This window comes from Eutrema salsugineum, unplaced genomic scaffold (genome assembly GCF_000478725.1).
Source record: "Eutrema salsugineum unplaced genomic scaffold, Eutsalg1_0 scaffold_10, whole genome shotgun sequence".
Classification (NCBI taxonomy): domain Eukaryota; kingdom Viridiplantae; phylum Streptophyta; class Magnoliopsida; order Brassicales; family Brassicaceae; genus Eutrema; species Eutrema salsugineum.
The window spans coordinates 4,145,146-4,215,798 of NW_006256908.1; the positions used below are offsets into that span (position 1 = coordinate 4,145,146).

General features: G+C 34.5%; 10 protein-coding genes, 1 non-coding gene and 2 pseudogenes across 11 annotated transcripts in view; 7 read left to right on the plus strand and 6 right to left on the minus strand.

The window, feature by feature from the left end:
- The first annotated feature begins 788 nt into the window (after window positions 1-788).
- Window positions 789-1,691, plus strand: LOC112081531 (glutathione S-transferase T3-like). The gene has a single exon (XM_024148288.1). The coding sequence runs from the start codon at window positions 789-791 to the stop codon at window positions 1,689-1,691; it is 903 nt and encodes a 300-aa protein (XP_024004056.1).
- Window positions 1,692-2,283: 592 nt separating this feature from the next.
- Window positions 2,284-6,282, plus strand: LOC112081532. Its single transcript, XM_024148290.1, has 3 exons — window positions 2,284-2,915; window positions 3,135-3,455; window positions 6,210-6,282. The coding sequence occupies exons 1-3, from the start codon at window positions 2,284-2,286 to the stop codon at window positions 6,280-6,282; spliced, it is 1,026 nt and encodes a 341-aa protein (XP_024004058.1).
- A 1,514-nt stretch (window positions 6,283-7,796) lies between these two features.
- On the plus strand, window positions 7,797-8,867 carry LOC18027484 (F-box/kelch-repeat protein At4g38940). The gene is made up of 3 exons (XM_024148291.1): window positions 7,797-7,993; window positions 8,055-8,217; window positions 8,283-8,867. The coding sequence occupies exons 1-3, from the start codon at window positions 7,797-7,799 to the stop codon at window positions 8,865-8,867; spliced, it is 945 nt and encodes a 314-aa protein (XP_024004059.1).
- A 10,413-nt stretch (window positions 8,868-19,280) lies between these two features.
- LOC18027485 (zinc finger protein ZAT12) lies at window positions 19,281-19,926 on the plus strand. The gene has a single exon (XM_006409841.2). The coding sequence runs from the start codon at window positions 19,332-19,334 to the stop codon at window positions 19,779-19,781; it is 450 nt and encodes a 149-aa protein (XP_006409904.1). The 5' UTR covers window positions 19,281-19,331; the 3' UTR covers window positions 19,782-19,926.
- A 4,235-nt stretch (window positions 19,927-24,161) lies between these two features.
- On the plus strand, window positions 24,162-24,931 carry LOC18027486 (histone H2B.3). Its single transcript, XM_006409842.2, has one exon. The coding sequence runs from the start codon at window positions 24,253-24,255 to the stop codon at window positions 24,709-24,711; it is 459 nt and encodes a 152-aa protein (XP_006409905.1). The 5' UTR covers window positions 24,162-24,252; the 3' UTR covers window positions 24,712-24,931.
- Window positions 24,932-25,426: 495 nt separating this feature from the next.
- Window positions 25,427-31,074, minus strand: LOC112081449 (annotated as a pseudogene).
- A 1,170-nt stretch (window positions 31,075-32,244) lies between these two features.
- On the plus strand, window positions 32,245-32,639 carry LOC18027487. The gene has a single exon (XM_006409843.2). The coding sequence runs from the start codon at window positions 32,245-32,247 to the stop codon at window positions 32,563-32,565; it is 321 nt and encodes a 106-aa protein (XP_006409906.1). The 3' UTR covers window positions 32,566-32,639.
- A 13-nt stretch (window positions 32,640-32,652) lies between these two features.
- On the plus strand, window positions 32,653-32,724 carry TRNAC-GCA. Its single transcript has one exon. It is a non-coding gene; the product is annotated as a tRNA-Cys (tRNA).
- A 670-nt stretch (window positions 32,725-33,394) lies between these two features.
- On the minus strand, window positions 33,395-34,013 carry LOC18027488 (histone H4). Its single transcript, XM_006409844.2, has one exon. The coding sequence runs from the start codon at window positions 33,948-33,950 to the stop codon at window positions 33,639-33,641; it is 312 nt and encodes a 103-aa protein (XP_006409907.1). The 5' UTR covers window positions 33,951-34,013; the 3' UTR covers window positions 33,395-33,638.
- A 439-nt stretch (window positions 34,014-34,452) lies between these two features.
- Window positions 34,453-37,320, minus strand: LOC18027489 (UDP-glucuronic acid decarboxylase 6). Its single transcript, XM_006409845.2, has 11 exons — window positions 37,105-37,320; window positions 36,895-36,964; window positions 36,715-36,788; window positions 36,286-36,460; window positions 36,090-36,181; window positions 35,750-35,903; window positions 35,571-35,648; window positions 35,382-35,475; window positions 35,211-35,277; window positions 34,954-35,058; window positions 34,453-34,859 (listed from the first exon to the last, which is right to left on the minus strand). Exons 3-11 carry the CDS (start codon window positions 36,784-36,786, stop codon window positions 34,677-34,679), a joined length of 1,020 nt encoding a protein of 339 aa, XP_006409908.1. The 5' UTR covers window positions 36,787-36,788; window positions 36,895-36,964; window positions 37,105-37,320; the 3' UTR covers window positions 34,453-34,676.
- Window positions 37,321-41,991: 4,671 nt separating this feature from the next.
- On the minus strand, window positions 41,992-45,226 carry LOC18027490. The gene is made up of 3 exons (XM_006409846.2): window positions 44,690-45,226; window positions 43,790-43,957; window positions 41,992-43,689 (listed from the first exon to the last, which is right to left on the minus strand). The coding sequence occupies exons 1-3, from the start codon at window positions 45,224-45,226 to the stop codon at window positions 41,992-41,994; spliced, it is 2,403 nt and encodes an 800-aa protein (XP_006409909.1).
- Window positions 45,227-62,546: 17,320 nt separating this feature from the next.
- LOC18027491 lies at window positions 62,547-68,634 on the minus strand (annotated as a pseudogene).
- A 1,860-nt stretch (window positions 68,635-70,494) lies between these two features.
- Window positions 70,495-70,653, minus strand: part of LOC18027492 (osmotin-like protein) — a 952-nt gene continuing 793 nt past the window's right edge. The window contains exon 1 of the mRNA XM_006409848.2: window positions 70,495-70,653. This exon is cut by the window's right edge and continues 793 nt beyond it. Within this exon, the coding sequence (XP_006409911.1) occupies window positions 70,639-70,653 (15 nt within the window). The 3' untranslated portion in view covers window positions 70,495-70,638.

The window sequence follows — 70,653 nt, forward strand, 5'->3', positions numbered from 1 at the left end:
AATCTTTGTTAAGACTCGTTATGGTTAATGCATCTATGTATGTTTTGTTATTGCCTTGGTGAACTCGGTTACTGCTTTCTTTCCTTCTTTCGGATTTCATTGGCAGGTTAGGCGGCAGGAGGGAGTGAAGCAGATAGGTAATTCTTCTTTTCAAATTCTTTGTCTCTGTTATTTATTTAAGAGTTTGCTAACAATTGTTTCTTTAATGTTTTTGCGAGGTTATCATGAAAACGATCCCTTGATGAATCCAAAAGCCCCAATGAATTGCAGATTAGCTTGCCACGATGGAAGGTTAGTAAATTTTACCTTGAAATGTAGTTAATGCTTGTCATTAAATATAGGTAGTTACTTGTCACTGCTGGTTGATTGGATTAGGGTAAATTGTGGTTAGGTTTTATAGATGTAGACTTTCTTGTCATCGATCACTTCTTCTATAGCTCGGCTTAGTTAATGCTAAGAGAGCTTTTCATTCATTACTAACCTAACTTGTATAGCTCGGCTTAGTTAATGCTTAGTTAATACTAACCCTAAACTATTCTCGGAAAACTTTTGCAATCTTTTCATTCATTGCTAACAGATCTTTTCATTCATTACTAACCAAACTTTTATCACTTCAAAACTCATTATAAAAACCGCTGAACAACTTTAGGTAACTTCTTATTCCCTCCTCTTCACCAACCCCTTATTTAATCTAAACTTTCTCTGCAATTCCTCATATTCCCTACTCTTCAACCGATCTTATTTCCTTCTCTCCTATTCTTTGTGCAATCCACGCTTTGTCTTTCGTGATGGATTCGCCGGACCCTTATGCTCACTCCCAAGGTTTTCTTAACCTTTTAACCAGCCAAGAGGAAAACAGTTTCTCTTTTCCACCAAGTTCTGAGCCTGCTTCCTCCCAACTCCCACGCTATAGTACACAGTACTCCAACGACCCAAATGTAACGGCTGAGACTAAAACAACCAAGAGGAAGTGGCATCCCACTGAAGACATTGTGTTGATCTCGGCTTGGTTGAACACCAGCAAAGATCCCATTGTCGGGAATGACCAGAAAGCAGGTGCTTTCTGGTCGCGCATTACGGATTGGTTCAACAACAGTCGACAGTTAGCTGCGTTTCCAGATAGGACGGTCAGCCATTGCAAGCAACGGTGGGGGCGTATCAACGACCAGACATGTAAATTTGTTGGCTGCTATGAAGCCGCCTTGAAAGAACAAAGCAGTGGGATGAACGACAACGACTTGATGAAGACTGCTCATGAAATCTTCCTTAACGATCACGGCTTCAAGTTTGGGCTGGAGCATGCGTGGAGGGAACTCAGGCACGACCAGAAGTGGTCTTCATTGTCAGCGGTGAAAGAGTCTGAGGGCAAAAAACGTAAAAAGGGTGATGACTGCTCACAAGCTTCTGCAACATCGCAACATCAGAGTTATGAAGAAGACTCTTCTGTTGTTCGTCCACCGGGTGTGAAGGCTGCGAAGAATGCGAGGAGTAAAAGGAGTGCACCAGATAAAGATGATGGCAAAGAGGTGTCCGATGTGGTCACCATGTGGGAAATTAAACAACATGATTTAGCTATGAAAGATAAGCTATCTAAGCAGAAATTGCTAGATAGTTTGGTTTTAAGAACCGATTCACTAACAGAGAAAGAAATGGTAGTTAAGGAGAAACTGCTCAATGAATTGTTTTTTTAGATTTCGATTTCGGCTTAAGTTGGTTTAGGTTTGTTTAATGTTTCTTTTTCTTATGTTCGTATGGTATGGTTGTAGTGGTTTATAACTCGGATTACTAAGTCCGAATTTGGTTGTATGTTCGAATGTTGTATTGGATTGTAGTTCTGATTTTTCTTGTATGCCGACTTGGACTTTATTTTTCTTTAAGCTTATTGATGCCTCTGTCTTGCTTATTGATGCCTCTGTCTTGCACAGGTTGTGGTTTGTCTCTTCTTTGTGACTAATCATGGATAATGGAATGGAGGGTCCATCTCCTTTTGGTAGTTGGCGCAAGTTGGCACAAGTTGGCAAAGTTGAACAAATAATGGAATACAACTTTCACCACAAATTCTGATTTATTGGTTTGTCATATGTTTGTACCCACATATATTTACGTGTAATTGTATCCACAAAATTTTATGCTTGTCGTTGTATCCACAAAATTTTCATCTCCTTTTCTATATAAAGAGTATTAAGAAACCATAGTCTTCACCATATCCTAAATCTCTTCAACGTCTTTCTTCCCCATCTCATTCATCTTTTTTTAACCTTCAAGCACATTATTTTTTTATCAATGGCATCTTCATCCAACAATCCTTTCAATGAGGAGAATGATGAAAGTTTAGATGATGCATTTGATGATCTTTTTGATCAAAAATTTGACACCGCGTTCTACTCTTTACTTGAGCGTCAAGTCGATCAAAAGAAGAAGAAGAAGAGGGCATACATTGAAAGACATCACGAACAAGGTCATCACCAATTATGGGAAGATTACTTCAGCGAAAATCCTACATATCCTTCCAATTTATTTCGCCGCCGTTTTAGGATGAACAAGACATTGTTCATGCATATTGTAGAACGGCTATCCAATGAAGTCCCATTTTTCCAACAAAGGAGAGATGCTGCTGGAAGACTAAGTCTTTCTGGGTTACAAAAATGTACGGCGGCAATTCGGATGTTGGCATACGGTACTGCGGCTGACGCAGTTGACGAGTATCTACGTCTCGGTGAAAGTACTGCAATTTCATGTTTAGAACATTTCACCCAAGGAATAATATCTTTGTTCGGGGATGAATACTTAAGAAGACCCACAAGGCAAGATCTTCAACGTCTACTTCGTGAAGGAGAGGAACGTGGATTTCCCGGGATGATTGGTAGCATTGATTGTATGCATTGGGAGTGGAAAAATTGCCCGACCGCTTGGAAATGACAATATACACGGGGTGCGGGAAAACCAACAATTGTCTTAGAAGCTGTAGCATCATACGATTTATGGTTTTGGCATGCCTTTTTTGGACCTCCAGGTACTCTAAATGATATTAATGTCCTAGACCGCTCACCCGTTTTTGATGACATATTACAAGGTCGAGCTCCAAAAGTGAGGTTCTATGTCAACGGAAATCAGTATAATCTGGCATATTACCTAACCGACGGTATTTATCCCAAATGGGCAACATTTATCCAATCTATTTCCGGTCCCCAAAGTGAAAAAGACACTTTATTTGCTACATGCCAAGAATCAACACGAAAAGATGTCGAAAGAGCGTTCGGAGTTTTGCAAGCCAGGGTCGCCATTGTTAAAAACCCAGCTCTTATATGGGATAAAGCAAAAATTGGGAAGATTATGAGAGCATGTATCATATTACACAATATGATAGTGGAAGATGAAAGACCGGTCAACTCTCAATATAATTTTTCTGAATTTCAACAAGGAGAAGGAAGCAGAACTTCAGAAGTCGATATGACGTATTCAACAAATATGCCCACAAATATCTCTAATTTGATCGGGAATAGAAATCAAGTTCGTGATAACCGAATTCATCAACGTTTGAAGGCTGATTTGGTTGAAAATATTTGGCAAAAATTTGGATCAACTCACCCTTCCAATTAAATGTATTCTACTTTTAGTATTTGTATTTTGTTATTTTCTTAATAATTTTAATAATTTGTTTTTTTAAATAACATATCATGTTATATATCTGTGTTTTATGTTTTTATTTTTTTTCAAATTTAATATGAATTATTTCGATTTATAACAAAATTAAAAATAAATTTTATTATTTTATTCATATAAACCCCACACATGAGTTCATGGTTGGAGGGATCAAATAGGTTGGGGTTCATCACCCAAAAAAAAAAAATACAAAAATTAAATTAAATACTTATGAACCCCAAAGAGGGGTTCATGGATGGAGATGCTCTAAGAGCTTATAATCCAAAGCAAAAGTGTTGGAGAGTTGTGAAAGGTTTGGAAGAGTCTTTGCCTGATACGGGAAATTTCGTGGTGGTCAAAGACTGTGAGTTACGGTGGAAAAATATCTTTGTTTCTCAGTAAAGGTAAAGAAAAAAACATATGAGATTTGGTGTGTAGAGAGTTCGCTGGAAAGACGTCAAGGAGGAGAGATTTGGGGTAAAGTTGAGTGGTTTGATCAAGTTTTTACTTCTCGGAATTTTAGTTCTCCGAAACCTCTAGCTGTTATGGTTTGATGCATGAACTCTCCTTCATATAACTTGTGTTTCGCTTTTTCGTAATTCTAATTAAATCTCTTTTTGCTGATTTCATTTATGTAAATGAAAATAGCTGATTTGAGGAAAAACCAATAGTGTAGTTTATTTATTTATAATAAAAGGAGTTAAGAACGCTATAAGACTTTACCCTATAATTCTTGGTTTAGTTCTCTGTTTCAGTTTGTTCTATATTTGTTCTACATACGTTAATGATTCAGAGAGTGTGTAAAAGGAGAATTGTTAGTGGTTCTTCTTGAGGACATTACCGATGATAACATATGAGGAAAGAAAAAACAAAATTGAAAAGAGTTGTTTGGTTTTATGGTCTATATTTTGTTTTTTTATCAATAAAATGTTAAATTATATTCAAAGAAAAAATAAACTTTTACATGAAAGTTTTATGTTTTTCTGAAATGGAATAAAGAAAAACTACAAAAGGATTTCAAACTCTTCTTGTGGCAAACCACACTCGCCATTCATCTTCAAATCGTTTTTCTCCTTGCTTTCTTTTGGTACTTAGACGGTTTCTCATCGCTTGTCCGTCTTATATTCTTCTCCGTGTCTTCTACGATTTCTCTCAGTCCAAATTAAGTGTATAGCCATTTGAAAAGCATACTTTAATATGAAACTTTGATTGATTCTTTACAAGAGTGGTTAGACCATGTCCATCAGCAGTTCTAGAGAGATTTTTGGCCCAAAAACCTAGGTAATATGAAATAAAAAAAATGGAAAAAACTCAATAACTTATAAACCGATCCTTATATAAAGATTTTAAGGATTAGTTTTAATGGGTTTTTAAGACAACTGTTGATTGATTATTGGTTTCTACTCAAAAAATGTTTTGGACCCATCTTAACTATTTTGTTCTCGACCATTTTTTGGTTTGTTGGGGAAGGATTCACTAATGGAGACACAAAACTCAAACATATCCTTCACTGTTCATATATCCCAAAAATTTACTTTTATATTCTTAGAAACTTCAAGGAGAATTTCTCCAATGTACATGCTCTTAAGAGATCTAGAATGTGGATGATAACGATGGAAAAAGAAATCTAGAAACGTGGTTAAGAACTCTTGATGGAAAAAAACAAAATTTATTTATTTAATTAATTGATTGTGTTGATAATTAGATTATGGATGATAACTATGTTTGTGTGACAAATATTGATATTCTAACGTATATATAATTAATTTATATTTTTTTCAGATTTGAAAATTTTGCCAACGAATATAAAAAATAATAATATTATTATTAACCTGATTGGTTTAATTGAGTTGTAAGTTACATTTTTTTTTCAACTAGATAAAAGTAACTTATAACTTAATTAAACCTGTCAGTTTGGTCAAGTTAGAAGGTACAGTTCCGGTAAAATTCATTTTGGACAGTTTGCTGCAGTTACAGCAAGCAAAGAAAAATAATGAACCATTACATAGTTGTAATACATGCATGTTAATAAGATAGGCTTCCCTGTTTGAGCCCGATAACAGTTATGTTAGGGCATTGTTACAATCGTTTTTATAGATATTTTTGTAAGAGATTATTAGCTGATGGTTTTCTTATTTTTTACAACAAGTATCTTAAAAATATAAACGATACATTCACAATATCGAATAAATTGAAACGTGGTTTATTTTTTATTTATGTTTTTCTTTTATTTTACTTATGTTTTGCTTACATTTTACTTAATTATATTTTATATTATTTTTATATTTAATTTTTGTTTTCCTTACACAGCCTAGAATTATTGCTGTGTAAGTCATTCTACCTTTTAAGCATACACATGTTTCAAATTTTTGTTAGTTAATTGTTTGCCTTTTCTTTTTATAACTGCATTAAACTGTCAAAAATGATGTTGACATGAACTATACCTTCTGACCTGGCCAAACTGACTGGTCTAGTTGAGTTGTACATTCCTTTTATCTTAGAAATTTGAATCTGGAAATATAAATAGATATTCCTGTTATTGATGTTGTAACTTTTGTTGAATGCAGATGGTTTGACGAGAATTCATTTACGGGTCCAATACCGGATTTCTCTCGGTCCCCAAACCTGGAGATAATGTAAAAACAGGTTTTTTTTTTATTTTTATTAAAAAAAGATGATGGACTAAATGTTTTCTATGGCAGACATCTTGAGGAAAGCTAACAAACCGGAAAGATCTCTTTCTCGTTGGCCTAGCTCTCGAATATGAAGGAACTGTAAGCTATATGAAAATGACTCCTTTTTTTCTTGATATATTAACTCATATGGCGGGATATGGTTGTGTAATATACATTTTAATGCACCTAACCTGCATAATTGATTGCAGGTACCTGCAGAATAACATGATACAATCTGGAAAAGTACCTTCAGGCCTGACCAAAAATGTGATCTCGAAGTAAGTATTTCGTCCCATAAATAAAAGTAAAAGCCCAAAAACGAACATAAAACTAAAGATAAGAAGAAGCTCGTTAAGTTGCAGTCAATGGCTCCGTCGATGCAGCCGCATCAATTAGCATGACCGATCCACCCAGCATTCAAACTTCACAGAAGCTAGATTGGTCAGATCCAAATCCAGAAATACCAAAATTTCAAGATCATTTTTTTCACGAGTCAAAAATTAGTATTTCATGGTCTAAGATTTTATTTAATTGGATCCATTGTATGATGATTTTTGTTTGTTTTCTGTTATATCATTTAGAATATATTTTTTTATTACAAACTATTGCTGTACCACGACGAGTAAATCTATTTTTGCATCAGTTGGAAATACATGGACGGTTCCTTCCACAATGAAAAATTTTACTAGCAGTATAAGGATTTATGATAGATGGTATTACATGCATCACATTCGAAATGGACATCTTTATATTTAACACAAGAGACTACAATTAACGGCTCTTCACTGGAGATCTGAGGTAAATTTGTATCATGATATGATATTTGTTATTGTTTATCAACCTATGTTGAACCCCATGATTCAAATAATCCAAAAATTGTAGTATAGACTCAGAAAAAAGGTTCATGAAATATATAAAAAAAATGTAGTTATATGTAAATTTCATAACATATTATCAACTTCTAGACTTTTAAAATTACATAGCGATAATATTCTTTTGGTATTCAAATTTGTTATGAAGATTACCTTCTTTAAGAAAGCTAGTGGAAGTTCGTCAAATTTTGAATGTAAAGATAAATTTGATCATAACAGAAAGTAAACAAAAAAGTTACTAAGCAAAGCTGAAATATAGATTGGTTTTTCAATCTTACACCGAGACAAACCTGATTTAACATCTTGTTGGGTTTTTGTTGGTTGTGAACTAAACTTATTGAGCTTGGCACAATAGGCCTTCTTGCTTTTGAAACGAGAATTGAACTCCGCGAGACTCTTTTTTTTTTTTTCCAAGAAAGAGTTGCATCTTATTTGTTTTTTATATATGAAAACATGTACAGAAGAATATATGAAAGATAATATTAGGAAAGGTTTTGTTTTTTTCTAAGAGCAGATCGGAATTAGGGTTTGCTCTCTCTCTCTCTTGATTGGTGATTGTTGATTTGAGCCTACAATCGTTTTGCGCTACCCTCGCCAAACACTACACATGTCTTCCAAAAGTAGGGTAGAGAAGGAGCAAGCGTCGCTGATTATGTTACTTCCCGAGGACGTCATTGTTGACATCTTAGCGCGTGTACCGAGATGCAACAATCCAACACTTTCTCTCGTTTCAAAGCACTTCCGGTCACTCGTTATGTCGCCTGAGCTAGACGCGAGGATCATTGTTGGGCTGCATCGAACACTGTCTCTATGTTGTCTCATATAACATAAGAACCCATAAGGACGATTGGTATATTCTCCGCAGGAAAGCCAACGGCAAACGCCGCTTGGTCCTTATCCCCTCGCTTACCGATTTGTGTTTCCCTAGAAGCTTTATCGCGATGGGTTCGAGGATATATGCGTTTGGTGGGAATAACTATCACAACAAGACATCAAGGGCCTTAAGCATCGACTGTCAATCTCACACGGTGCAACCTCTCCCGAGAATGCCTATACCCATTGTTGCTGGGTCATTTGTTGGTATCATTTGAAGATATACGTAACTGGGTATAAGGGTATGGAGGGGATGGTGGTGTTCAATACAGAAACACAAATGTGGGAGCCTGAGATGATAAACACAGGCAATGTGATACGTATCACGTGGCCTGGTGGTGTGTTTATGGCTGATAAGCTGTACATAAGAGGTTATGATCGTAAGACTCCTAAGAGCTTTGTTTACGACCCAAAGAAGTGTAAATGGGAAACAGACGAGATGTTGGATTCTAAGGAGTGGGAGAACGCGTGTGTAGTTGATGACGTATTGTACTACTACGATTCTGATTGTGTTGAGAGTATGTTAAGAGCGTATGATCCAAAGCAAAAGTGTTGGAGTGTGGTGAAAGGTTTGGAAGAGTTGTTGCCTGAGACGACAAGTTCATGGTGGTCAAAGACTGTGAGTTACGGTGAGAGACTGGCTTTGTTTTTTCATAAAGGTGGAAGAGTAATATATGAGATTTGGTGTGCGGAGATTTCGTTGAAAAGACATCAAGGAGGAGAGATTTGGGGTAAAGTTGAGTGGTGTGATCATGTTTTTACTGGGAATTTTAACGCGACCACATATTTAGCTGTAATGGTTTGATGCATGAACTCTCTTTCATGTATATAGCTTCTGTTCGTTTTTTTTTGTTATCCTAATTAAATCTGTTTTTGCTGATTTCATTTATGTTAATGAAATAGCTGATTTGAGGAAAAACCAATAGTTTATTAATAAATATAAATAGTTAAGAATGCTATAAGACTTTATCCTAGAATTCTTGATTTAGTTCTCTGTTTCAGTTTGTTCTATATTTGTTCTACGTACGTAAATGATTCAGAGGGTGTGTAAAAGGAGAATCGTTTGTGGTTCTTCTAAGGACATTACCGATGATAACACATGAGGAAAGCAAAAACAAAACTGAAAAGAGGTGTTTGGTTTTATGTTCTATACATTGTAATCGGTCAAGTGTTTTGTTTAAAACCGTACGTGGAAAAGAGGTGTTTGGTTTAAAACCGTACGTGGAAATTTTCTAATCGGTCAAGTGTTTTGTTATATTTCTCGAGAATGATCATATGTAAATGTAATATATGAGGTATATGTATCTTAGAGTCACTGATCCAAAACTCGAATCTCGTGTTCTCATCAAGAAAAGTGATTTAGATCTTTCCAAAGTATATAAGTTCTTCTTTTAACATAACACGGATCAAATCTAAAATACTAAAACCCACACAGAAGTTACGCACCAAGGAAAGTTTGGTCAGATTGTCTATAGTAGTAGAAGTTCTTTCTCAATTCTCAGACACCAAACTCAAAGATACATCTCAAACGGAACAGTAAAGTCTACTTTCTCCTGAAAGACTAAAGTCTGGTTTGCAGATTTTTAAACAATAACGTGATTAAAACCATAGGAAGAAGATCCACTGAAGAAATCATTTGTAGTCTCTCTCTGATCCGTTTCAGTAGTCAGTACCATTCATTCACATATTATTTCACAAAAAAAAATACAATTAACACAGCTAAATCGATGTTTAGTTTCTGGAATTATATATGTCGTTTATGTATGTCTCTAACGCTTAATTGGTCTCTAGCCAGAGCTTTCTCAAGTCATCATCATCCAAACTTTTCGAGTCCTGAAGCATTGAAACTTTCTTCTTCTACATTGCCTTTGACGCGGGCAAATCAAGTTAACTAGAAAACAAGATTTTCATGGTAGATAAAGTATGTGACTGGTTTGGTTATCGAATTTTTAACATTGTATATATTTCACAGCCTTTTTTTGTTCATTTTTATTTCTTTCTTTCTAAAACACTTATTTTGTAGTTTTAGAGACTATAGTTTACTCTTCCTCAGATCGAAAATATTTTAGGCTATGGGCGGAGGTAGTGAGGGCAGCACGGGGTCATGTGCCCCCTACTATTTTTTATTTTTTAAAAATAATTTAGGTAAATTTAATTAATTTTTTAATTTAGTAGTAAAAAAAAGAAAAAGTTGCTCCCAACAAAAAATTTTTTTCCCTGATTATAAAATTATGTCTCCAACTAAATGTTTTTCTACATCCGCCTATATCAAAATATTTTAGCTACATCAAAATATTTTAGCTACATCTCCTAAAATTTTTAGTTACATTTCTATAAAAAAAATTCAAATATTAGTTTTGAAAGACTAATTTATGGTATTTTAATTTGTTATGAAGATTACCTTCTTTAAGAAAGCTAGTGGTAGATTGTTAAATTTCTGAATTTAAAGATAAAGTTGATCATAACATAAAGTAAACAAAAAAGTTATTAAGCAAAGCTGAAATATAAATTGGTTTTTCAATCTTACACCGAGACAAACCTGATTAAACATTTTTGGGCTTTTGCTGGTTGTGAACCACATCTAATTGAGCTTGGCACAATAGGCCTTTTTTCTTTTGAAACGAGAATTGAACTCCTTTCTTTTTTTCCACGTTTCTGCAAGACTCTTTTTTTTTTCCTGAAGAAATCTTATATTTGAAAATATATATACAAAAGAATATACTCCATAAAAGAAAGGAAAGGTTTTATGTTTCGTAAGAGCAGATCGGAATAAGGGTTTGCTCTCTCTCTCTCTTGGTGATTGTTGATTTGAGCCTACAAAATTATGGTTTTGTGCTTCCCCGCCTTACTCTACACATGTCTTCCAAAATTAGGGCAGAGAAGGAGCAGTCGTCTCTGATTATGTTACTTCCTGAAGACGTCATCGTTGATATCTTAGCGCATGTACCCATATGCGACTATCCAATCCTCTCCCTCGTTTCAAAGTACTTCCGATCACTTGTTGCATCTTCTGAGCTATACGTGAGACGATTATTGTTGGGCTGTACCGAACACTGTTTCTATCTAGTCCTCTGTACCAAAACCGGTGATGATTGTTAGCCGGCCTAAACTCATATGACGCCTAAAATGTAAGGGCTGGCCCAAGATCAAATAATGCCCCCATCAGACCAAAGACTTATTTATAATGCAGTTTTTCTTCTGAATTATGCTAGTTTTTCGATGTGGGACAAACCAAAACATTATTTAAAAAAAAATGTCGATGAGTTTTAGTTAAATATGGATTAAAAATAAAAATCAAGTCATATTTGATGCTCCAAAATTTTTGTTATAATGGGCTGCCCTGAAGCCCTTGCTTCATGAACTTTAGCCCTGGGCCAGCCCAGTATATTCTCCTATGCGAAGCCAACGGCAGTCGCGACTTGGTTCTTATTCCGTCACTTACCAATATGTGTTACCCTAGCAGCTCTATCACGGTGGGTTGGAGGATGTGTGTGTCTGTTTGGATTAACAATCACGACAAGCACAGACATCACAACCCTTAATCATCGACTGGCAATCTCACACAGCGCGACCTCTCCCAAGCAAGCCTACATTCATGGCTGAGACATTAGCTGGCATCATCGACGGGAAGATATACGTACTTGGATATTGCGTTGATAATGAAAGAACGGATGTGATGGTGGTGTTCAATACAGAAACACAAATGTGGGAGCCTGAGATGATAGAGATAGACAACGAGCTACGTAAGATGTGGCCTTATTATTGTTTGGTTATGGCTGATAAGCTGTACATGAGAGGTTATGGTCGTAAGTCTGGTAAGAGCTTTGTTTACGACCTAAAGAAGAGTAGATGGGAAACAGACGAGATGTTGGATTCTAAGGAGTGGAAGAACGTGTGTGTAGTTGATGACGTATTGTACTGCTACGATTTTGATTGCGTTGATACTATATTAAGAGCTTATATGATCCAAAGCAAAAGCGTTGGAGTGTGGTGAAAGGTTTGGAAGAGTTGTTGCCTGAGACGACAGATTCATGGTGGTCAGAGACTGTGAGCTACGGTGGGAGACTGGTTTTGTTTCTTCGTAAAGGTTTTGGATTAATAAGTAAGTTTTGGTGTGCGGAGATTTCGCTGGAGAGACCTCAAGGAGGAGAGATTTGGGGTAAACTTGAGTGGTGTGATCATATTTTGAGTGAGGACTTTGACAGGTTCATAGCTCTAACTTGTGTTTCGTTTTTGCATTATCCTAAAATCTCTTTTTGCTGATTTCGTTTATCTACATGAAAATAACTGATTTGGAGGAAGAATTAATAATAGTTTATTTTAGTACAAAAGTAGTTAAGAATGCTATATATATAGACTTCACTCCAGAATTCTTGATTTATTTCTCTGTTTCAGTTTGTTCTATATTTGTTTTACGTGCGTTATTGATTCAGAGAGTGAACAAATTAAAGGAGAATCGTTTCTGGTTCTTCTGAGGACATTACCGATAATCATACAGGAAAGCAAAAACAAAACTGAAAAGAGGTGTTTGGTTTTATGGTTTACACTTAATTTGTTGTAAGAGCATCTCAATTCAAAATCGTAGAATTTGTGTAATCTGTCAAGTCTTTTGTTACATTTCTCGAGAAAGATCATAAGTAAACTTGGTTAGGTTGTCGAGAGTAAAGCGATTACAAAGATAGACAGTAGTAGAAGTTATGTCTTAATGCTCAGAGACTCAGACACCAAACCAAACATACATCTAAAACAGAACAGTAAAGTCTAATTTCTCCTGAAAGACAATAGAGGACACAAAAGTCTAGTTTTCAGTTTTGAAAACAATAATGTGACTAAAACCATAGGAAGAATTGAAGAAATTATTTGTAGTGTCCCTCTACGTTTCAGTACTATTGATTCACATATTATTTCACAAAAAATAATTAACACAGCTAAATCGTTGTATAGTATTGTTACTTGAATTATCCATGTGTATTATCTTAAACGCTTAAATGATCTCTACCCAAAGCTTTCTCAAGCCATCATCATCCAAACTTTTCGAGTCCTGAAGCTATTAAACTTTCTTCAACTACATTGCCTTTGACGCCATTAAATCAAAATAAACAAGAGACAAGATTTCCAAGGTAGATAAAGTAGGCGATTGGTTTGGTTAAATCTTTTTAAAAAATATTTTGGGTACTATTAATTAGTGTGCCTTACCCTCAACTTTTGTGACATATTTCACGAACGGAAGAAACACATAGAGGAAAATTGTCACCAGGATCGAGATAAATGTCTTGCTGGAACGATTGTTCTTACTCATGTAACTAATTAAAGCTCAGTATTGGCGGATATCTTCACCAAGCCCTTAGAGCGAGAAGCTTTCGAAGACTTACGAGGCAAGTTATGTATTGAAGATACGAATCTTATGAATTCATATCTCGTATGTATACCATGCACAAATATAATTTGGTATAACCTCATGTGATTGCTTTAGTTTAGGAAATTAGATTCTCAGACTTGTATTATAAAAGTTGTAAAGAAAAAAAAAAGATCAGAAACTTTTCTTTATTGATTTCTTCTTCTCTTTCAGGTTTCTAGAGCTTCTCCTCTTTGGAGATCAGTCAAGGATCAGTTAAACTACGTACATAACTACACTTCATTACTTTTATAGTTATTGACAGTTAATTGAAACGACAACTGAAATAACAGAAAGTTAAGGTGTCTTCTCAGTGTATCTTTGATTCGGTGTCTTGATTTTGATCTGAACGTCTTGTGCCTCGGCTGACGGTCGGTTCCGTGTAATTATCAAACCAACACATGAAATAAAGACAATAAAAGTGTCAATTAAGTGAACAAAAACTCGAAAGTGTCTATTTTTTATGCCAGGAATAAATCCCCGGGACCTGATGGCTACACTACTGAGTTCTTTCGGCTAGCTTGGCCAGTAATAGGAGATGACTTTCTCATTGCAGTTCAGTCTTTTTTCATTAAGGGTTTCCTACCTAAAGGGCTCAATTCGACAATTCTGGCTCTCATTCCGAAAAAAAACTGATGCATTGGGGATGAAGGACTACAGGCCGATATCCCTGTGTAACGTTATCTATAAGGTAATCTCAAAAATCATAGCCAACCGATTAAAAAGATTGATGCCGCGTCTCATTCTTCCGAATCAGTCGGCATTTGTAAAGGATAGATTGTTGATGGAGAATCTATTACTGGCAACAGAATTGGTTAAAGACTATCACAAGGGATCGGTCTCAGTTCGAAGTGCTTTAAAAATTGATATCTCAAAGGCATTTGATTCAGTTCAATGGCCATTTATCATCAATTCTCTTACTGCGATGGATTTCCCTTCACAATTTATTCATTGGATCAGACTCTGTATCAGTACAACTTCTTTTTCAGTGCAGATTAATGGAGAATTAGCTGGATTTTTTCGCAGTGAAAGAGGATTGAGGCAAGGATGCTCTCTCTCGCCTTATTTATTCGTCATCTGTATGAATGTCCTCTCGAAAAAGATTGATAAGGCTGCAAATTGGATATCATCCTCGGTGTCAAAACATTCGTCTAACCCACTTGTGTTTCGCAGAGGATATTATGGTTTTTACCGATGGTAGGAAAAGATCCATAGAAGGAATCCTAAGAGTTTTCGATGATTTTGCGTGCTCCTCAGGCCTCAAAATAAGTCTTGAGAAATCGACGATCTATATGGCAGGTGTCTCTCCTCAAGATCGAGCTTCCATCCTTGCTGAATTCCCATTCGCTGCAGGACAACTTCCAGTGCGTTATTTGGGATTACCTCTTTTAACAAAGCACATGACAAGCAGATGATTATTCTCCTCTCCTGGAACGGATGAAATCAGCAATCGGCTCTTGGACGGTTCGACATCTTTCGTACGCGGGACGGCTCCAATTGATTAAATCAGTTCTTCTGAGTATTGCAAATTTTTGGCTAGCGGCATTCAGGCTTCCAAGCGAGTGTATTCGGGAAATGGAAAGACTTTGTTCGGCATATCTCTGGTCAAGACCTGATTTGAGTAATAAGAAAGCCAAAATAGCTTGGAGCACTGTAACAAGTAAACGATGCGAAGGTGGTTTAGGGCTCCGACCTCTGAAAGAATCAAATGTAATCTCAGGTTTGAAGCTCATTTGGAGAATTGTTTCAGCTAAAGATTCTTTGTGGGTTAACTGGGTTCACATATATCTTATTGGAAAAGATTCTTTTTGGTCGCTGAAAGAGAGGACTCAGGCAGGATCCTGGATGTGGAAGAAATTATTGAAGCTCAGACTTTCCATCGGATTGAAATTCACAGTGGAAAAAGTACATCTTTCTGGTTTGATCACTGGTCTTCATATGGCAGACTGATTGAAGTTCTCGGTTTTCACAGTACTATCCCTCTTGGAATTAATGTACAAGCTACGAGAGGAAGAGTGAATCCTGGAGAGGAGGATATTGCTCTTTGGAGATGCAAAGGGGATAAGTTTAAGAGGAAGTTGAGATCAAAAGATACATGGTATCTAATTCGCGAGGACCAATTACGCTGTGGTTGGGAGGAGGCCGTATGGTTCAAGCACAGTACTCCAAAATATTCTTTTTTTGCCACTGGATTGTTATGCATTTCAGCATCTCCACTGGTGACAAAATGCTTCGGTGGAATTCAAACATTGACGCCTCATGTGTATTCTGTCAACACCCGCTGGAAACAGTGGAACATCTATTCTTCAGCTGTAACTATTCTGCACAGATATGGAAACAGCTGATGAATGGAATCCTAAAGCATAAGTACACAACGGTCTGGAATGAGGTGATGAGGTTGGCTAAGGACAATTCGCAGGAGCAGATTCCCCTATTCATCTTGAGGTATACTCTGCAAGCTACTATTTATGCAGTGTGGAGAGAGAGGAATGCAAGAAGACATGGTGAAGCTCCATCTCCATTCATGAGACTGGTGAAGCTCATCGATAGGCAAATTCGTAACCGTTTAAGCACAATACGACTGCTTGACAATCAAGCTTATGAGGGAGGCCTCAGATTTTGGTTTTCAACAAGAGAATAGAGCAAAAACTTTGTAAACGTTTAGAATTTTCTTTCAAAAACTGAAGCACTAGATGTAAAGCTGATTTGATTGAATAAATTTTACATTCAATTCAAAAAAAAAAAAAAAAAAAAGAGATGGAAACAAAAAAATAAGTAGAGAAGCAAAACTGAATTAAAAAAAAAAAAGGTTTTATTTCCATCGAAACAAACCTGAGACTCTATTAAACATCTGGTTGGGCTTTTATTGGTTGTGAACCAAAGCTTGGCACAATAGGTGTGTGGAAATTAGGTTAAGGCGATTACCTAAACACACGATTTGGATCTTGTTCAATTCTCGACGATATTAATTGTTTACGAGCTCAATCCATGCAAACATTCTTAAGCAAACACACGGATTACTTATATTAGTCATTAATATGTCTACTGAGTAAAAGTGAAATATAATTGGTTTTCAATATGATTGGTAAATTCTTCTTCTTTACACCGAAAAAGACTTTAGAATCTGATTGGACATTTCACTAACCCGGAAATGTAATTATTAAGACAACGTACGGCACTAAATTCTTTGACTGTAAACGAATTTGGAGTCAAAACAATTAGTTCATTTAAACACAATCTTAAATCTAATTATGTGGGACAAAGCTATCCACGTAAGTTGTAAAGCGTGAAAGAATCATGATTTGTTTAATTGGGTAAATTGTAGACTAGTCCGTCTAGCGACTAGCGTAGAGAGATTTTGAGTCTAGAATCTTGGAAATTTAATTACTAGAAAAATCATGTAATTGCAAATCTTTTAATGTTCAACTTCTTCTGTGAAGGGCGGCGTGGATCATGGACTTTTTTTTTTTATATATTCACTGTTTTATTCAATCTTCTATTTTTCTACCATTTTCCGAACATATATGAACATATATGAACACTTCAGTTCACGCGCGCCTATGAACTAGTCTTGTACGGATTTTATGTTGACACAAACGGTTACTATTTGTATTTTAGCATGAAAACTTTGATTTAAAGCGATTTTACACCCCTTTTTTTCCTTATGAAAATACATTTCAGCCTTTTAGATAATTAGATGTCAAAATTCATGTGATTCACACGCAAGAAAATGGTTCGGTTAGTGGAGAGAAATTGAACCAAGCTCATACAAATTAAAGTTTGTAATTAAGAGGCGTTCTAAACAATGAAATGGTATTAACGACTACTGCAAGGAATTAGATATCATAAAGTTATACTCTCTCAGTTTTATAAAAAATGTCATTCTAACATTTTTCACACAAATTAAAAGAACAAAATAAAAATTCTATTATACTCTTTATTAATACACTAAATATTTTTTTTTAAATTAATACACTATAACAATAAGTGTAAAACTGAATTTTTATTCAAAAATATGTATTAAATATATAAAACGACATTTTATGAAATAAAAATAAAACCTTAAAACGATATTATTTGTGAAACATAGAGAGTATAAAATAGAATGCTTAATTATTGGATTTTGATTTGTTTTCAAGTACATGAATTAAGCTCTCACGAAAACAAACCAAATTTATTGAGTAATTGTGAAAAACTCATAGCTTATAGTTTGGTGTCAAAGTAAACAATTTTCTTAAGATATAGTAAAACCGTTTTAAACTCCAATAGCACAAAGCAAATCTTTTGTTAGAAAAATTTGAGAAAATATATTGTGTTACTTATTCAGATCTTACTTAGAATTTTTCTTTTTAAGAATTCAGTTTATGAACTAAAGTATGAACTCAGAAAAACTGTTTGCGGTCATTAGAAATTAGAATTCCACACCTAAAACATCGAAGATAACACGTAATGACGTAACGTAGTTTTCATGCGTGATGTTGAATGAAGATAATGAATAATCTTTCGATCGACGAACAAAAGGTGGCAAATGGGAGACTGAGATACACGCGCGTGAAAGTGAGAGTGGGATAAAGAAGGAAGCCTTGTTAATAGTAAAACACTCTAGAGCGTCTGACTCACGACTATTTGCTGATCGTCGTTTGGTTTGGTATGCGATGACGTTCCCATGACTCATCGCAACTTGCCGTACCAAAAGTCTTGCCGTACTTTCCTCTTTAATTACCATAATATCCATTTCCTAACACCTATCTTATCTTTGATTTTTTTATTATCTTGTTAAAGTTAATATATTCTAAATTATATAAACAGTTACCTGGATAATTCAATAACAAACAATTCTATATATCTATAAAAATACACAACAAACGAATCTGTCTGCACTATATTCACCATAAACATTTTTATCCTTGATATACCAGACCACAGTGAATGAGTCTACTTACATCACGTTAAAAACATTTCGTTGCTTCCATTAATCTGCTTTTCATGAAAATTAAACATCATATCTTCCATTTCAAAAACATAAGCTTTCACCCATCATATTTTTTTGACATAATATTTTATTATTTGGAACTGCAATTTATGTGTTGATGGAAAAACAAAACTAACTGATAATTTATTAATTGATTGTGTTGATAATTAGATTACGGATGATAATGATGTTTGTATGACAAACGCAGTTGTATTACTATTAACATTTTGTTGGTATCTAAGTCAGAGTTAGCTTCTTAAATTATCCTAAAATTTTTAGTCATATTGCACCGCAGTATTTTTATATTGTAAATTATATTTTTAGCAATGGAAATTTGAAGTAATCAATTGGATCTTACTTTCTCGATCTAAGTTTGAGATTTGGGATTTCTGACGATCTTACTCATTTAGAATCTACAATCTTCTATATATTAACTATAATAGTTAAGAAAACTTGAGATTGATTTTTACTCATTTAGCATAAAAAAAAGTTTTGGAAATCTTAAGTAAGTGCACTAACTCATGGCCAAATAGATTCTGTTTACATATCTGTCTCTTTGCTAAGCGGTAGAACATTTTGATATATAATAAGCCAACAAATTAATGAGTATATTATATACTCAGTTGTTTCTTCTTTTTTTTTTTGTATTTTTGTATACAATAACACGAAACTATTATTGAACGTGGAGGGTCAACGATAGTGTGTTTGTTCAGCAAGAGGAAAGGGTAAAACTAGAATTTCAACAACCCCGTAAACCCAAAAAAGTCAATGCAAAAAGCTAAGCTAAGATTTCGCTTATATAAACACGATCAAAAATCCATTATTCAACAAAGTCTTCGTTGCAACTTTTCATTTCTCAACCAAAACACACAAACAAAAAGTTTCTTTAGAAATCAAATCAAATGGAAAAGGAAAGAGAGATGGAGATGATCAACAAGATGGCAAGTTGCTTGATCCTTCTATCAAAGGCTCACCAAAACGACACCAAAAGCCGTGTTTTCGCGTGCAAGACATGCAACAAAGAGTTCCCGTCGTTCCAAGCCTTGGGAGGCCACCGAGCAAGCCACCGCAGATCGGCGGCACTTGAAGGCCACGCGCCTCCATCTCCGAAGAGAGTCAAACCGGTGAAACACGAGTGTCCCATATGCGGTGCCGAGTTCGCCGTAGGGCAAGCGTTGGGTGGTCACATGAGGAAGCATCGAACAGGAGGAGGTCGGAGTTTGGCACCGAAGCCGGTGACGATGAAGAAATCCGGTGGTGGTAATGGAAAGAGGGTTTTGTGTTTGGATTTGAACTTGACGCCATTAGAGAATGAAGATTTGAAGTTGGAGCTTGGAAGGTTGATTTTCTAATTTACATCTTTGATTTTCTTCTTCTTTTGGGGGTATACTTGTGTAGAGTAAGGTTATTTTATTTATCTAATTTTTTTTTTAGGCAGTAAGTTTTGTATGAAGAACTTTATGGTACCGTCATGTATAGATACATATATACATCTTATATCGTCGAGTTATTATATATATACATATATATATATATATTAAGAATTATTAATATATATATATATTAAGAATTATTAATATATAGGTCTGTTTCAGTACGTAGTGTGGATTCTTTTGGCTTCTCATCAATTACGTAGACGTATATATCTTGAATTTTGAAAATTAGTTTTGAACTTGGATAACAATTTTACTGTGATTCTTTTACAGAGATTGCCTCTTATAAATGAAAAAACGTTAGGTTTAGATTCTAATTAGCTAATATGAATAAGCTTCGACCAAAAAAGAAAAGCTAATATGAATAAGTTTTACTGTTTTTTTAGTAGTAAAACACCACTAGAATTATGTTCCATACTTCCATGATTATTTGGTGCTATATATTAATTTTTTTTTGGTAAACTGAGGAAATCTTGGACCGAAACCTAGACTAATATCCCCTAGTTTCAGACATCTACAATGTCCAACCAAAATAGACAAACAGTTAAACACCAATTATTTTTTCATTTAACACATTATTAGTAGCCAACCAAAATTAAAATCACAGAAAAAATAACTCAGATCTAGTCCTTCAATTCCAAATTTTTTTTTTCAAGATTAGATCCCCATGAAATGGTTGGTTCTATAAATTAATAAGAAATCTTTGTCTATAAATAGGAGTGCATATAGGACATCTTGGATCTTGGTTTTGTTATTTGTTTATAGAACATCTCGGTTTTGTTATTTTTCCATAAATAGGACATACAAAAACTTGTTATTCAAGCTACAAATGTCACTTACCAAAAATTTGCTAAAACTTTTGGTGACAACTGACAAAAAGAAAAGTCATTTACTAGAAATTTCAAAAAAAAAAAAGTTTCGTTGTCGCTATGACTTTTTGGTTTAAAAAAAAGACTGATTAGTATTTCAAAAGTTATGTCATGGTCATGAATAATCAGAATATCTACGTAAAATATAAATCTCAACTGAAATGAGTTGATGGTGACAAACATTATTAATGAGGAGCGGAAGAAATGATAAGAATAAACATGTGCTACTGTATTTTACTATTGATCATATAGTCATGTGATTTAGATAAAAGATTGATTGTTGCTAGACGTAATTTCATAATCCCTATTTTGTTGATGTGATGAGATTTATCGCTCACTTTTTGTTGCATATTGGAAAAAAGATTTTGGTAGTGTATTTTTTTTTAGAAATTTTCATAGAGAAACCAAATTTCAACGTAAGTAGTATGATATCAAGATAGCAACCATTCTAGCTAGTTATATAGGCGACGGTCCATTTGAGTGGAAAATTAAATAGATTGTTTGGAGATACATTGAGCATATGGTCGTGAGATGGAAACGTTGACGTCAACATGTTCAATCTAAAAAGTATTTAGCTCAAAGGTTTGAATTTATTCGAAGTGTTGGAGATTTTAAAATTCAAGAACGTCTATATAAAAAGGGATTCATATTGGATCCAGCAATACATTCTTTGGTTGGTTTGTTCAATAAATTTTATTTTATTTGATATATGTTAGAATGCTTTAATTATATTTATATGTATTAATGTTATTATACATTTACCTACTATAGTCTAGATCACTATAGTATGAATGGTGTATATTTACATAATTTGTATATGCTATTTAAACAATGGCTGTTTTACCTTTGGCCTAGTAATCATACAGATTTTTTGAAACAGATATATATAGTCTAATTATATATATAGTTTAATTTTTATAACATTTTCGATTTTAATCCGCAACAAAGCAAAACAAAAGCAAAAGATTCTTAAAACGCAGATCTCATATATTAAATATAAACTGCATGCATATTGTTAGTGTTGTCCATAAAAAAAAAATAGAGCGATCTAATCCTCGAAGGAACAATCCACAAAGTACAAGTGTACAACAACTATTTATTCAAATTATTAATAAGAGAATGATATTTTCCAAAAATGAGTTTCTAGTAAAGCCAAAACTGGAAAAAAAAAAAAGTTTGTCAAGATAAGACCTAATTAGAAAGTTTTGGAAACAATCGATAATGAGATATAACTATAATTTCTTGATCAAATGGTACTCCAACATAAATTTTTAAAATGAAGACTTTCAGATCTATCATTTTCACCTTAGTCACTATGAAACAATAATGGAGTCTTATGTCAGCTAAATCAATGGTTGGAAGCAAATAACTAGAATTTAGAAAATTATCTAAACTTTCGCAGTTGTCTTCTTTGCTTCAATTGTTCTTTTTCGAGGAAACATGCATCGAGTTTGGATATTCAATGCATAGAAGTAGTGCTTTGATTTGCTGGAATAATTCATCGTTTCAAACAATTTAGTGTATTCCAATATATATATAAAAACGTGTGAAATATGAACAGGATATCCGAATTATCTTATCTGGTTAACCAAACTAAAGCTAGACCTACCCATATCAAATTTTAAATAAACTACACTAAAATCAAACCAAATATAAACTTTTTTTTCTTATAGTTTAGTTCTGTTTTTTTTTTCCGGCAAATCAAAAATTTATTATAACAAATTTACAAGATACAGAAATACTACAAATATAGAAACAATACAAGAATTGTCAGAATAGTTACCAATTATTCTATAGATATCATATTCAATCTATAAAAATGAGTCATAATTATGGGTAGCGACAGATAAATTGTGTAGCCTCAGTGTCGACCCTATTCTTAAATCTTAATCTGAAGTAATTTGTAACTAACTTACTACGAATTAGCGAGAGTGATAACCATAGCCAATAGCGATAGTATGGTTATGGTGGCTTATTCCGTTGCTCATTTGTGATGACTTTGCGAAGGATTTTTGGTAGTTATGGCTATAAATTTTAACGATGGTCTTTTCCTAGAAAGTTTGTAGCAAATATAACTACAAACTTACTTACAAATTATGTGTGGTTAAGTGTATGATTTAGTGACGGCCATGCCTTTGGCTAAAGCAATGACTAAAGTCTTCTATGATAACATATGAAATTTGTTATGTCCATGTTTCCTACATTTTTTTGTTAGCTTTCATTCTTATGATGAAACTCCAAAATACTAGTAGCATTACCCCAGCTAATAGAATTAATTGAACTATTGTTGAAGATAATTCTAAAACTCCATAAATTATCTCTGAACCAAAAGCAAACCATATACCGAACTATCTATTTTTAAATAAAATAAATAAACGGTAATATCAATTTCTTTTTATTCTTCAATTCGACAATTTCTTAATTCTTCTAGCAATTTTCAAGTGGTGTAACAGCTCCATTGAGGGATTAGAGCACCTCCAATGGTGTATCATGAGGGGTTCATAGGCTGGGTTCATCCATTATTTGGATTTAAAAAAAAATTAAAAAACCCATTTTCTTGATGAACCAGTTTTTAGGGAAGGATTTTTAGAACCCAATTTTGATGGGGTTCATCAACGACGTGGCAGTTTTCTATTGGTAAGAATTTTTTTTTTCTGCAACAATTTTTCTCTTCCCCCGAAACAGTGAACCTCTTGGAGAGAATCACCATTGGAGAAGAAAATTTGATGGGTTCTAAATTTTTCATTCTTCAAAATTAAATGAATAAAAAATTGGAGATGAACCCAAGAATTCACCATTTGAAGTTGCTCTTATAAGAGGATGTGGGCACAGAAACATATGACTGAGTTTTGAAAATAAATCAAAAGAAGCCCAATTATTAACATACATGTGCTTAGCTAACAACCTGAGCATTGGGATTTATAGACGACGTGTTTGAATGTTATTGGTCGCAAATTATTATTATTTTATTTCTATAAACCTCTAAATGGGTTCACTAATGAACCCTCATTAGATCATAGGTTCATCACTGTTTAAATATTTTAGAAATATTAATAAAAGAATATTAACATCCCCAAACACAGTATGACCGCTGGAGATGCTCAAACATTTTATTCTTCCATTTTACTTTTTTCCACTCCTCTACAATTCGGCTAATTGGGCCTGACACCATTCATAGCCCATGTTTACTGAGTTTGCCTCGAGGTCATTTAAATAAAGCCCGAAAAGTAAAAAGGCGCTGGTCCACGTCATCAATCCGATGTTTTCTCGGCGGAGAAGAAAAACACTTATCTACCGTCCCTCTCAGCCGTCGATCTAGATATTTAATTTCATCTATCGAACGGACACAAACATCCAACGTCATCGATCCTCGTTAATAACTCTTATCCAATGAAATGTGTTAGTTCCTCCTTCTTTATATCTCCAGACGCTTCAAGACCTTTCTTCATAGCAAACCTAAATTTTCATTTCAGCCTTTTCGTTTTCCCGAGTAAATCAGCGAGAGAGAGAGAAATTTCACGATGGCACCAAAGGCAGGAAAGAAACCAGCAGAGAAGAAACCCGCCGCCGCCGCAGAGAAACCAACGGAGGAGGAGAAGGTAGCCGAGAAAGCTCCGGCGGAGAAGAAGCCCAAGGCCGGGAAAAAGCTACCGAAAGAAGCCGGCGGCGCAACGGACAAGAAGAAGAAGCGGACGAAGAAAAGCACAGAGACTTACAAGATCTACATCTTCAAGGTGCTGAAGCAAGTCCACCCAGATATCGGGATCTCGAGCAAAGCCATGGGGATCATGAACAGCTTCATCAACGATATCTTCGAGAAGCTTGCTCAGGAAGCGTCTAAACTCGCGAGGTACAATAAGAAACCGACGATCACTTCCCGCGAGATCCAGACTGCTGTTAGGCTTGTTCTTCCTGGTGAGCTTGCTAAGCACGCCGTCTCTGAAGGAACTAAGGCTGTGACTAAGTTTACTAGCTCTTGAATCGAGATTTCGTTTTTAGGGTTTATGAAATTTCTGGTTTTTTTTAGTACTTAGATCTGTGCTTTTGTTTTTCTGTTATGGGTGGGTTTAGTTTGGAATCTGATGGATTGATGGTTTTTCTAGCTTTTATGATTTGGTTTGTAATTGTCGAAGAATATATGGTATTAAAATCGTCTCTTTTGAAGTAGATTCTGAAAACTTTATTTCAATATTTTGTTTATCTGGTTTGGCCAAAGTTTGATTTCATGTATGCTTCTTGAAATTACGGATTTCGCTGATAATTTATGGTTGATTGTTGTTCGATTCATCTATATGAAAATGCCTGCGTCTTCCGGTGAGATCGGAGAAGCGGAAAGCGAAAGATTGTTAAGAGAAAACGAGATGAAGTTGCTCGTTGATTACCATAGATTATCTCATTGATTGAAATTAAACTTGTACAATTGGGGGTTTATTTACATTCATTGACCAGGCCTAAACCGGAGCCTCAGCCTGAAATAACCGATGTTATTTACACTGGTTTATATGATTCCAGTTCACAAACTCTGTATAGACACTATACATATCAATATCCTCCCTTAAGTATAAGCTTACACATCTCATATTCAAATTGTACCTCAGTTCCCAGATCAAATGAACAATAGATGAGAAGAATCTTGAAATCAAGAATCATAATCTCTTAGAATCACCGAATCATACGTACATTAAAAAGCTGAAATCATAAAATAGAGAACCATTACAAAGAAGATGACAAGAAAATATACAAAATTAATTATATAAAATGAACACACTTAAATAACAAAATCAACTAAAGAATAAGAAAACAGTCAAAGAGAGAGAGAGAGAGAAAAAGAGATTGTGAATATTCGTAAAACCTCAATGCCACTATCTACATATGTTGATAATTGTGTTCGTGTGAACGTTTGTTTGGAATTTATGATTTTGAGGGTTTTGTGTATGTTTGGATTTATGATTTTTGGTGTGCGCGTGATTTTGGCGTTTATGCAGCTTTGTACTCTAAAAGATGCGTTTGTATAAGGTTTGTTTGGGGATATGATTGTGGCGTTTCGTATTTCGTGTGTGCGATATGGCGTGAGCAACGTTTTGTTTGAGATTCTGTTTTTTGTGTTGTACGTTTGTGTAATTTCTGTGTGGGATTATGATTTTGGTGTTTTGTAGTTTATTTTGTCTTTTGTGTGATATATGCTTTAGTTACTAATGGTGATAGCTTCGCCTCCTTTCCTAAGGGTGTGAACAACATTGTTCGGTGATGTTGTGAGGCTAGACGTCTCTGAGCCCTACCAAAAGCCAAAATCAAAAGATGTAACAAAGTCAAGAAACTGGAGTCCTTCCACGGTTTCCTTAAAGAAAAATCGAGATAAACATACCTGGAATTTCGATTCTTCAGCGAGTATCTCCGCTATGTTGGTCGAAGAATCCTTGTCTGTCTTAAAAAACCATCTTTGTCTTGGTTAAAATAGCCACATACATCATCTTCAAGAATCACAAACAAACAGAGTGAACATTATTAAGAGTAGCTATCTTGTGTGAGTATCAAAAAGAAAAAGTTTCTTTGGTTTAAACATTCACAAGAATGAGGTCGAAAGCTAACCTGCTTGCTTTAGAAGACTGTCTTAAACCAGCTGTCAAACAAAGAAAGAGATGGTTGAGAGAATCTGATGATTAATTGCCATTGTATTCGCCAGAAGTTCTCTGCACTGTACTTATGGTTTGTGAATTCTTTGAAGCTACTGTGGCAACGCATAAAAGAGCCTTTCTCAGAGTTTTTTTTTTTTTTTTAAGATATAAACATGACATAAACAGAGAAAGATGAAAAATAGTTTCTTACAGTCTTTTCCATCAGGCTTTACACTTGCAGCTGCTGCAAGTTAGAAATGATCAGGAAGAACAAACCGCACTGTCAGATTATAAAGTCCTCTGTGTCAGAAGGATTAGTTACCATTTTCTTCATCATTCTTTATCTCTGCAAGGCCTCTTGTCGCGGCTGAAATATGGAATATGAACAAGAATACTTAAGGAAACTCTTTCTATTACATTTAAATTTGGATTCATCTAATTAACAAGACTTATTGCACCAAGAATGGTTCAAGTTTTCTTCAAACTCAGAGAGAGGAATACTGTATGTTGAAGTACCTTCAAACTCGCGTTCAATAGCATCACGCATACTTTTTCTCCTTGAAGCTGTAACAAGACATGGAAAAACAATCTGATTCAGAATACGTTAGAAACAAAAGTGGAACACAAAAAGGTCTAAGGGAAAGAATTTTTACAGTGATCATCATCATCCTTGCCTTCGGTTGAATCACTAGCCTTGAACTCTTCAAGACCTTTTATAGCAGCTGCAAGTAACAACATAAAACAAAATAAAACTTATCTACTTTATCTGTTTTAATTGAATTACATTAATTCAGCTTAGAAGTTCAATAAAAGTAACCTTCAAACTCGCGTTCGATAGCTTCAAGCATGCAATTTCTCTTTGCTTCTGTTAGAAAACATAAAACCATTCTTCAGAATACTATGGAAGATGCTAAGTTATAAGAAAAAAAAAACAGAGAAGACAAGTTCTTACGTTCTGCACTGTCATTTTCTTCAGTGGAATCTTGAATCTTTAGTTGCTTAAGATACTTGTAGCAGCTGCAAATTGATAAAATAGAAGAAATGTTGAAGATTTGATATTGGAATCATAGGAACTAATTAACAGATATATTACTACGTTGAAAGTACCTTCAAATTCTCGTTCAATCTCATCCAACATACTTTGTCCATTTGCAGCTGAAAAGACATGTATGAGAACAACACTGCAAGTAAGGTAAAGGGACGAAGAAAACATTGAATGGCAAGGCTTTGTAACATTGCCCTCCATCATCTTTGTTCTCGGCGAGATCATCAAGTTGTTTAAGACTATCGGTAACGGCTGCAAGAGAGGAAAAACAAAACTCTTACAACTTCTTGAACCAAGAAAGAGTTAAAGATTCTTTCTACATATGATGATTGGTATGTTAAATGACCTTCAAACTCGCGCTCGATTGCATCTAGCATACTTTGTCTCCTCGAAGCTGTAAATAAGACACAACATAGATCTATCTCAGAAAACTGAATAAGGGACAAAAAAAACTATCAAAGTAGAGATAACAATTTCTTACCTTGTTCTTTATCATCATCTTCGACAGTGAAAGCATTAGATCTTTAGCTGTTTAAGACAACTCGTAGCAGCTGCAAGTAGAAGATGAAACATAATCTTTAATTTAAAAGAAGTCTCAGAACAAAGAATGTGAACCAATTAGGACAGATATTGAGTATGTCAAGGTACCTTTAAACTCGCGTTCGATCTCATCTACCATATTCTTTCTCTTTGCAGCTATAAGTCTATAACAAAACAAAGAGATCTATGAGTCCTGTAATTGAGATTAAGGCCATTAAGGAATCATGAAAAAAGAGGGAAAGCAAGTATTACAGTTTGATTCATCATCTGTGCTTGAGGTGGAATGCCTTAGTTCTTCAAGACCTTTTGTAGCTTCTGTAAACAGAGGAAAACTCAGAGTCTACGATGGGTTTGTAAGAATTACCTAATTAAAGACGAGATACATGGTTATATTTATATTTTAAGATACCTTCAAACTCTCTTCCGATCTCTTCCAACATTTTCTGTCGCCGTGCAGCTATAACAAACACACAAAATCAGACTCAATATACTATAAATAAAAACAAGGTATCACACAAAGTAACATTGCGAGAGTTTCTTACCTTGTTCTTTATCATCTTCGACAGTGAAAGCATTAATCTTTAGCTGTTTAAGACCACTCGTAGCAGCTGCAAGTAGAAGATGAAGCATAATCTTTAATATAAGAAGTCTCACAACAAAGAACGTGAACCAATTAGGACAGATATTGAGTATGCCAAGGTACCTTTAGACTCGCGTTCGATCTCATCTAGAATATTCTTTTTCTTTGCAGCTATAAGTGTATAACAAAACAATGAGATCTATGAGTCCTGTAATTGATATTAAGGCCATAAAGGAATCATGAAAACAGAGGGAAAGCAAGTATAACAGTTTGATTCATCATCTGTGCTTGAGGTGGAATGCCTTAGTTCTTCAAGACCTTTTGTAGCTTCTGCAAACAGAGGCAAACTCAGACTCTACGTTGGTTTTGTAAGAATACCTAATTAATGACGAGATACATGGTTCTATATATATACCTTCAAACTCTATTTCGATCTCTTCCAACATCTTCTGTCTCCGTGCAGCTATAACAAACACACAAAATCAGACTCAATGATACTGTAAATAAACAAGGCATCAAACAAAGTAACATTGAGAGTGTATTTTTACCGTGCTCTTCATCATTGACTCGGGTTGAATGTCAGCCTTTAGTTGTTCAAGACCTTTTGTAGCACCTTCAAGTAGCAAATGAAACAGAGGTCACAAACTAATTATTATTAGATAACGTTTTTCGGGTATCAAGTACTTAATTAAACAGGTATCGAGTATATCAATATACCTTCAAAATCACGTTCAGTCTCGTCCAGCATGCTTTGTCTCATTGCAGCTGTAACAAACAAAACAAGAAAGGAAAAAAAAACAGAAAACTTGGACTCAGAATGTCGAAGGATAACAAAATGTGATTGCAACAAGAACTAGAGGAAGAATGTGTTTCTTACATTGTTCATCATCGTTTCCTTGGGTGGAATCATTAATCTTGAATTGTTCAAATCCAGCTGCAGCAGCTGCAAGTAATTATGACATAAAAAAAGAAGACAAGAACCAAATGTCAGTAAGAATTTATCAACAAAAGTGGTATAATTCAAGAACCAATGTGGAAACAGCGAAAGGTACCTTCAAACTCGCGTTCAATGTCTTCCAACATTTTCTGTCTCCTAGCAGCTGAAACAAATCTCTTAGCAAAAGGGATCAGATCAAACACATAAAACTTATGTAACAATGACTATGGATAGAGAATACAGAGTCGATAGTTTTCACACTCACCTGAAATGAACAAAAATGGAGAGTAAAAATCAACTCCATATCCACCACGTTTCACAGCTTTAATCCGGAAACTACTCTAGCAGAGTCTTGAGCTGCATCACTACAACAATACAAGTTGGACAGGTAAGAAATATCAAGATTGATAAACATTACTCAGAGAAACCAAAGCCTATGATCAATAAAGCACACGTAGTACACAAGTTTCACCAAATTAACAAACGCAAGAGCTATCAGAGAGTGTTGATTCACCGCAACTAGGCTTTCTTTGTACCATGTCTGTTACTCGTGAGGCGTTACCTGAAATGGAGACATCTGGACATTCTAAGTAAACTAATACCAACATTGGTCTATCCTCCATATGCAAGGTTGAGTAGATGCAACTTATCCAGCTTCTTTAAGGGACTGCAAAATAATATAGACAAAGAGTAGTCAAAAACCTGGAGAAATAACCATAAAGGCATGAAACGGGAAGAGTGTGGTTTTTGTGTTTCACTGTTTCGTGTATATTTTGATGTGCTATTAAAGAGTTTTGTGTAGCGTTTGGGTTGAGATTATTATTTTGTTGTAAAAAATTTGTGTGTCTAGTTTTGTTTGGTATTTAGTTTTGTGTGAAATGTTGGTGTAATATGTAGTTTGAGATAATGATTTTCGTATACTACATTTTTTCTATGTTATATGTTTGTGTTATTAATGATGTTCGTGGAATGTTTTGCAATTTTTTTGTTAAACATTTGTGATGCTGAGAAAATTGTAAATTAATAGAGAAGACTTAGCTTATTTGAAGTTCCAAAATCCAAAATCTCTTCCAGTGAAATCCAAATTTGAACCTGAAAAACACAAGAAACGACACCAATTTTATATCATTTACGCAATCTGAGTTCATTTATAGATAAAATTCATACATACTAATGACCAAATAAACAATTGAGTAACCAAATGAAAACAAACACAAATTACGGAATAATCAAGATCAAATCACATAACCACGTTCTAGTGAGAAGATAAAACACCAAGAGCATCAAAATTAAGCCAATTTCTGATTCCGTGATTCAATTGTGGAATTCCTTCGCAACACAAACCCCCAAACAAAACTATCCCTAAACGGCGCCGTTCATCTCTCGTCACGACTAAGTGAAAACCCTAACTTTCACCCAAAATCTCCGATCACAACGTCACGAAGGAGTCGGTTATCGGTACCATTTCTATCTCTCGAAGCAAATCAAAAACCCTAAGCGCCTGTAACTGTTACCTTCTCTTCGTAGAGTCTCTGTTTTCGCGAACAAGATCGGAGCAGAAATGAAGATACGCCATGAAAACGTCTTCCTCACGAAAAAGATAATTACACCATTAACGACGAAGCGATTCTTAATCGCATCACATTTGTCACTTAAGATATCAGAGTAGAAGAGAAAGACGATGATCGTGCGATGCGAAGAAAGGAGGAGAGAGAGAGAGAGAGAGAGAGAGAGAGAGAGAGAGAGATGTTGGGTTTATCGGATTCAAATTTCAAATATATATTCAACTAATCGCGTTTTGAATTCCTTAACTATAGCCGTTATCTATTTAATTAACTAAATACTCCAACTAATTGGCCCATGATGAAACCCTAAGTATTTCATGTAAAAAAGCCCAAAACACTATCTTCTCTGTAACAATACAAACACACGTAATTAGCTGCTTTTCTGTATGTTTATTTGTTTATACATTTGATAAATCTTTATAATGAAATAAGATATTAGAGGTTAAAAATAATAATTAGCTCTCAGTTCAAACAGATATTAATTTTTTTTTTAAAAAAAATTGATTTTGAACCGAAATCGAACCAAAAGACTCCTGTCCGAAAAACTGAAATGATTTTGCTTTTCTTACATGCAGCAAACCAAATCAAACTGAACAAAATCCAAAAAAAAAACAAACGGAAACTTAAAGAAAAAAGAATAGAATTGAATGGAACCGAAATTGATCTGAAATTGATTATTGGGTATAATTAATCTCACCGGTTGATAATAAACACATCACTAACTTGCGGTTACTAATTAGTGCATCACTAACTTCACTTGTGTTTATTACTAGCCACATACATTTTTGATTTAGTCAAAGCCACAAACTTTACATATAAATAAACAATTAATAACTGAACCTACTTGTTACTCTCACCATCATTGTAAAAATCTCATGACTCGCACACAATTCTCAACCCTTCATTGTCCTTTCCTCTATCATTACATCTTCAAAAATTGAAACTAGCTTAGTTTTGTGGTGGACATTTCTCTGTCGTTCATTAGTTAGGTGTTAATCAATAAAACTCCCTCACTACACCAATCCTAAATCAAAAACAGATTTTATTATTTTAAGTTTTAAACAAATCAGAGGGCAAAACCGTAATTTTACCATAAGTTCGCTAAAACGTGCAAGCGTCCTCTCTCCCACTCTTCTTCCTCACACGCAGAAACCGCATCCTTTTTTTTCTTTCCACTAAACACTATTTTGGTTCATTTCTCGTTCAGATTTTTGATGTGCAAGCGTCGTCGATGGAGCCAATTCTTCGGAAAATCTCCGCGCCTTGGCCGATGCTCGTTCAAGCCGCCACGTGGACGATTCTCCTGATGTTGACGGTGGCTTTTGCGTCTTTTGCTCCGGAGATGGCGTTTGTGTCTACATTGTCATCTCCGTCAAAACCGTGCGGAGGAGGAGGAGATGGTTTCGTGAGGATTCCGGTGGATTCGCCGGGGGAGATGGTGTGCGTGCCGTCTCGAATGGTGAAGCGATCATCTTTCGATCTTCTTGTTCCGACGATTTTCGCGGCTGTTATGGTCGTTGCGTCTGCTTCTCTAATCCGATCGTGTGTTTGAATCGAAAACGACGTAGATATATGAAACGCTGTTAAACATTTCGTAAATCGTATTTACATATATATTAATCCGTTGAGTAAACAACAAGGGTCCTTAGCTCAGTGGTAGAGCAATTGACTGCAGATCAATAGGTCACCGGTTCGAATCCGGTAGGGCCCTTTCTTTTTCCTTTTTCGTATTTTAGTTAACTTGTTATACTGATCGTTGATTTTCTAATCTGACGGTTAATGCATCAATCCACATTTGTCATGGATTGATGACATGGCATACGAGTAAATTGGCCGCCCTGGTTTGCCGCCGAACAAAAACGTATTGAGATTTTCATATTCAATTCAAATACATTTTGACGATGTTTTGTAGAGCCACAAACTTTACAAAAAAGTATAGAGATTTTCATATTCAATTCAAATACATTAAAATTCATGTTTTAGCCAATCAAACTTGTAAGGTCATCACAAATTTGTCTTTAAACTCACGCCAATACCAAAGATAATTCATCATCTGGTATCAAATTAAGCAAATCAAATGAGAAAGCACATCTTCACAAAATTTTAGTGCACGATACAACCAATAACTTCACAAATTAATGAGTCTGGTATCAAAACTGAAACACAGATTTGCTCAAGCTCAAGCAAATTGATGGATTAAAGCTCAAATTGATTCAACATTTCGGATTCAAGCTCAAAATGATTCAACATTTCGGATTTAAGCTCAAAATAATTCAACATTTCGGATTCAAGCTCAAAGTGATTTAATATCTCGGATTCAATCCTTGGTCCTCAAATGCATTTTTGATATTGCTGGATTTTGAGACTTTCAATTTTATTCGTGATAACGAAAAATCTCAAAGAGAAATAGAACTATAATTAACCAAAAGAGAGATTCGTTACAGTAGCGCAATAACCCAAACCCTAATTACAAACCAACACATACGGAAAAAGTAAACCTAAATCCCTAAAAACTGAAAACAACCCTCCCCATTTTTCCAAATTTCTTGACCGCAAGACTTAATAAGCAACAACAACACAACCCAGGAAAATAAAAATCAAAAGCAAAAGTCTAAAAACTCGATCTTAACCACCGAATCCATAGAGAGTGCGTCCTTGCCTCTTCAAAGCGTAAACAACATCCATCGCAGTCACCGTCTTCCTCCTCGCGTGCTCAGTGTAAGTCACGGCGTCTCTGATGACATTCTCGAGAAAGATCTTCAACACTCCTCTGGTTTCTTCGTAGATCAAACCGCTGATTCGCTTCACGCCTCCTCTTCGAGCAAGACGACGAATCGCAGGCTTCGTGATTCCTTGGATGTTGTCTCTTAGAACCTTCCTGTGTCTCTTCGCTCCTCCTTTTCCCAATCCCTTTCCTCCCTTTCCTCTTCCTGACATTTTCCCCTGACAAGTTTTAAGATTTTCTCGCGAATCGAAAGTGAGAAGAATTAGATGACTGGAATGTGTATGACTCAGATGATGGATTGAGATTTATAAAGAAGACGACTATCTCAGAAAATAAATCATGGCCGTTCGTTTCATTTTTTTATCGTACGGTAATGATAGCGATCCGGGTGAATGTATAACACGAAATATAGATCGTTGATTACCGATAAATCGACGGCGGTAAATGGCTTTTTAAGTTGATCAAAGGATTGTGCTTTTTTGGTACCTTCTTCTCTTTTTCATTTGTTGTAGTGTTTTGGTTTGGAGCATTTAGAGTTAACCGGGCCGGTTAAGGATGTGTTTATTATCTCGAACCGAAAACAGAGTCCGTTATAAAGGTCGTTGAGCTCAAAGCTCTTGTGTATCTTCTTCTTCTTTCTTCATTCTCTCTCTCTCTGCTCTTTTTTTCTCTTCTGTAACTTAAAGACTCCATTGATGATACAGTCAAAGGAAAAGATCAATAAATGTCAAATAAGCTCAAAGCATTTTCGTTTACTCATTACAAAATCCAAAGTAGTAAAACATCACTCTCTAAAATGTTCCTCGTTAGGACGCTTATTACCAACAAACTCAAAATGCAAGAAAAGAAAGAATGATAAAAACACACACAATCACATAAAATTCAAAAAAAAAAAAAAAAATTTGTTCCCTCTTCTTTGATTCTTGAAATAAGTTGTCTCACTTCTTGAGAACTCCAAGCCTGAGACGAAAATCTTCTTCCATAAGAGGAAGCCCTTCACGTAGCTTAACTTTTGGTTCCCAACCAAGAACTTGTTTAGCTTTGCTTATGTCTGGTTTCCTCTGTCTCGGATCATCCGGTGTGTTCTCCACCATCTTTATCTCCACGTCCGGTTTTATAAGCTGCATCATCAATTTCTCATTATATATTTGTTTACAAACTATAATAATCACATTTATATGAAATAAAATAACAAACAAAGAAAATGCTAAAAACCTCTTTAACCGTCTCGGCGAGTTCAACCATAGTAAATTCGCCTGGATTGCCTATATTAATTGGTCCGGTTTGGTCTCCTTCCATTAGACGCATTAGACCATCCACCTACAAAACCAAAGTTGGACTATGTATATCATTCATTTTGCTAAATGCATTATTTCATTTCTCTATTTTTGTTTATGTTCATGCGATTATGAGATTACATAATGTTACTAATCAAAGAAAAATGAGTTGTTATATAGAATACAGATACATACCATGTCTGAAACATAACAGAAACTGCGGGTTTGTGTTCCCGGTTTCTGAACAGTCAAAGCTTCTCCCCTACAAAACCGGAAAGGAGTTTATCATACAAAGACTCTTATGATTAGTCAAAGATTCGATTCGACTAAAAAATGACAAATTCAAGAACTTGATTGATATTTCACCTGAGAGCCTGAGCAATGAAGTTGCTTACGACACGACCATCATCAATATTCATACGAGGACCATATGTGTTGAATATCCTCGCTATGCGTATTTCTATAACGACCATGTAATAATAATAACTAATTTAGGTAACAAATCAAATGTAAGCCAATGTATTCAAAGAGATATAAAATGACGGATTGAATTACCAATCCCATGTTGCCTATGGTAATCAAACATTAGAGTCTCTGCAACACGTTTTCCTTCATCGTAACAGCTTCTAACACCTTATAAATGCGCAGCATCAAATTCTCAATTCCGTTAGTTCATCAATCACTAGCTGAGAGATTATCACAGTTATCAATTGTTATAAAATGAAATGTCTTACCGGTAGGGTTTACATTTCCCCAATAGCTCTCTGTTTGAGGGTGAACAAGAGGATCACCATACACTTCAGATGTGGAAGTAAGCAAAATTCTTGCTCCGACTCGCTTAGCTAGTCCTAGCATGTTAAGTGTGCCAATCACATTGGTTTTTATCGTCTGCCATTAGATAAAAAAACAATGATCTCATAAACAATATGACCAATGTATAAGGAAATTTAACAACCGTTAAATATGAGTTTATTTTTCCGACTTAAACTAATTGGCAATAAATGAATTATATTGACTGACAAATTATTTGACAAATTATTCAACTACGGATATTGGACTACTACTAGCACAAACCTTAACGGGATTGTATTTATAGAATATTGGAGATGCCGGACATGCTAAATGGTAGATTTGATCAACCTCGACCATAAGAGGTTCGGTCACATCTGAAAATCAGAACATTTAAACAAAAGCAAACTTAATTGATGCACTGTTTTTTTTTTTGGATAATTTTTCTATTAATTAAGTAGTTGATTAAGAAGAAGACTACCATGACGAATGAGCTCAAATCTTGGATGACCAATCCATTTCTTGAGATTATCTTTTGATCCTGTGAAGTAATTATCAGCGACAATTACTTCATTCTTTTCGTTTCGCATCAATCTATCAACGAGATGTGAACCAATAAATCCAGCCCCTCCTGTCACCAAAATCCTCATATTCGACTGCATATTCAAAATCATTCAAAACAATTCAATTTTATTTTATTTTCACTTATCAAAACCTTCTAGCTGAGATTGAGATCTATACAATGAGGGTTTCAACATTTTCCTTTCACTTATGACTATTGACTTAATGCATAACTACACTTAAATTAAAGGAGAATACTTTACTGGCATTAATTAAAAACTCAATTGAAAAAAAAAAATGGTTTTAGAGATTTAAAAGAAATATTTTGAGTGAAGAAAACAGAATTGACCTGAAGAAACTTGGAGTTACGCAGAGGAGAAGGAATCGGTGGTGGCTTGGTCGTCGTTCCGTTGGTCGCCATTTCTTCACTCAGATTCAATAAAATCAGAATCACAATTTGTACAACAAAAGATATATATTGACATGCATGTACATAAACAATCCACACGGATTAGAGAATTAATCAAACCTGATGATTATCAGTGAGAAGCTTGATGAAATGAAAACTGTACACAATCACTCTTCTGATCTTGATGAAACTAGAAGATCAATATAAAATCGATATTTATAAGCAGATTTAATTAAAAATATAAACGCAAAAAATGAACCCCACAAAATTTGTTAACTACGCAAAAAAAAAGAGAAGACAAACCATGGAAAATAAAAGAAAATTCCTTACCAGAAAAATGAAAGCTTCAAAAGAACGAAAAGTGAGAGGAATAATCAAATGACTGAATGGCACCAAACCAAATTTTAATTTGGTTCACCAAACGTCGCTTACGAATAAAGTTTTAATAAATCAAGAAAGAGAAAGATAGATCAAAGAAAACAAAGTTCCAATTTGATGTTTTTCTTCATCCTTGTATATGTAAATTGGATACCCAAAAAATAAAAGGAAACAAAGACTCAAATAGTTTGACTTTTCACTATTCTCAACTGAAGTCTAAGTTGAGCAAGTGAGACGCAATAAAGTAATAAATGATGGTTTAAAGGATTTTGTATGGTTTCCATTTTTTGTTGTGCTTTTGACTAATTGTATAGATCTTAAATTTCGAGATTTGAGACTCGATTAAACAAAACTTGTGGGATTATTTATAAAACACATTCAGTATAGACAGTATTATAAAATGACGAGAGTTACGTAAGATGTGTCATTCCGTGGGAATCGGACCATATTTATTGCGATAATGAAAATTACCGATCGCACCCTTTTAGTGTTTCCATAAATTTATTTGCAATTTATCGATAATTTTTTTTGGGCAAACTAAATTTTAGAAATAACTTCTTCTTCGTCAATAAAATATTGTTCAACATAAAGACAACATAACTGATATGGCCAATAATTTAGCTGGCTAAATTTGCCAAACGAAAACATAAAAGAAACAAATAAATGTAAACATTATACTTAAGTAACTAATGTCATGGTCCTCATGGAAGAACCTTTTTTAACTCGTTGGAGATGCCATTAGTGGTAAAAAGTAAAACGAAACTTTGTTGTATATTAAAGAATACATTTAGTAATCTAATGTCCGAGATTGATGCAAATAAAACCAGTGACCGCCTCAACATCCTCCGAACTTTCCATAAGCAAAAAAAAAAAAATATCCTCCTAACTTTACCGACGTTTTCCACCACTACAATTTTTCCTTACGAGTTTCAACATCTTCTTTATTGTCCTATACGTGTTACTTGCCTTTTTCCAGCCATTGTTATGACGAATAGAATATTAATATGGTCTTTAAAATGTATATTTGGGTTAGATTTGTTATGCATGTAGTTTGTTTTTGGCTTTTTTTTTTTGTCTGCGCTGAAAGATTATCTATGAAGAGGATCTTGTTTTTAGAAGAAGTATAGAGAATGTTCTCGTTATAAGTGAATCATAAAAAGACAAAACAAAACCTATTTGGAAACACAAGAAAAAGGAGTCAAAGATTTTGTATGAACAATAACTTTTCTAAGGAGTCAAAAAGTTTTGTATGAAACTACAATCTCTCTAAAGACTCTCGATTTCTATAAAGATTGAAATTTAAATTTATCCGGTTATGAATAAAAATATGAAAAACTTTCAAAATAGAATTGGTTTGGGATATGCACTTTGCTAATTGGGTGTTAGGAAAAAAATTTAAGTTTTTAACTGGGTTTGTTAACTAAAATATAGCTAAATTCTTAATTAACAAAAATCTTATAAATAAATGTAAAAATTAGCTATAGTTTAGTGGTGAGAATTCCATGTTGTGGCCGTGAAGACCTGGGTTCGAATTCCAGCAGCCACATAATCAAATTTTTTAGTGTTTTGTAATATATTTTCTCACTGAAAAAAGATCGTTTTGGTTTTTTTTCACTGAAAAAAAACCCCCAAAAAAATTCAAATAGGCCCAATATGTATACACTAGTCCAGAAAACCTTTTTTCGGTTTTTTTTGTATCTGTTTTAGTACAATTTTTGTCTTCATATATAGTTGGTATTGTTTTTTTTTTTTTTTTTTGGATGAATGTTAAATTGTATTCAAACCAGAAAAAAACAAACGTTTCTACATGTGACATGCGATCTTTAACGCTGGGTTCCTTATGGCATTACAAACGAATCAGAATTTCCTACAGCTACCAAATTGAGACCTTGTTAAATAGTTGGTCGTGAGGCCAACCAGATCTGTATTCCCTCTTCATACCGACCATCTCCGAGTAGTCGAATGGCGTTAAAACGGTTCCTGAGTCCCTTGTCAATGTCTTTGATGAGCCTTGCCGATGATGAAGGATTTCCTCCATGTCTTCTCTCGTTATGTTCTCTCCACAACAGATAGATTGCGGATTGAAACAAGTACCGGATGATAAACGTTTTTAACATGTTTTCATAGGGTGAAGAAATCAGGTTTATTAACTCTGCCCAGCTAGAAGTGAAATTGTTTCGTAATAGTCCGTGTGCTACATTTCTCCACACTTGAGTCGAGAAAGAGCATGTGAAGAACAGATGACTGCAGGTTTCCAGATGCTGATTGCAGAGAACACACGCTGTAGGGATATTTCCATTCCAGTGTGACATTCTATCTCCCGTACTTAGTCTGTTATGCAGAGCGATCCAAGTGATGAAACCATATTTGGGGTTGTGATGGGTAAACCATACTCCCTTTGCCCAAGGCACTTTCGGAGAAGCGGATCTAATCAAGGCCCGAGTTGCTCTAGTGTTGAAAGTGTTTTTATAAACATCTTCCTTTGCACACCATAGGTAGACATCCTCCATGTTTGGTTGAAAGCGAGCTTTTGCGGCCTCGATTGCGTCTTCTATTTGGTTCAGAATCAGAGTTCGATGCCGACGTCTACGATGAGTGTTAAAAACGTCGCGTAGCGTGGAGTCTTCACCAATACCCAAGTCTATGTAGCCTCGAGCTCCTATTAAAGACCGTAGATTTCCCAGGGGAGACCATCGATCATGCCAAAACAAAGCCCTCTCCCCATTTCCAAGTTCCATTTTCAAATAAGAGTCTGCTTTATTCCTTACTTGCAGGATTTGTTTCCACACCCATGAGCTCGAGTTATAGTTACAGCCCGTTATCGGAGTCAACCAAATCGAGCCCTGCCGCATTCGGTTTGAATAAATCCACTTTACCCAGAGCGAATTCCGAGCATTTAGAACTCGCCAAAAAAGCTTAAGAATCGCAACCTCATTTGCTTCTTTTAGACTTTTTAAACCCAATCCTCCTTCTTCTCTAGGTCGACATACGTCCTTCCAAGCTATCTTTGCCTTTTTTTTGTTCAAAATCGGCCCTGACCAGAGAAAAACAGAACAGATGCTTTCAATTTTTTCTATGCACTCTCTTGGTAACTTATACACCGACATCCAGAAATTCGTAAGACTTGCTATCACCGAAGACAACAACTGCAGTCGACCAGCAAAAGAGATGCTTCTAGCTGTCCAGGAAGTAACTTTACGATTTATCTTGTCTATAAGAGGAGCGTAATCAAGGGTCCTCATCTTCTTCGTCAAAAGTGGAAGGCCCAAATATCGAACCGGGAGGGTTCCGAATTCATACGCGAAACGCTGAGCGAAGCTATCCTTTATCGTTTGTGTCACACCAGCCAAATAAATTGTGGATTTTTCCTCACTTATGCGAAGTCCCGATATGCGAGCAAACTCTTCGAATACCTTATTAATACCCTCCATCGATCTCACAGTACCATCCGAGAAAATCATGAGATCGTCTGCGAAACAAAGGTGTGTAAGCTGTAAATTAGAACATTTTGGATGATATCCAAATCTCCTCTGAGTCGATACCTTATCAAGCATTCTTGACAAAACTTCCATACAGATAACAAAGAGATAGGGGGATAATGAACACCCTTGCCGTAGCCCCCGCGAACTCCCGAAATATCCAGCTAACTCTCCATTCACTTGGACAGAAAAAGAGGCTGTAGTTACACAAAGTCGAATCCAATGAATGAATGCCGATGGCATATTCAATGCCTCCAGAATGTTAAGCAAGAAACCCCATTGCACTGTATCGAAAGCTTTCGATATATCGATCTTGATCGCACATCGAGAAGAAATCGTGTTTAGATGATACCCTGAGACCAGCTCGGATGCTAAGAGAACATTCTCAATAAGGAGACGATCCTTAACAAATGCCGATTGATTCGGAGAAATGAAGCTCGGAAGCAATTTGCACAATCTATTAGCCAAGATTTTCGATATCAACTTATATATGACATTGCAACAAGCAATCGGACGGTAATCCTTCATCAATTTCGCTCCTTCTTTCTTTGGGATTAGCGCTAGAGTAGTCGAATTGACTCCCTTTGGTAGAAATCCTTTAACGAAAAAGGATTGGATTCCACTGACCAGATCCTTACCGATTATCGACCAACTCTCTTTGAAAAATTCTACCGTGTAGCCATCCGGTCCAGGTGACTTGTTCAAAGCCATCGCAGAAAGGACGCTTTTTATTTCCGCTTCAGTTACTTCTGATATCAGAGCTTGTCGATCCTCCTCAGAACAACGAAAATCTATGAGGTTACCAATATCTTCTGCAGTTGTGTCTTGTAAATCATTTGGAGTGTCATTTAAGAAAGTCTCAAAATGTTTTACAGCCTCCGTCTTTATTTCCTCCCTGTTGTGAACCAAATTCCCTTCACTGGTTTCCAGCTCTTTTATCCCATTCCTCATCTCTTTGAGTTTTACAGCTCGATGGAATACCTTTGTGTTTCGGTCGCCAACAGATAACCAGTTAATCTTTGCCTTCTGCCGTAAGTATCTTTCCTCGATATGCACCGACTGTTCCCATCGTTCATAAGCATCGTTCTCCTCTTGCTGTAGGATCGTACTTGGAGCCTGTAAGTTATTTATCTGCTTCTCACATAAAATCTCATAATTCTCCTTGACTCTTTTCGAAATGTCACCTAACATTTCCCGAGAAATCCTTCGAACTGTAGGCTTGAGGTTTAGGGTATTGTTAACCACACGGCCTTATTACAGTTTATTTTTTTTTAAAGAGAAAAAAGGGTAAACAAGAAAAAAAACCAACCTTTCATTCTTTCACACGCCATTTGTTTTATCAATGGGAAAATACATTTTACTAGTACAAAGAACGTATTTTGCAAGAGATCTCATGCAAGTTAACGTGGCTTGAAGGATTCTCCGATTGCACAACTTCTTTAACCATCTCCTCGACCTCTCTTGTCTCTTTCCCCATTTTCTCCACACAAAACCCTAATGCACTCAAACTCAACACAACCTCACTCTTGTCCACTTTCACTTCTTCTTGATCACCTTCTTCTTCCACAAGAAACATCCCATCCGCGACTCCTCTGCAGTGTTGTAGATACGTCTCCAAAATCTTCTCTGGCTCGGTAGCGGGGCCTGAGAAACTAGGATTTGGTGTCTTCCCCAACTCAATATCCCATGAGCTGTTGCCGTTCTTAGTTAGCGCCTTTTCGAGGGCATCTAGTGATTTGAGAAGAGTGATTTCTTCGAAAGATTTGGCTAAAAGACCTATGCTCTCTGTTAGACTCTTCAGATCTTTGTCTACAGCGCTCAGAATCTCTTTGCATTGTGGTGATTTTGCTTTTCCTTGCTTTCCAAGAAACCCTATGGCGTGACCGCTGAATTGTAATAGATCAGCCATTTTAGACAGTGATTTGAATAGCTTTTCGTAGCAAGAAGCGTTAAAGGGAGAAAACCAGAAATTCGGCTCTGCTTGAGCTTCTTCCGTGAACTTCTTGAGCATATTCAAATGGCTTCTCAGCTTCTTTTGGCTCTCCATTATATCAGCTTTGCTCGCTTTCGCTCCAAACAAGCTTGCACACTCGTACAAAGCATGGAAGCTTCTAGAGAGCTCAAGTTTGGCTACATTAGCAGCTCTGGTCGGCTGGAAGATAAGCTCCACCATGATCGAACAAGACAAGCCGATAAAAGTCTCTATGATTCTGTCGATCGCAAAGTCGCTTGGCTGTCCGAAATTCTTCCTTCCAAGAATCAAAACGGCTCCAATCGCTGCGGATATCCCTCCGGCTTGTCCGTACATCTGGCTCTTGTTCAAGAAGCTAGAGAAGATAAACCATGGAAGCAAAGAAAGAAACCTGACCGTCAAAAACCTCTGAAATACAAAACAACCCATCACTCCGTACACTGTCCCTATCACTGTCCCTTGTGCCTTGACATTCGCCACTTTAAACGTCGCCTCTCTCGCAGCCGCAAAGCTGATCGCTACCGGTAAACCAGCCCAATACCCGTTTGGCTTACTATACAATGAGCCTAGAAATATCGCTAAACCTAATGAAAGCGATAGCTTTACCGCCGGCATAAGCTTCTTGCTGTCCCAATCACTAATCCAAGACCTACTCTTGGATTTGGCTGAGCCCTTGTTCTCCTCCGGTTTTACTTTGTTTTCCTCCGGTTTAGCTATTGAGATGGTTTCAAGGAGCCTAAGGCAGAACAAGAAGAAATAAAATGGCAAATCTTGAGGTGTTTCCGGGATTTCTTGAAGTGTTTGGAGGCACTCGTCGGGTTTTTCTAGATCAATTTCTGGAGTTACCGTTGGTTGCGGGATGTTGTTTACTCGTTTGACTGAGAGAATCACACGTTCTTGTATGTTCTTGAGACCATCTTTTACTTCCCCCGCAAGTAAGCTAGCAGGGATAGGAGATTTGCTTGCTAAAACCATCTCCATACCTCGAAGAGCAATCTCCATGCTTTGTAGTTTCTCTCCTTTGTTATCGTTCACGTTTTGCCATCTCCATACCTTAAATGGAAGCCTCTCCCATTTCATGCTTGGCTATATATACAAGAAAATTACAATATTAGATCTTTTGCTCCTAGCTATACATTTATATATACATTTTTTCTTTTGTAAAATAAGAGAATTAAACAATTACTTGGTAGCGTTTGATGGTTTGATAAAGCTTGGATGAAATACGAGCCAACTCTCGGGCTTGTGAAACTGAAGCCATTGCTGACGTGGTATCATCGGAACAAAAAGCCTTCATGTATAGCTTCACTCTGGTCGTTACATTTTGACCAATCTCTTTGCAGCTTTGTTTCACCTGCACATATGTATTTATACTTTAAGTAAATTATGTTGCTTCTCTTTTATGCTTATAATAATATCAGAGAATCCTATACCATTGCCAATGGGTTGATTTAGTACTATACACAAAGAAGTAAACTACTCATGGTGAAAAAAAAAGTTTATGATAATTTCACTGATTATTTCAATTAGCTAGTACAAAAGGGAATCGTATTTGTCTGTGATGCGACACAGCTTGTGCGCAATATTGGGGGAAAAAAATATATATAGGACAAAATTTCAGGCGGTGGTTTATGACATAAGAAAAATAATAATGTGGTACGGAATAAAGTTAGGAACATACTTTAAAAACCAACGTCAACTTGTTTTGTGACTGTATCACCAAGTCCACTTATTAATCTATTATTATGCTCATTGATTACTTTCTTCGTTTGTTTCATCAAATTTAATTCGAACACGTACACAGGTCTACAAATTTATACAGTAATTTTTTCTTTTTGTTAAACTAATCCGCTATTCTTCTAATATGGGAAAATTTTGTAACATCTTTGTCACAGTCATGAATAATCGAAATATAGCTACTTTAAAGCAAACTCTCAATTCAGTAACGAAAATATTCTTCCCATGCAAAAATCAAAGTATAAACATCAATACGTACGTAGAAGGATACATGTGTGCACATATTCCTCTATTATTAAAGTTCGGCTATTTTATGTGTGTATATATAGAGAGAGAGATTGGTATGTACCTCGCAAGTAGCTAAGCGAGGAAGTGGGACAAGAAGTGCTAGAACGCAAGATATAACACCAAGCGCAGTGCTAGCTGCGACTTGAAGCGGGTGCATGACTGGCTCAGTCTCAGCTCCTTTTATATAAGCAATAACATATATAAGAACGATCTGGCCTAGCGCGACCCGCTTAGCCACCAAATGGGTTAAACCATTAGGGAGGACCACGACGAACGCTGCTAAACCAGCGGCTAGAGCAGTAGTTTCGGCCGTGAGACGAGCTGGTCCTATAAGCTTTAGTGTAATGATCGCGGGTCCAACGCTCTGACACGTGGCGTAAAGGGAGAGCCAGCAGCCACGTAGCGTGTCGCCGAGCGTAGCGTCGGTGATGATCAGAATGACCGTGACGTAAGAAAACGCCGGGAATGCCACGTGTCGGAGGATCCATTCGGGTCCGTAGAGTGTTGCTGCGCCAACGATAGTGCAAGCTAGAGCTGTACGGAAGGCAGAGGCTAGGCACGTGCGCCACATGGCTCGGCCTCTCTCAGTCATTTGCATTATTTATAAAGAGAGAGAGAGAGAGAGCCAAGACAAAATTCTATAAGGAAAGAAAAGCTTAGGCTTGGGAGCTAGTTCGTTGTTTTTTGTGTAAGAATCTAATGATTTGAAGAAAGTGTAACAAAAAGAAGTTTGAAGAATATGGAATAATTGAGAGAGAAGTGTGTGACGATGAAGGGGCTTATAAAGATGTATTGATTTGATGAACAGGTCAGTGCTCACTTAGGGGACGTGGAAGTACACCAAGTGGGTTCCACGTGAGAAAATTAATGGATTATTATGTAATGAAAAATTCAAACTTTATCTTTTTAATCTAGACATTTCAATTGATACGGCATAGTGGCTATATATATTAATTAATAGTCATATCTTGTGGCTGTTTATGTGTTCTTTGTCTCTACCGGTCTATACGGCTCGAAGCCTCGAACATAATAACTTGGAGTTTTGTAGTATTTGACACAAAGTGGTCTTAAATCACGTTTCAAGAAAAAAAGTAAAATTAATTGGTTTCGTGTCTAATAAAGTAGTAAGCATATATATATATATATTATCTCATGTAACAAGCAATAGCCGAAATTCTATAAATCGATTGTTTTTTTTTGTTTGAAAATATATAATATCAATTGTTATATAATGTAATAGACGAAATTATTTTATAGATTTTATTACATCTATTCAATATTTTCTCATAGGCACGCGTACCGTGTGAGTAATAATTTTACCATTAGTACATTCGTAACTCAGAGTGTAATTTGTTTTTTTAATAACTTTTGTAATGATTCAAAATTCATTACAAAGAGACATAGGAATCCATTCTACACAAAAGTACAGACTACACTACATTAACATAGAGATCGGTATTGTGAACACCAGCTTGGATTTGAACTTATACCAACATGCGTTTTTAAGCATAGGGAGTCGGTTTTATAAAAATGCATTTTCACAAATGCGAAGAGAAAGACAAATCAAAAGGTTGAAAAATGGAATGGACTGTAGGTTTTTTTTTTTTTTTGTGTAACATGGGTTTGAACTGAAGTTGGAAGGGCAGATAAAGGCAGTCGAGGACGCCAAATCATCTACTAGTTTATACTGAGTTAGTTCTTCTCTCACACGGTCACACCCTCGCACTTTAGCTTAACTGAAACTTTTAAACTAGCTAAAACTGTAAGCTAAATTACTCTCTCTCTCTCTCATCTTAATTTTCTAAACCCAAATAAGTTATACCCTAATATTCGTTTTATGCATTTAAATAGAAAATTCTTTATATATTTATATAAATAAAAACACATATGTAATAGAAATATGAAAGACTAGATGATTAACATCAACATAGAGACAGAGTAGTGTGCATGAGCACCAAAGAGTAAGTAACTAAGTATGTAAAGTTACCGTAACCATTTGACTAGACTACACAATGTACACCCGCTGCAATGTGTGTACATATGCAAATGCTTCTCTTTCTTTTTTTTTTCTTTTTCTTATCAATACATAACTTATCTCTTCTTTTTTTTTTGCTAAGATACATACATACCTTGTCGATTATATGTAATTTCAGCAATATTATTCTTTCGGACAAGTAAAATTAAAATTCACGTAAGAAAGATATCCGCCGTTTACGCATTTCTTTCATATAAATTTTTGTATGAAACCAAATTTCAAGAAAACAAGAGAAAGGTAGACATAAGCCTGAGAAAGATGTAGAAAGAAATTTCAGATTCAAACGTACAGCTGTTGTTTCACACTAAGTTGCAAACACACTTTTCGTAAAGTAATATTTGCACATTCTATGCAAATTAGATCTTTTACTTTTACATATATAAACAATTTCTTTGCTGTTAGTACATCCCGTACAGCTGTTATCTCTTGACCAGAGACCAAACCAACTCTATAGCAAGTTGAGTAGCAACAGTTACATATAACTACGAGTGCCACTAGTTTAAGCTACGAACGGTGTGATCAATTTATTTATAACTTTTTGTTGTTATAACAAGGGGTCGGCGAGTCGAAGCCCGATAAATTTTTAGTTTAGTGTAGACGTCGAATAGCATATTCACCGAAGTTTTAACTGGCATAAAGCATAATATTTCTTTAATTAGCCAAACAATAATGAAAATGTTTTAAGTAATAATCAAACTAAAAAAACGAGTTTGCATAACGCCATGACACCCCATGTTTTTTTTTTCTACCACCAAACCATTACCGTTTCTTTTGCAGTTCGAAATTTTTGATTGACCATTTTTAACAGATAAATTAGAATAATTAAACTCTATTTATCGGATAATATGAAATCAACATTTGAGTTAATAAGCGGCGAAAATTAACCGTGAAGAGAGTCGACCACTCTCTAAACGCGTGCATATTATAGCAAATGAGCATTAGCCGCCTCCATATCGCCTACCAAATCTTTTTTTTTGCATTAAAGTTAAGATCTCACCATTATCCTCTACATTTACTCCTCTATTTTAATAGTAATACTTTCTTAACCCCTATATTATAATATACTAAGTTAACTAATTTTAACCTTTTATCATGCGGCTAAAACTACAGCACGAAGAAAAGCCAACCTAACATTTTTTTAATATCATGAATATCCAGTGATTTCTTTTCACCAACGTTTTCAACAGTTAATTTTCTACGTATTAATCATCCCCATAGGCCAGAGGCCAGGGGCGTATATTTAATTAGTTAATTACTCTTACGGTCTTACCTATTTGAAAGAAATTATATCCTAATTTGCTGTTTTCGAATAAAAACAGAGAAATCGTATAATATAATTATAGTATATAATATGTAATAAAAACTATATAGATATGTAGCTGATGTCACTGATTATAATATTCAGAAATTCCAAAACCCTTTACTCTATTCACAAAGTGGAATTCCTCTAGTTTTCCACTTACATTATGCTTGGTCTTAATTGTACTGAATTTACTAAAGATATTTATCATTTTTTTTTGTGTTCCTTGAGAAGGAGGAAGGGTCAAGTGGGAAGTTGCGAATCCTTATTTGAAATTTGGTTAGTGCATATGTTAGTTAAAGCTAACCATTACACACTCTTTTCTTTCAATTGAGTAATCTATAATAAATCAGACTAAACATACATCTGGGCTACTATAGTCCTATATATGTCTCTTCATATATATCTCTTTTAACAAAATTCTTGCAAATGAATTTTTAAAGACTACTGACTATCGGAGTTGAGATTATTTTATATTAAGTTCTTATACCATTCCATATGCATGCACACTTTATAGTGCCGGTGCTTGGATTCTCGTTTTATGTACTATTAATTTGATTTCTCATGCAAACATTTTTGTTTTTCTTCATGCAAACATGTAAGGAACATATATGTTTACGAGTATTGTTTCTGAACAAAATTCGATTTTAGAACATTTAGGATTTGGGACGAACACACGCACACACAAAAACAAAAACAAAAGATAAAAGGAAATTTTATAAATCCATAATTCATGTCCTAAATTTGATGGCGTAATCAAAGTTCATGATGGCCATAATTAATGCTCACAATGCTCACAATGCTTATGACAATGCTCGTTACGTGACAACCCCACTGAGTATGTATGTCACCATTAAGTTGCTTTTTTTTTTTTCTGCTCAAACGATCACTAATTAAGTTGCTAACGATCCACATTAAATGCTTAAATTTGTAATAGTGGCACTAAAAGTTAAAGGTAATTATAGGTTTCAGGAGAAACAAATAACTCACATCAACGTAGCCCTTTTTATTTCTTATTCTATTAATCAGTTCTCCTAAAAATAGAGAAAAGATGCCTCAATAAGTTTACTACAACATGTGTTTTAGTCAGCACTTCACAAATAAATGGCAATATATTATATATATATTATATATATGGCATATATATAAATAACAGATAATTTTATATATATAGCCAAATTTTTCCGGTTGAACAACACATCAGCATTAGAGAGAGCACCACCTATCCTCATCAAATATTAACAAAATAAATAATTAATTATATTTAAAATAAATACATTAAAACACATTAAAAAAACATAAATAAATATTAATATATATTTATATAAGAATAAAATTCAAATTTAATTTAAATCTATAAAAACTTATAAATATTCTATAATATAAAACTTTTTAAATACATAATTTTATTTTCTTTTTTTAAATGTTTAAAACTTCATTTACAAACTAAAAATATAATTAAATTTGTGAAAAAAAATTATGAGACTGAATACGTTAAAAAGTTTCAAATAATCTTATATAAAAATTAAACTAATAAAATTATAAAACACAAAGTATATTTAATAAATGATTAAAAAAATAAAAATTATTCAAAAAAATAATACTAAAATAATATTCACATAAAAATGTCATATATGGTTTTTTTTTAAAATAATAAAAAGAAAAAATCAATAAAAATAATTTTTAATAATAAACATAAAATTCAATACAAATTATTTAAAATATAAATTAAAACAAGATTCGAGCATACGCGTGGGTTTTCTCCTAATTATTATAAAAACGGAACTTTAGAGTAGAACTTTTTTTAATAGTTCTTAAAATGATTCGTTTTGTTTGTGTATGATAACCACGGAATATACGTAAAACCTAAATCTAAAACTTTAAACCTAATAAACATATGGGTGCTTATTAGAATTTTATTGAACATACTAATGTACGTCTATATTTTTTAATATACATTAATTAGTTTCATGGAATATATGTTTATAGATTTTTTCCCTTGACAATATTTTTTTTCATAGTAACAATTGTTAGGCCATTTTTTTCAAAAAAAAAAAACAACTGTTACGCCATTGTACAATGTATTGCACTATTACCTAATAATGTATAGCATTATAAATTCCAGTGCAAAATATTTTTAGTTCTTAATATTCTGAACAGATCAATCTTAATTTCTGAAACCGGACCTGAAAACATTTTGTTCAATTTTGACAATGCTTCATGTGAAAGAAAGTCATAGCTAATGAATAATGATCCTTAGTTATCTTCGGTTTGATAAGCTCAACCGTTATCTCAGCCTCATAATTTTTTTAATATTCCACAGTATGAAGAAACCGTAGTTTTTTTTGCTTGCATGTAGCTAACTTTTGTTTTGGACGTTAAATACAAGAAAGTCAAGCATGCATTATGATTCTTTTAATATCAAATTGCAAAGACCATTCTGCAATGACAATTAGCTATTTAGATTAAGTGAATTATTCGAAGATAAAATGGATCGATTGTTCACGAATCCATAAGGAATACAATAGTTATTTTTATCCACCATTTTCTTCTGTTAAATTTTATGTTCAGCCATACAGTCGATGCATCTGCGTTTTTTTTTTTAGTCGATGCATCTACTCAAACATCTTTTAAGAACAAAATGCATCAATCCAATGTTCATCTAAATTCTCTTGTTTCGTAAGTGTACCTAGGAAACTATCACTTAAAATATCATGTGTGCATAATGTCCTCTGCTCGAGGTTACCTTTTACCTGCTACTATCAGTCTATCCTGCTCTCACCTGCTCTCATGTTCTAAACGTAATATTGCAGCTATTTTCCACAAACAAATTATAAAAATCAGCAATGTACCTCTGCTATCACAAAAGATTTTTTGTTTTTTTTTTTTTTAATTTTGAATGAAAGTTTTACAAAATGTATACTACTTTTCCTATAATTTATATGCTAATTAAGTACCAAAAATACTCCACGTATAATTATAGATTTTGTACATATAAAATTAAGAGATAGCATAAACTACTTTTTAGAAACTCTTATTATCACATAAATTGTAAGTTGTTTTTTAAAGTAAATGTATATGATATTTAAATATATAAAAAAAATTAAAAAATGTGAAATTTTTTTTTGTTTGGGTTGAAATGTTAAAATCATCGATCAACAAAGAAAATTATGTAGAATGAAGAATAAAAGAATTTGTAGATAAATTTTTAAAAAGAAGACACAAGCTACAAGCTAGGAGATTCACTTAAAATTGAAAGTTTGAAACCATCGTTTGAGGAGGTTTCCTAGTCGCGGTGTGTCGTAGTAGCGTAACAAAGTCGGACGAGATGAGACGTACCGTACGATGGTAAATATACTTATAACGTTTCTCATTTCGTTTTATTTCCAAAGATAATATATCATTTTTTGAAGGATTAACTAAATCAAGCTCAAGTCAAAACAATGAGAGATCAGATGTTGAAGTGTTTTCATCCATACAGGATTTACGTCGTCTAAAGAGATCTCCACTGGTGTCTAACCATATCATAAAAGTTTAATATAGACATGCAAAAATAAGTGATCTCTTGTCTCATTAGGTTCCCCACACAAAAGACAAGATTGAGTACTACTCAATTTTTCATTACAATTTGGTTTCTAGATCTTTCAACAACGAGCCATCTGAGAATTGAGAAACGAGAACCGTGGAACCAAACAATTCTACTCCATAGTTTGCTTAGGGCGTGAAGGCTTTAGTTGTTCCCAAAGTCTTTGCAGATGTGAAATATAAGGCTTAATTGTATTGATACTAATAAATCTGTATCAAATGAAAAATTTGAATTGTCCTATATAAAAGTGGTGATTTAGTTTCTAGTTTCTGATGGGTACAAAGATTCCTCTCGTTAGCTACATGAATACAGAGTTTGCAGTATGGAATATCGACACAAAAGATTCAGTGAAAGACAACATCACAATTTGGTAAACACTGTTCTCGAGAACACCCAATACAAAAACATAAAGTCACTGAACTCAGTGATGTCTCATGGTCACTTATCACGTTAAAATTCTGCACCACTAGTAGAAAAGTTTTCGTTGCAGTTAATTTTTTTATTCTGAATAGTTTTGTGCATGTGCATCTGTTGATAAAAAGTCTGAATAATAACAGTAGAATAAGTGCTATGAAATGTATGATTAGTATCTTACAACGAAATAAATGTGGTTAATACAAAATGTGGGGTTAGTATAGAACAAACAATATAAAATGAACGAGTTATGATGATGCAAAAAAAAAAAAATATTATGATGATGCGAGGTGATGTGAAAAGTTTGGTGAAAGTAAAAATAAATTTTCCTAACAAGAGATAATGTGAACCTTTTTTTCTGTTTTTGAAGAATAGAGATAATGTGAAGTCACAAGTCGATAGCGTGATATTAGTGAGCGCCTATCAAATTGCCATATCTATTCCGATTTCGAAAGGTCAGCTTACGTCTCACCGCATTCTATTATATAAATATTAAATCAAATAAGTGGGATCTTAATAAATTTAAAATCAATAAATAAATAGCCCTGCAAAAAATTAATTATTTTAATTGATTGTTCAAATGTTTTTGTGGACCAATTGCATGCGCTCTTTCGCCTTTTGGGACATCAGGAAACAAGAAAGACCGTATGACGTACTTCACGGTCCGCACAACACACCACCTGTTTCCACTTTGTTATCTCTTTCTCTTTTTATTTGTTTTTGTTAGGTCAATGTATTTCTTATGATTTCTACCGGTGTCCAAAGCCTCTCAACTAGAGTTGAATTAATTATTTTGGAGACTTCCATTACTAGGTCAATGTTCAAAATCTTAAAGCTTCCGATCAATTTATTTAATTTGTAAATATCTCTAAAAGCATTTCTTAGAACACCAATTTCTAACTACAAGAACTATAACATATACAAATTTCTAAACAAAGTTTTTTGAGTACAACCTCTAACAAATGATAAGGCAGGTCCAACGTCGTTAGAGGTTGTACTCAAAATTAGAAATTGTACCCTTTTTATCCATTTGTTATTTAAAACGTATAAATAACACCTATAAATCGTTAAACAACAAGGATTTTTCGAAACACTTAGTATTATGTAAAAAAATACGAATTGCAGTACCATTTCCTGCAAAATCATATTTGTAAATTAGTCAACAAAACTGACAGAGAAGAGCAACCATTTGTACTTACAAATTTAAAGACGATGTTATAAAACCTGCTCGGATGATGAACCCAATAGTTTTCAAATCATGCATGGATTAACCGGGTTTATATATAATTTGTGATATATATGGTACGATATACATATCCATTAACAAAAAGATATCTGTGGTAGTATATATATCCCAACAATAAATATATAGCAATATGGAAATAATTTATATGCCACGGGCAACATACGAGCACGATAATTAATTTAGATATATGCACATGCATGAGAATAAATGAAAAAATCATCTTAAAATTGGAACAAAATCGCTTTGGTGGCTTATGCTATATATAGGCTGTCACTACCAAGTAAACAAGATCAAATGTTGACAGGTTTGGACGATTTTTGCTTCTTTATTTAGTTGTTACAAGATAGTTTGTTTTTTTCTTTCTTACGGCTTGTTGTTTTCCTATATGAACATCTAATTTATCAAATATATCATATATGTTTAGCAAAAAAGTAAGTGACAATAACTATCGGGGTGATTTATGGATATCAGGATATGGTTAGACCTTTTAACTTTTAACGGATAACAAAATATTCGAAGAGATTTAATCTGACCTGAAAAATGTCTATTCAGATTAGGAAGATAGAAGCATTAGAAGCGATAGAAAGAAGTCCGTGCATACATGCAATACCCGTAAACATTATAAACTATAATAAATTTTAACCTAAAGCTATAACTTTTTCTTGCAAATTGACTGGAAAGTCCCAACTGGATTACACCATTAGAAGCAATTAGACCAATATTCCTAAATGGACGACAGCTTACTTATGTAAAATAATATATATATATATATATATATATATATATATATGTGATATTGTATTATGTAACAAAAAAGAAAATCTGATATATAATGCATTACATATGTTTTAACATAAGATACATTATATCGTGTTTGCCCCTGTCAAAATGTGTTTTTGGATCCGTGAAAATATGAAAAAATGCTGTTTCACCTAATTTTAACATAAGGATTTTTTTTTTTGATAACAAAATAAACTTAAAGAAATTTAGTAGATGACAAAAATTTTGGAAAAATTAGTTAAATAATAATAAAACAGAAACAATTAAGTAATGGTGGTGTACGAGAAGATCAATATTTCAATTCTGATTTGACTTTTTTGCTATATTTCAGCAAGAGTATTTTTTCTGAACATGTTATTATTTTATATGAACGTTTAGTTTATTATATGACGACGAACTAAGTAGGCGTCGTCCATGCTAATTATATTTACTAAATTTATAATCTGTGTGTGGAATTTCATTTTAAAACAATTAATTTATTATATTTATCTTTTTACTGTTCTTAATTTTATTAGACTTATTTTCTATCTTCATATTATCATAGTTTTTTTTTGATCTTTTTTTCATTTTCAACATTTTTGTCCTTATATTTTTTTAAATTCTTCTTTATCAGTTTTGTGTTTTTTTTTCTTCTTTTTTTTGTTTCATCTCCCTCTTATCTTCCTCGACTTCGATTTCTATTTCTTATTTTCTTTTTTTTTCTATGTCAACAACCTAAATACCTAGAACGGTTCAACTTATTTTTATTTTTTTTCTTTCAATTTCATCTTTCTCTGATTTTATAAGTTTCTTAATTTTACTTAGCTTGTGTATGTATTCTTTTTTTTTTTATCTCCATCTATATATTTTTCTTTATATTTTGATTTTTTTCTTTTTTCTCCTATTGTTCTTATTCTCTTTCATTGTCTATAATTTTCATTTTCATCCTCGTCTTTTTCTTTAACTATGTCTTTTTATTGTTTTTCCCAATTTTTACTCTTCTTCTTCTTAATAAAAAGTAATAATTATAAACAATGTGTGAATTAATTAAGTCATTAAATTTAGTGTTAATGTTTTTCTTTTATTATTAAATGAAAATAATACTATTTTAAAATGTGTGAATTAATTAAGTCATTAATTTTAGTTTTGTTTTTCTATGCTGATGTGGACACCCTAGATGGAGAGAAAACTCTCCCATTATATAATAGATTTGCAAAAAACAAACTGAAGAAAATATGTAAATGATAAAATTGGGAAAAATAAATGATTTAAAAAAATAATAACAAAAAAATTAAGTAAATGGTAGTATGGGAAAACCAATATTTCACAATTTATCTTTTATTTTTTATTTATTTTTTTTTGTCGGCAAACAATTTATCTTTTATTTAATTGTTACAGTAAGCGTGATTTTTTCTTTCAAACATATTTTTCATATAAACATTTATTTATAACACTATGAGAATAAGTGGTCATTCACTAAAGTTTCAATCCGAAATTACAAATTCTATTCTTTAAAAAAAAATTACAAATTCTATAGACTAGAATTAACATAAAAAAATAACATCGGACAAAATCATATGTTAAGTAAGAATTAAATGAAGCGTAAATCATTTAAACGTGTTAAACAATCATGTTATGTTGCATTGCTAATTTCTGATTTACATCCACCTTTTTATCATCAGATACAAATACTATCTTCAAAATCAAAACCCAACATTTTGTCATTATATAGATGTAAAAATACTAATAGAGTAAGAGGTCTTTACAAAATGACGATGATTTGGTGGTCATCCACTATAAAACTTTGTGTGTGTTTCAAGATATTTGAAGAAGGTAAAGAGATGAGACACCGAAAACCTTTTGTAAACCTGATGTGTTAGCTGTCTCTCGTTTCTGTTGCAAATGACACGATTCTCTCTATCCATGGGCCTTGGCCACAGATGTCACAGGCCTAGGCCACACAAGTCTTCGGCCATAACCAGACCAACACAAAATCGGGAGCCCAGTTTGATACTTCAACGACCGAATACCAATTTCACATGCATAAATAATTCGTATACTGAGGTGTACTCAAAATCCTCCAAAATACATAGTTTTATACTGTTTATCCAACGTAAAGTATAAGGGTTAACCGTTGAGTAATTTAATTATCTAACTAGATAAAAAAAGAAAAAAATTGGCATCTATTACATAAACATGCGTCATAAGAAAATAAACATCATGTATCTCTATATTATTATTTGAGTAGACATTTCATAAATGAACCTTTATTTGTAAGATATTACAGAATATTTTACATAAATAAACATTTATTTATAAAATATTATATAAAAAAATCTTTACTTAGAAAATATTACTTAAACAAACTTTATAAATATAGAAAGCTCAATTAAATATATGGATATAAATCAAAAGTATATTTAGTTTCTTTACTTATTAAAATATTAAAATATATTCTATTATTTTAAATAATAATCAATCCATATATATGAAAAAATCAATTTAAACTTTTGCAATATTTTTCATTTGTATTTTCATTATTATTTAGTATCATTTTCGAAAATCAGTTCAATTATTTATATAAAAAATGAAATTATGTTTTTAAAATTTAAATTATTTTTTTTTAACGGCTTGGCCAAAAAATAGTTTAGTAAATTGTGAAATATATTAAGTAGACGAGTTTTTCCATTTTGACAATCCTATATATAATCATTGTTAACACATATTATATAAGTTATCACTAAAAATGATAGTTTGATCTCTAATAAAATATTCACAATTAAATTTTTATTTTATAAATATATAATATATATATATATATATTAGATTTTTTGGGAGACTTTCAGATTTAACCCATATTTCAAAGTCAAACACCAAACTAACCTCTTTTTTTTCTCTCTCCAACTTTTGCCATTTTCTCACAATTTTATCTTTCTCACTTAAATTATTAACGAAAATACCATTATACATCTATTATTTCGATTTTTCTTTAATTTAGCTAAAGTCTCCTTGGACCTTCTAAAGATCTTTTAATTACGAGAATGCCATCTTTTTCAATTTCTTCAACCACCATGAACAACCATGAAAATGGAATAAATGCTTCTCAACCAATTTTAAAGCTGTAATAAGTAAATATTTGAGCTCATTCACTCATAATCTTCCTCATTCTTTCATAATTTATTCTTCAAAACATCTGGGTTAAGTTACAATGCCAAAAGTCATGCATTTTCGGTGATTTCTGGTTACTTGACATCTGGGTAGCTTATTTTTGGTGAAATCCTGATTTTTGGGTGCTTAAAAGAACTGTAGTCGAGCTCAATTTTGTTAAAGGTAATCGTCGCACTTCAATTTCTCCATATTTCAGTTTTCATATCGCGAAAGTAGACTTCTCGTGAAGTATACTGAAGTCTACTAGTCAACATAAGGTTATTTTTGCAATTGACTTTTTAAAAGTAGACTTTATTAAACCTCACGAGAAGTCTACTCGATATCCTTTGAAAACAAAAAAAGCATAGTAGACTTCATTTCAAGGCTTAAGAAGTCTACGAAAGAAAAGAGGTTATTTTTGTAGTTGACCGTATTTTGACTTTTTAATGTAGACTTCTTTCTAAAGTCTACTGTGTACGTCTGCACAAGAAGTCTACTTTTAAGTTACTTTTGTAGTTTGACCAAAAACGTATAGGTCATTTTAGTGTTTGACTAAGGTTTTTTAAAAAATAAAAAATTCAGAAAACTCCGGAAAGCTGCAGTAGACTTCAGAAAGAAGTCTAAAACTGTAGACTTCTTTGGGAAGTCTACTTATATTTTTCGGTCAAACTTAGAAGGAATCTTTTTTTGAGTAGACTTCACAGTGAAGTCTACTAAAGATAATCAATTGCAAAAATAACCTATTTTTTTCCGTAGACTTCTATTGAAAAAGTAGACTTCAAAAGTAGACTGTCAGAGAAGTCTACTCTTACATGAAGTCTACAATAGAAGTCTACTTTGTTAGTCAATGGCTTGGTCAAATGCTAAAGTAACCTTTTTGGCCGGAAGTCTACTTCTGAAGTCTACTGAAGGAAAAGTCAACGAATTGGTCAATTGCAAAAATAACCTGTTTTTTAGTAGACTTCACTATGAAAAAGTAGACTTCTTCGCCAGTCTACGTTTGAAGTCTGCTTTAGAAGTCTACTTATTGTAGTTTTTTTAAAAACGCGGTTTATGCAAATTTATAAAGTATTTTTTTATATTTTTTGGATTAGAAATGCTTTTTATGAAGTGATTGAACTACCCAGTGAATTTCATTTCATTTCATTCGATATTTATTGTTGAATCAGAAGTTTTGATTTTTAAGCTAGTTAGCTTATTAAAGTAGACTTCTCCAGCAGTCTACGGATGAAGTCTGCATACGAAGTCTGCTCGGTATCATTAGTTTAAAATCAAAATTACAGAATATATATAAATTATTTTTTGTATTTTAAAGTTTTGGAATGTGTGTTACCAACTGGTCTAATTACTCAATGAGTTTCATTTGTTTTAAGTCGATATTTATTGTAGAATCGAATTTGTTGATTTAATAGCTAGTTAGCTTGGAAGAATAGACTTCATCTCCAGTCTACAGATGAAGTCTGCAGACGAAGTCTCCTATATAGAAAATTTGTTACTTACATTTTTGCAATAATGTAGTTTGTAATTTCGTTTGCTAATATGGTTTTTTGTGTTTTATTACAGAAAATGATCAACTCCATAAAAATAAATCTTCAAAAATTCTAAAAGATTGTAGAGTCATTTTTAAGTTCTCTTGTTAATAACACCAACCCCATTCTTCAGTTTTTTTTTTCTTTTTTTCGATTTGACATACTTTGTGATTTTAAAACTGGTGCAACATTCAGTTACTTCAAAAAATTTGTGACATTGAATAAACATGTAACACCAATCCATTCTTCTTCTATTTTGTGGTTTTAAAACTGTTGCAAAATCAGTCACTTAAAAATTTTATTTAGAATAAGTTTATGGAACTTTTCTTTGCACCATACTCTGAACCATTATATTTTGTCCATATAGAATAATTTGATTATGTTACGTATTTGATAAAGATACATAAAAATAGCGGTTGATGACAATTAAAAGACTACTACAATTGATGATTATTACAATTAATGACCATTACAGACAAAATTGATAATCATTACACAAAAAGAGATCATGAGCAAACAGAAGATCAATTATTTAATTATTGGGTTCTGTATTTGTAAATGCGCTTTATTGTTGTGTTGGGAACTTGGGCCTGTTAGGAAAAAACTCCCTACCCGTCTCTGATGTCGATGGTGGAGAAAATGGAGATGACGGTGACGAATTTTTGAGATTTGTGAGATACTGCAAATGAAAGAAGTCAACTTAAGAAGTTTACTTTCGAAATCAACTCAAGAAGTCTGCTTTCGGAGATGACAGTGATGAATTGTTGAGATTTGTGAGATACTGCAAATGAAAAGAGTAAAAATTAAACATCAACCCAAGTAACAAATCTAATAAAGAAGAGGAAGAGGAGGTTTCCGAGACACACATAATCACAGATCTGATTACTAAACTAAATCAAATTAGTTATGACACTTAGATCTTAGTACATTATGAATAAAAAAATTCAAAGTGGATCCCAATTAAATAAAACCAAAATTTCTGGACAAAGCTAATAAGTAAAAAGAAGAAACTTGAAAAAGCTAACAATTTGAAACAGACATCAAAGCCATACCCAGACAAAGCTGCACGGCGGTGAGGAAGTCGACGGTGGACCTCTTTTGTTGCTCACTATGTTGAGGTCACCTACAGTGAAGATCAAACAAACGTTTCCCTAAAAACAAAAAGCAGAGTATAATCTAAAGAGATATTTCTAACCTGAAACAGCATAGAAAAAGACCTCGTGTACAGCTCGTTCGCAAGCAGATCTAAAAAAATCGATGTTCTCGTTTAATCTGAAACAGAAGGGAAGCGCCATTTTAGAGAGAGAGGTTTGAGTTTTCATTTTTACAAAATTAGGGTTACAAACGTGGGCTTCCTTTATATAGGGACCTCTTTTGTTGCTCACTATGTTGAGGTCACCTACAGTGAAGATCAAACAAACGTTTCCCTAAAAACAAAAAGCAGAGTATAATCTAAAGAGAGATTTCTAACCTAAAACAGCATAGAAAAAGACCTCGTGTACAGCTCGTTCGCAAGCAGATCTAAAAAATCGATGTTCTCGTTTAATCTGAAACAGAAGGGAAGCGCCGTTTTAGAGAGAGAGGTTTGAGTTTTCATTTTTACAAAATTAGGGTTACAAACGTGGGCTTCCTTTATATAGGGAGGTACACATTTTGGTTAAATGAATAATTTTTGGTTCAGAATTGTTGGTTCAATTTTGGTTTATGTATTGGTTAAATATTTATTTTTGATTTTTTTGGTTAAGATAAATATTTATTCGGTTTTGTTTAGTTTCTCTTGGTTAAGGGAAATTATTCTCGGTTTAATTTCGGTTTAAATTTTGGTTAGGTTAATTTATTCGGTTAAGTAGACTTCAATATAGAAGTGTACAACTTTTAAAACCTAAATAATAAATTTACTTCTACTTAATTTAAAAACATACATTTCCATTTACCAATATGAAAAAATAATTTCTGTACATTTGAGTTACAATTACGGAATTTATGAATGTAAATTTGATACCAAAATAATTTTTAAAAAATTTTAAAATTAAATTTACAGATTTAATTACTTAGTAGACTTCATTTCGATAAAATAAAGTCTACTATTAGACTTCTTTTTCACTTTAATAGACTTCGTCAGGGTGTAAACGGTAATTAGGACATCCGTTTTTTGTTTACTCATACAGGTCTTTTCACTACCCCTTTAGGTTATTTCTGCCAAATGTTTTTTCAGGAGTCTACTTTTGTATTCAAAGTCAAGTTTTGGGTTATTTTTAGCAAAAATCCCTAGATTTTAATCCATGTTGGTATGTATATAAGTATATATATATATTAATATCATATCACTTTCATATTTAAAAAAGATACTAATAATTAAACCGCATAATAATATATATACAAGTAAATATCGGTCGTGTGATATTTATATATGTATTGTTATCTAATTGTCACCAATTTTATTTATTTATATTTTTGGTAAAAAAATTTTGTCACCAATTTAATTTAACAAAAAAAATAAATTAAATTTAAAGATAATTAAAAAAATATTACCCCGCATAATATGCTGGTTAATTCCTAGTAATCTTTAAAATAGCTGACTGTTACAATATAGACATTGTTCTTAGATGTAGCGGAGCTCCAAAGTGCTTTGTGCCGAGCGGCGTCGTTTCCATTGACATACCTCAGCTTATGTACCATCTCGCTGGGTTGGATTCTCCTAACCGGAACCCATTTGGGGTCCGAGTTTAGGATTGTAAATTTCGGTTCATTTCCTTTATCAATGCAAGTCTTAACAGAAAAAAATGGACATTGTTTAATAACAAAATTTTCCAGATCACCGGAGGAAATTTGGTCAAATCAACCTTAAATTACTGTCATTTTGTTAATCTCATATTACTGTTGGTTTAAAAACCAAAACGTTAGCTGTAGTTTTTTTTGTTTAAGAAAAAAAAACCTTTAAAACGTTAGTTATAGTTTTCAAACTACTAAACCTAACCTTAGTATTGTTAGACCAGCTCCATCAATGGTTCTTAGCAAATTTTGGCATAGAACCATAGGCATTTTGCCTCTAAAAATAATTGAGAAAGCCCAATTTACATAAAAGTCGTCCTTTAAATAAGGTTTGTAAGACCAGATACATCAGTAAACCCTTTTACTGGGTTCTTAAAAATTTTTTAATAATTTTTTTATCAAAGAATAGTTAAGAATTCTTCCTTTTTTCTTCCTCCATTGATGAACCTCAGTAGAGTTTTTAACAATTTAAAATTTAATATTTTACGAATCACAGAGAGAAAATTGAAAGAAACAAAAAATCCCACCTTTAAAAGAGGAACAAGTGAGATCATGGATCCGTACATAGAGATTCCTTCACTTTCTTCGACATTGTTTTTTTATTTTCTTCACCCTCTTGATCTCCAATGCATCAAACCCTAAAATTGGCCAAGATTCACACCATCGATAAGCCAATTTTAGAAAACCCAACAACATATGTGAGTTAAATTCAAGAATTTTGATCATATCGCACTGAATCCACACTCCAGAAGCAGCTTACATTATCTGCCATGGAGATCTCGTCCGCCTTCGATGATTCAGACTTCGACCGCGGAGGCGTCCGTGTCTGCTGCGAGAGCGGTGGAAATTTGAAAATCAGAGGAGAGGAAGAAAATGGTTTGAAGCATCGACATCGGAGAAGAAGCACGGAGAGACGAAGATCGACGGATTTTGTCCGTAAAAAAATTGAAACCATTCACGAGTTGACACGTGTCCTAAGAGATTGTTAAAAGACGGGTTCATAAGAGCATGTTTATTGCAGAAACTCATATGGATTTCTTAATAAATATTTTAATATTAAATTGAAGCTAAGAATTTTCCTAAGAAACTTGTGTTTTTTGTTGGTTTATTGGTGAAACCATATAAAACTCTTAAAAAAACTTGTTAGTGGCATCCGTGGAATACTCTTCTGTCTTGTAACGGTATATCTCATTGATCTTTTTAATATCCACCCAATAGTATTCTCTGATGTGGAAGGATAAAGCACTTAATCTATTGTTAATGGCTCTTACAAGATTCTTGGAGCTGTCAATAACAGATAGCATCTCACGGGAGCATCTGAGTGCTGAGTAGAATAACGACTGCAGTGAATCAGAGAGAAAAATCATGGTTAGGTCTCACGAACATATAGGTATCAAGCTGTAAAGAGACAATCAGACAAAGAGCTGGTGTTGAACTTACTTGGATTTCGAGGGGATGGCCATGGATATCCATTCGACGATCAATCATACAAGATCCGTCAGTGACCAGCAGTGTTTGAAACATATCAAATCCATCTGCTAAACACAAGTTCATGGTATGCTTTATGCCTGTCTGAACATCTATCCTCTCTTGTAATGAGAAATCTCCTGTTATCTTTCCATATGCCCATAAGAGAATAATCCACCACAAACCTATAGAGGATGAAAGAAACAATCAGCAACAAACTCCCATGGAGAATACAATTCACATAGCTCTCCCACCGAGACTCACAAAGATTAGTCAATCGCAGATATTGACATTTTACAACCAAAGAGAATCTACTAACCAGAATCCACAGGAGCAACACGACCTATAGCTGATTAGCCAAAATCTGGATCGAGAACCTCTTCTGTTGTGTTCTCATCAAGTGCCACGGTCCTGACTTTGAAACTTGCAGGCATCAAGCCCTGTCTAGGACTGTAACAATCTACTGTTTTCTATCAATAACATACCAAACCATACATCATCAATAATGAACACCAAATACAACTTGTAACATATAAACTAATTCATCACAATCTACTCAAATTCCACTACTCATTTCCTTATACAGTTGATCAAAACAGAGAAACCACAACCAGTATACATTATAACGGTTCAGATTATGTCACTTTTAGCACATCAATGAGTCGATTATGATGACATTTATACCAAATTAGACATCAACCCATATAAACTGACAAAATCGATCATTGTGAAAGAATGTTCTGTCTTATTTACTCTTAACCTCTAGGATTCTATTTATACAAGGCTAAAGACAATCTAAGAGAATATACACAAATAGGAAAATATCTATATCTCGAGATATGAATATATCTCTCAATACCCCCCCTCAAGTTGGAGAATGGAGATTAAGAATGCCCAACTTGGAGAGAAAAACATCAAATTCACGACGTCCTAAAGCCTTTGTCAAAATGTCTGCGAGCTGCGTCTTGGTAGAGACATGAGCAGTTTGAATGATTCCAGCTTGAATGTCATCTCGAACAAAATGGCAGTCAGACTCAATATGCTTTGTGCGTTCGTGAAAAACTGGATTTTCACTAATGTGAAGAGCAGACTTACTATCACAGTATAGAGTCATCGGATCCTTGTGATCAATGCCAAAATCAAGAAGCAACTCCTTTAAAAACTTGGCTTCAGAGGTAGCATCCGCCTTAGCCCGATACTCAGCCTCAGTAGAAGAACACAATACGACTTTCTGCTTTGAAGACTTCCAACACACAAGAAAATCACCTAATTGGACAATCCAGGCAGACAAAGATTTACGCGTCATCGGACACCCAGCCCAGTCAAAGTCGCACCAAATCGTAAGACGAAGAGGAGAGTTGGCTCGAAGTAATATGCCTTGACCCAATGTCCCTTTAAGATACCGAAGAACCTTGAGAGCAGCTTGCCAATGATCCTCCTTCGGATGCTACATAAACTGAGAGAGAAGATGAATAGCGTAAGCCAAATCAAGGCGAGTTACTCCAAGGTAGATTAGCTTCCCAACAAGACGCCGATAGCGAGAAGGGTTAGAAATGTCAGGGCCAGAAGCAAGACCGAGCTGATAATTCTGATCGATGGGCGCACCAGCCGGTTTACAACCAAGAAGTCCAGCTTCCGTCAATCAAGCGCATATTTCCTTTAACACAGGTAAATCCCAGCAGGACTCCGCGCAACCTCTATGCCCAGAAAATACTTGAGAAGTCCAAGATCTTTCATATGAAAACATGATGACAAATAGTCCTTGAACTTTTGAATGACTTCAACAGTGCTACCTGAGATAATAAGGTCATCGACGTATACTAAAACATAAACACTGACATCCGGCCGTATGAAACTGAAGAGAGAATAGTCCTTTTTAGACTGCTTGAAGCCATAATCTCGTAAAGCACTATTAAGCTTTGCAAACCAGCATCTAGGAGCCTGTCGTAAGCCGTAAAGGGATTTTCGAGGTCGACAAACACGAGTCTCACCAGGAGATCCAAAACCAGGATGAAGCTTCATCCAAACTTCTTCTTTAAGATCTCCATGCAAGAAAGCATTGTGCACATCCATCTGATGTACCTCATAATTTCTTTTAGCTGCAAGATCCAGAAAAATGCGAGCAGTATCCATTTTCGCAACAGGAGCAAACGTCTCTTTGTAATCGATACCTTCAACTTGATTATTACCCAAAACGATGAGACGCGACTTATACCGTTCAATAGTTCCATCGGACTTGTGTTTAATCCGATAAACCCATTTGCAGCCAAGTGCCTTCTTTCCTGGTGGTAAATGTTCAAGATCCCAAGTATGGTTGTCTTCAAGAGCAGTATACTCATTCCCCATAGAATCTCTCCAAATCTCATACTCCATCGCCTCTTTGAAAGATCGTGGTTCGACAGCCATAGTGATAACAACTAGAAAACTGCGATGCGAAGAAGAAAACCGATCACAAGTAAGAAAGTCAGAGAGAGGATAGACCGTACCTGAGGGTGCTGACGAGTCGGAAGAGCTAGGCGAAGGACAAGAGACTGAGACTGTGTTGACAACAAAATCAGCAAGTTTAGAAGATCTCATTTTCTTGTGATAAGCACGTCCAAGTGGCTCGGGCTCGGGCTCAGGCTGATCAACAAAAGAATCGTCATCAACAGCTGGGACAGGACTTGAATCAGCGGAGATTAGAGGAACAGGATCAGGGGCGATTTCACCTGAATCTGAGGCATCTCCGACGGGTGCATGAACTTGTTTAACTGCAGGTGTCGTGGGTAAGGTTTCAGACGAAATATCAGAAACCTGATCAAAGTCATCATCATAACAGTAAGGATTAATGACTGGTGAAGAGACCTGATCGGGAACCGAAGAAGCTGTGACAGCAGAGTAGGGAAACTCTGTTTCACAAAATACCACGTCGCGGGAAACAAAGAAAGTTTCGTTCTCCAAGTCGTAAAGACGCCACCCTTTCTTCCCGTATGGTATGGATAACCAATAAAGAGACACTTTCTGCTTCGACTTTCAAATTTGTCTCCATGATGATTGATGTTATGTGCATAGCACAAGCATCCAAATACTCGTAGGTGTGTGAACTCCGAAGGTCGATCGTAAAGAAGTTCAAAAGGCGTCTTTCCATTAAGGACCTGAGATGGTGTTCGATTTATAATATAGCCTGTCGTAAGCACACACTCACCCCAGAACTCAATGGGCAGACTTGCTTGGAAACGTAAAGCGCGGGCAACATTGAGAATATGCCTGTGCTTCCTTTCCACGCGTCCGTTTTGCTGCGGAGTATAGACGCAGGAAGTTTCATGAATGACCCCATTGTCCCAAAAATAGCTTGTCAAAACTAGAAACTCAGTGCCATTGTCGCTTCTAACAGTCTTTACACTTTTGCCAAATTTTCGCAAGACCAAAGAGAATAACTGTTTCAAAGTTGTGCCTACGTCTCGTTTATCTGGTAGAAGGTATATCCAAATAGCGCGAGAATAATCATCAACGATAGTCAGAAAGTAGCGTGATCCGCAAAAAGCTGTTGTGCGATACAGACCCCAAAGATCGCAATGTATTAAATCAAAAATACTCAAAGCTTTATAATCACTAAGCGGAAACGAATGTCGAGTCTGTTTTGCACGAAAGCAAACATCACAATCCTTATGTAAACTAGTAACATTAGAAGAGTTCCTAAAAACTGGTAGTAAACCCACAACACGGGCAGAAGCATGACCCAAACGCCGGTGCCACAAAACTCCATCAGTACCGGTGCTCGTCTGAACACTTCCCACAGTCTCAATCCCTTTGAAGTGGTAAAGTCCCTCGCCATGTCGCTCACCCGCTCCAATCAGCATCCTCGTGGTGCGGTCCTGTAAAACAACAAGTCTATCAGTGATCTGACCGATGCAATGATTATCGGAAACCAGTTGCCCTAAAGAAATCAAATTAGTGTGAAAACCGTCCACCAAATAAACATTGCGTAAGAATAAAGAAGAGGTGAGACGGATGGTGCCCTGGTGGTAAGATAAGGCATTATCTCCAGCTGGTAAAGTAACAGACACAAGGCAAATTGATCGAAATTCCTCAAAGAGGTCGATACGACCAGTCATATGGTGAGTGGCACCTGTGTCTAATATCCATGAATCAGCTTCATTCTTACCACTAAGACGCTCTGTTTTCTCATTTTTGAAAACACGCTTCAAGGTCTCTCACTGTGCATCCGTAAATCCACTCAGACCTTGTCGATCAACATCACTTAAAGCAGCAATATTAGCTTGAATGGAGGGCGAAGCTGCAACAATTTGAGAAGTATTCGTGCGGGGGCCAGCAGATGGAGCAGTAGACGAAGAGGCTTTAGAAGTATCAAGTCGTCCTCGTGGTCTATCGCCCCACCAAGGAGGATATCCGATGGTGCGGTAGCACCGTGCAGCTTCATGTCCTTTGCGACCGCAACTGGTACAGATCGTGTTGGAGAAATCTTTCGGACGTGAAAACGATTGAGCTGGTGGAGAAGGCTGAACCGGTTGAGACGCGTGAGCCGCAAAGCTCATGGCTTCAGGTTCTTTCCGAGTATTCGCAATCACCGTTTCATTCTGAACCAGTGTCTGATACACAGAATCAAGATCAAGAGTCGGAGTCTGTGCACAGAGTTGCTGTCGAACAGTGTCGTGAATGTCATCAAGCCCAAACAGAAAATCATGAACCCGAATTTTGTCAATTTCGGTTTCTCTTGCTTCAGCCAAGTTGCACTCACACTTGTTGCACTCACAGGTTTTGCTCGGGTTGCACTCTTGCATAGCATCCCAAATTTTGGTAAGACGACCAAAGTAATCGTCAATAGTAGATCCCATCTGACGACAATTTGCCAAAGAGGCACGAAGCTGTTGATAGCGCGCACCACTTTTGATAGAGAATCGTTTCTTGATGAGATCCCATAGATCTTTTGCAATTTCTCGATGAGATATGTTATAACGCAGTCGATCTTCAATAGTAAGCTTCATCCAAGTCACAATTAGATGGTTATTAGCCATCTAATCTTCAAAATAAGGTTATCCTTATTAGGTAGCGGTATGGATCCGTCGACAAAGCCGAATTTCTTCCGACAACTCAAGGCCATACGAAAACTTGCAGACCACTCATCATAGTTTTGACCAGAAAAGAGAGGCCGAGAAATAACAGCCCCTGGGTTGTCACCAGCAGAAAGGTCGTATGGTGAGATGGTGCGGCGTTTTGTGTCACCAGAAGCGGCAGCGGAAACCATCATTGTCGTTGATTTGGATGGTTAAAGGAAAAACAAGTCGAACAAGAAAAACGAGCTTGCTAAGGGTAATGAAAATTGGATCGAAGAGAAGAGATCAAGAGTTTTTAGTGCTCTGATACCATGACAAAATCGATCAATGTGAAATAATGTTCTGTCTTATTTACTCTTGACTTCTAGGGTTCTATTTATACAAGGCTAACGACAATCTAAGAGAATATACACAAATAGGAAAATATCTATATCTCGAGATATGAATATATCTCTCAATGGAAACATAATCACTACACTTTCCTTAAATGTTCAGATTCTGACTCTTTGCGAACATTTACATTCAAAAATCTCCAATTTAAGATGACATTCATATATACCTGCAGCTGTAATGTTTGAAGCAGAAAATTCCTGACGATATCTCCTTCTCCTTTAAGCAAGAAAGCCAAAGCAGAAGGCACAAAGTCTCTTATAAACACTTGATCATAATTCAAAGGCAACTTATCTCCGGAATTCATCAGAGCAGATTACACTTTCCCACATGGATTCACTAGAGAGCAGAAGAAGCTGATCTTTAACATTCTTGACCCAAATCCTCAAAGGGTAAATAACAAGACAAATCTGCATATATACACGTTCATCATTTTCGGTCTCAAATTGAGTAATAATGTTTCAGTCCCAGAAGCCGTCGGAGGAATCCGAACTCTCGGAGAGAAGCCGTCAGAGTAGCAGAATCGTCGAAATCGCCTTGACGGAGACAACAATGATGAGTCGGAAAAAAAAAAAAATTATCGAGCAAGAGAAATAAACGAGAGAAATATTTGTTCTCTTCATATTTTTTTGCCCACTCACACGGCTATACGTGGCTATAAGAGACGTCTTTAATTGTCCCGAAATAAGAAACGTATATACATAATTTGGGCTTCAATCGGGCTTCAATGGATTAAATTTAATTAAAAAATAAGTAAGAGATAAGCTTAAAAACGCGGATAAACATAGTCTAAACCCCTTAGCTAAAGACAGATCACAAATATTTGAATTTTTTCTTTTATTTTTTAACAAAATTGTCTAGGATATTAGTCCAAAACCCTGTTATGAACCTTTAATGTACATGATCTAATAGTCGCTCTTAGAATGACGTGGTATAAAATAATTGGGCAGAATATTTTTTTCCTTTAATCATCTCTCTCCTTGGCAAAATTATTTCCACTATATTTCTCTCTTTTTATCTGCGGAGAGAATTTAAAACCCCCAAAAAGGGATTCATTGATGGAGGATCATTTCAAGACAAAATTCTTAACTATTCATAAAACACAAAATATTTTTTAAAAAATGTTAAACATCCTTTATTGAAGTTCACTGATGGAGGTGTTCTTATTTAAATCAAAACGTCAGTTATTGTTTCTAAAACTAGTGCAGTTATTCCAAACATGTGTAAATCAATATTCGGAAATGATGACTCAATAAATTAAACAAACGTCAATGTAGTTTTTAACATAAATGATATTTGGATTTAGTGACCGTGAGGTGAAATAGTTATAGTAAAAGTGAATTATTCGAAGTTTGAGGCAATTTGAGTTAGTCTAATAGTATCATCTTTTTAAAAAATATTAGCCTAAATCTTTCAACTCTTTTGGAGGATTAGTTTGGATATATCTCAGGAGCCCCAACTTTATAATAAAAGAAGATCTATGAAATCTGTCTCACACACATTTCAAATGGAAAAAAGTCATGAGACGAGAATCTTTCACGTGAGAATGCAACCTTTTTCTTTTATCGAGTCTGCTTCATGCCAAAAGTAGTCTTATGATTTATGATGTACAATAATAATGTTTTCTTCGTTTAAAGAAAAATACAATAATGCTGTGATTGATGAAAAAAAATAGAAAAGCAATAATGTTTTACTTGCTGAATTTTATCACCAACTACAAAATAGCCACTGAACAATTCAAATTCCTGTTTTTTTTGTTTCTTTTGAAATTTCGCTTAATAATAATTATTTTACACCGAATATTTGATGAAATGTACAAGGCCGAGTTTGATTTACATTTCGTATCCACATATTTCAAAATAACGTGGAAACTCGTGAAAGAAAATATCATACCGACACAACACAAAACAAAAGGTGTAAACAACAAAGCCTGCATGCCTCGAATGAAACAATAATGTATCTTTTTAAAATATCGAGTAAAAAACGTGAATATCGACACTTAAAAAGTTATCAAAAATGGTTAATCTTGAACCAAACAATTTAATCGTTACCACTTACCACTATAATCTCAAGTTTTTAAACTATTCTATCAAAGTTTATGTATTTTTAACTTTTAACCATTGAAGAATCGAGATAAAAAGAGAGTTAAATAGAAAAGCAATTCAAATGATAATACATAATTTCATAATTTGATCAACTACATAACTGAACCGGGAAATAGCAAACTAAACCAATCAAAACCAAACTAAACCAAACAGAAGGAGAAGAAGGAGAGATCGGTACGAAATTACGATTACAACCCTAGACATTTTTAGTGGCAGAAGAT

Bases quoted from the DNA above. Each gene is read 5' to 3' on its own strand.
- LOC112081531 (XM_024148288.1), top strand. From the start codon at position 789: ATGGATTCGCCGGACCCTTATGCTCACTCCCAAGGTTTTCTTAACCTT.
- LOC112081532 (XM_024148290.1), top strand. From the start codon at position 2,284: ATGGCATCTTCATCCAACAATCCTTTCAATGAGGAGAATGATGAAAGT. The intron at 2,916-3,134 runs ATGACAATATAC...GGCATATTACCT, and splicing joins AATTGCCCGACCGCTTGGAA to AACCGACGGTATTTATCCCA. The intron at 3,456-6,209 runs GTATTCAACAAA...TGTTGAATGCAG, and splicing joins ACTTCAGAAGTCGATATGAC to ATGGTTTGACGAGAATTCAT.
- LOC18027484 (XM_024148291.1), top strand. From the start codon at position 7,797: ATGTCTTCCAAAAGTAGGGTAGAGAAGGAGCAAGCGTCGCTGATTATG. The intron at 7,994-8,054 runs GTCTCTATGTTG...TATTCTCCGCAG, and splicing joins GTTGGGCTGCATCGAACACT to GAAAGCCAACGGCAAACGCC. The intron at 8,218-8,282 runs GTGCAACCTCTC...TATCATTTGAAG, and splicing joins TCGACTGTCAATCTCACACG to ATATACGTAACTGGGTATAA.
- LOC18027485 (XM_006409841.2), top strand. From the start codon at position 19,332: ATGGAAAAGGAAAGAGAGATGGAGATGATCAACAAGATGGCAAGTTGC.
- LOC18027486 (XM_006409842.2), top strand. From the start codon at position 24,253: ATGGCACCAAAGGCAGGAAAGAAACCAGCAGAGAAGAAACCCGCCGCC.
- LOC18027487 (XM_006409843.2), top strand. From the start codon at position 32,245: ATGGAGCCAATTCTTCGGAAAATCTCCGCGCCTTGGCCGATGCTCGTT.
- LOC18027488 (XM_006409844.2), bottom strand. From the start codon at position 33,950: ATGTCAGGAAGAGGAAAGGGAGGAAAGGGATTGGGAAAAGGAGGAGCG.
- LOC18027489 (XM_006409845.2), bottom strand. From the start codon at position 36,786: ATGGCGACCAACGGAACGACGACCAAGCCACCACCGATTCCTTCTCCT. The intron at 36,461-36,714 runs GTCAATTCTGTT...TTGAATATGCAG, and splicing joins GTAACTCCAAGTTTCTTCAG to TCGAATATGAGGATTTTGGT. The intron at 35,649-35,749 runs GTAAGACATTTC...CGCATTTATAAG, and splicing joins GGGAAATGTAAACCCTACCG to GTGTTAGAAGCTGTTACGAT.
- LOC18027490 (XM_006409846.2), bottom strand. From the start codon at position 45,226: ATGCAAATGACTGAGAGAGGCCGAGCCATGTGGCGCACGTGCCTAGCC. The intron at 43,958-44,689 runs GTACATACCAAT...ACATATGTGCAG, and splicing joins CTCGCTTAGCTACTTGCGAG to GTGAAACAAAGCTGCAAAGA. The intron at 43,690-43,789 runs GTAATTGTTTAA...TTGTATATATAG, and splicing joins AAACCATCAAACGCTACCAA to CCAAGCATGAAATGGGAGAG.